A 69,177-nucleotide genomic window follows, 5' to 3' on the forward strand; every position below is an offset into this window, starting at 1 on the left:
AGTGTTTGGGGGTCCCCAAGTCGGTGTCACAGGTATTGCAAAAGAATTCGAAGTCCCAGTCTCCAAGTTAAGTTGGCAAAAAAGGGTTTATTGATTCAGAAAATTCTCAGCGGACTAGATTCCTGATTGGAATAGCAAAGAATTGAACAAAGAACAATTTTATTCAGTCTTCTATAGCCTAACTCTAAGGAGTGCATGTTGATTCTATATCCCAAGGCTAGGAAGTAATCTCCAGATGAATTAAGGGTGGAGGGTGGTGAGCTAAGAGTAGTCAGAATTAGGAGAGTTTCCTGAGACAGACTTCAGACCAGAAGATTTAGGGTTTCCTGATCAGGCCCCTAAAAATCAGGAGGCAAAGAATCCTTTTACATCAATGTGATGTATGACCAGGGAGGAGGAACATATCAAGGAATGATATGTAAGGGATGGGTATGGAAGATTATAACCTGGAAGAGCTCAGACCAAGTTCTGATGGGAGGGTCTTCGTGGGACTATCAGAACAAAACTTGCTTTCTTACTGGATTTGTCGCAGTCTCCCTGAAGGAGGTTGCCAGCTTCTCTGGAGAATGGAAGGCTGCTCCCTTCTGTGGTGTTTTCTTCTTTTGTATAATATAATTGTTCTCTCTGAGAGCAGGTTTCTTGGGGAGGTTTTCTGGAGGCAGCCTTAGTTTCAGCTAAAAGTAATAATCACTCCAAATGTAGCCAGCTGATAAAAGTTCAAATGTTTATTTTCTCCTTCCTTGGGCCCGGGTAGCTTTACTTTTCTTAGAGGCCTCAGCTTTCCTTGGTTCCAAGAGCTCTCGCCGCTAATCTTTTGCCTCTGCCAGCTTTGGCTTCTCTTCTTCCAAATGTCTCCAGCCAGCACCAAGGTAAAAGTTGGAATGAATCTGACTCCACCTCTGAGAGTGGGCTTGTGGGCTTCCTCCCAGAGTGCTCCTCTCCGACTCTTGGCAATGTTTTGAACTGATGCTCCTCCACTCTGAATCTTCACTGGAGAAGCAAAGGAGGAGAGCCTGACACCAGGATAGTGTGAGATGGGATGAATGAATCTGGCTGTGCCTCTGAAAGTGGGCTTCTTCTGAACTGACCGACTGGCTCACTGAAGCTCTTTTATGGGATTGGGGGTTTCTGACTTGTGAATCTCATACTGAATATTGACTTGTGAATCTCCCAAAAGTGTGAACTTCCGATGAGTACTTAAATACATTAGTGAGCTAGAGGATTTGCTAAGTACCTTGCTCAATTAGGCAACTGACTTATCATTTTGTAAAGATTCCAACACCTTTCAATCTCTCTGAATAAATAAAACATCACAGGCTTTGGAAATTGAGTTTCTCTTGTTTCTCACACCTGGAAACTGTTCTAGATTGAGGGAGAACTGGAACTTCAGAGGTTCTCTGTTGTCCACAACATGAGCCTGGGGTTAAAGGCTCTCTGGAATCAGTCTCTCCAGCACTGCTCCATCCACTCCTCGGAGGCTCACCATGTTCTGTCCAGGCTGGCCTGCTGGTGCAGCCTACCTGGAAATTCCTGCTCACCTCGCCTTGAAATTCTCCTTTCCTTTTAGGGCCCAGCTTAAGTATAATCTCTACCCACCAGTCTCCCCGGCTCCCCACCCGCCCATTGCTGGACGGCCTCTTGCCTCTGGTAGTTCTTGTTTGTAGGCTTCCTTCCTCATCCCCTCTCCCTGCACCTCTCACATAACCGCTGTGTGCCTCTTACCAGAAAGGGACTTCAGAGAAGTGTCATTTTCCCAGCAGGAAGGAAAGACTGAAGGTTAACTAGAGGCCAAAAAGGGGGGAACCCTGTTTGCCATTTCACTGGCTTGTCACTTTTCCTTTTCCTGTCTCCCTGCCGCAGAACAAACGGACCATTTACCTTTATTTCTTTATTTTCCGTCTGCTCTTTTATAATGTGTTTTGTCTCCAGAGAAAGATAAGATTTCTTCCTGAGCGAGTGTTTGCTAGAAAGGGGTGACCCGTACCACAGAGGAAAACGTGAGAGAGAGACCCGTGGGCCCTGAGGTGGACTTGAACCTCCCCCTCTTCTCTGGAGACCGGGAGGGCCGTGTCAGCTGCTCCATGGTATCTCGGGGGCGTACCCGTAACCCGGGGAGCCCGGGCACAGGGGATCCGCCTGTTCCGTTGGCCCCAGAAAGGAGAGCCAGAAACACTGGGAAAACAAGAGGAAGCGGACAGGACTCCTCTGGGAACTTGGGTCGGACCCTTGCTATTTACAGAAGCAAAAACTATTCGAAAACAATGGGAGCGGGAGGACCCCAGTCCCAAAGAGCCTGCTGGAGCCGGACACAATGAAAACAATAGTGGGGGGGAGACATTTAGGGCTAGAGAAGTCAGGGGAGAGGGTGAGCCAGCCTTGGAGATTGTCTCCGGGGAACTTGAGCTGCAGGAAACAGGGGTGTTTTGACTTTCCTAAAAGAGCAGGGGAAGTTGCTCGCCTAGGCTGCTGGGTGGGGCCATAGAGCAGAGAATGGCAAGCTTGAGTCAGGAGGACCTGAGTTCAAATGTGGCCTCAGACACTTCCGAGCTGTGTGACCCCGGGCAAGTCACTTCACCCTGTTTGCCTCAGTTTCCTTATCTGTAAGAATGATCTGGAGAAGGAAATGGCAAATCATTCCAGTATCTCTGCCCAGAAAATGCACCGGGGGTCAAGAAGAATTGAACTTGACTGAAAAACAATTGAACAAATTGAAATAAAAGTGAAAGTATGTGGGTACATGAGGTATGTGTGTATGTAAAGACAAAAAAAAGTGTATAATATGTGTGTGTGTAAGGTTGTACATGTAAGTGTGTATTTGGGTGTGTGCATAATGTGTATGTATGTGTGTGTTAAGAACAAAAAAAGGGTGTGTATAATGTATATGTGTGTTTGTAGGACAAAAAGTGTATGTATGTGTGTGTGCATGATGTGTTTGTGTACATAATGTAGATGTGTGTGAGGACACCAAAGTGAAAGTGAAAGTGTGTGTGTGTGTGTGTGCACATGATGTGTTTGGGTGTATGTAAGGACCTCCTTACTGGGGGGAGGGCAAACTCCCCTGCCAGCTACACCAAGGGTACAGGGGCTGATGTGTTCTGCCCGTTGTGCCAAATGTAGGAGCACCAGCCCTCTGAGACAACACTGAGATATCCAAGAAAGAGGAGCCCATTCCAGCATGGCTGCACAAGTGTAGATTTATGAGGGTTAAAGGGGTTCCTTGGATTGTTTGGGGGCATTCGCTCGTGACCCCCAGGCTTTGGCAGCAGGGAGACAGAATGGCGGTCTGAACCCTCCCATCGGCCACAGACCAGGCCATAAAGAAAAGGACAAACTGTGCAAAGAATGTCCCAGGGTCATGTACAAATGTTCCCCTGGGAGAGTGGATTTGCCGTTTACATTTACTCAGGGTAAACTCTGAGTTTCCACTCGTGCCTCATGACCCGCTCACAATCTTTGGGAGAACATCTTCCACTGTCCCTCAGGGGAGCCCGAGTGATTTCATTCCCATGGTGGGAGCAGAGGAGCCCACCGGTAAATTACACTGAAGCCACACTCAGGGGAAACCACATGATCAAAGAGAGAATTGCCACCATTGTTTCTTCCATTCCAGTCCTGCGGAAGGGCAGGAAGAATCAACAGCATTTGATGATTAATGGGAGAACAGGATTTCTAAGTTTAGCTCATGACAGGATGGCTGCATTTCTGAACTAAGTTCAGCTTGAGCAATTCTACAACATATTGGGGGTAAAACAGAATAGAATCAGGTACAAGATGGGATCAGAAGCTTTTTTATTTTCTAATCCCTCCCATCTGCCAATGGGAGATAATTTTCCTGGCTGGTCAATGTAAGAGCAACAGGTTTGATTGATCATAATATAAGTCAAAGTAAAAGAGCCTAAAACCATTGACTAAATTGAGGAAGAGAGGAGTTTACATGACATCAAGATAACAGAGAACTCAGCACATAGATAAAGTGAAGCAAACAGTCAAAGTAGTATAATAATGATCATGAACCCATTCCCAGTGTCCATTTAATCAGCAAATTTCATCTTGGATCTCAGATGTTCCATGTAGATGTCTGGTCTCTGGAAACATTTTTTCTTGGAAGTTCTGACCCAGTAGATTTAATATATTTGCTTCTCTAATTCCAAGTTACTTGTAGAGATTCCCCAGGTGTTCCTGCTGAAATTTTTTTCCAAAACAGACCTTAATACAAGTTAACATAGAGTTTCCAATATTATTTCTCCGATAACTAGTTCAAGCAATAAAAACCAGCTGGAATCATATGATTCTGATCTCATTTAAAAAATAGAACTATAAGAGAAACATCAAGTCAGGAATCCTATAGTCCATTTGAAACTTCAGAGAATTTGTCTTTATATGCCTCATTAGAACAATTTACACTTGACATATAGTATTATCTGATCTTTTTTTTTACTCGAAATTTTCACTCCAATTAATTCTAATTCCTTTAGGAGCATCAGATGCTATTGAGGATCTAATCCTATATATGAACACAGAGATAACAATAGTCTAGAAGTAGAGACTCTCCACCCCTGGGTTCAATGGTTACATAAATGAACTTCCTGACAAGAGGCTGCCTTTACTCCAATTGTAACAAAAGACCTGGGATGGGATGTGTAGATACATGTAAGTCAATTGTATTCAGAGAACATGGTATAGTAAACATTTTTGCCTGTAGCAGAACAAGTTCAGTCATTGACCATATTCAAATGAAATGGATATTATACAAAAAGTACTTTTCATTAGGATGATTGATAGCAATGAAATTCTATTCCTTAAAATAAAACAGGAGAGGTGTCTGACTTTAATCTCATAAATCGACTCAAATCTGTCCAGTTTTCCCCATAGCATTCTGAAAGAGTGAGATACTTAGACATGATAATGTAAGCATTAGCAGCATTTGACAAGCCCTACTACTAATTCAAGTGTTTAAGATATGAAGTGACTACACATTCAAAGGAAAACTAGAGGAAAACTATAACATCTCCCATACTTGCATTGTGCTCATCTCTCTCACTGACCTCTTGCTCTGATTATAGAAAATTGCCATAAAAGGAAAAGGCAGGGACATGAATATGTCAAACTGATCCTTCAGACCTAAGCCTCCGTTGAATAGTCCCATTTCAGAAAAAGAAATAGAACAGGCAATTAAACAACTCCCTAAGAAAAAATCCCCAGGACCAGATGGATTTACATGTGAATTTTACCAAACATTTAAAGAACAATTGGCCCCAATGCTATATAAATTATTTGATAAAATAGGGAATGAAGGAGTCCTACCAAATTCCTTCTATGACACAGACATGGTACTGATACCTAAACCAGGTAGGCTGAAAACAGAGAAAGAAAATTATAGACCAATCTCCCTAATGAATATTGATGCTAAAATCTTAAATAAGATATTAGCAAAAAGACTACAGAAAATCATCTCCAAGATAATACACTATGATCAAGTAGGATTTATACCAGGAATGCAGGGCTGGTTCAATATTAGGAAAACTATCAATATAATTGGCCATGTTAATAACCAAATTAACAAAAACCATATGATCATCTCAATAGATGCAGAAAAAGCATTTGATAAAATCCAACATCCATTCCTATTAAAAACACTTGAGAGTATAGGAATAAATGGACTTTTCCTTAAAATAATCAGCAGCATCTATTTAAAACCATCAGTAAGCATCATATGTAATGGAGACAAACTGCAACCATTCCCAATAAGATCTGGAGTGAAACAAGGTTGCCCACTATCACCGTTACTATTTAATATTGTATTAGAAACGCTAGCTATAGCAATAAGAGCTGAGAAAGAGATTAAAGGAATAAGAATAGGCAATGAGGAAGCCAAATTATCACTCTTTGCCGATGACATGATGGTATACTTAGAGAACCCCAGAGATTCTGCTAAAAAGTTATTAGAAATAATCCACAACTTTAGCAAAGTTGCTGGTTATAAAATAAACCCACATAAGTCATCAGCATTCTTATATATCACTAACAAAATCCAACAGTCAGAGTTACAAAGAGAAATTCCATTTAAAGTAACTACTGATAATATAAAATATTTAGGAATCTATCTGCCAAGGGAAAATCAGAAACTTTATGAGCAAAATTACAGACCACTTTTCACACAAATTAAGTCTGATCTAACCAATTGGAAAAATATTAAATGCTCTTGGATAGGGCGAGCAAATATAATAAAGATGACAATATTACCTAAACTAATCTATTTATTTAGCCTATACCAATCAGACTCCCAAAAACTATTTTAATGACCTAGAAAAATAACAACAAAGTTCATATGGAAAACAAAAGGTCAAGAATTTCAAGGAATTAATGAAAAAAAATCAAATGAAGGTGGCTTAGCTGTACCAGATCTAAAATTATATTATAGAGCAGCAGTTACCAAAACTATTTGGTATTGGCTAAGGAATAGATTAGTTGATCAGTGGAATAGAGTAGGTTCAAGGATAAAACAGTCAACAAATATAGCAACCTAGTCTTTGACAAACCCAAAGATCCCAGCTTTTGGGATAAGAACTTACTGTTTGATAAAAATTGCTGGAAAATTGGAAACTAATATGGCAGAAACTAGGCATTGATCCATACTTAACGCCAGTATACCAAGATAAGGTCAAAATGGGTTCATGACCTAGGCATAAAGAATGAAATTATTAATAAATTAGAGGAACATAGGATAGTTTACCTCTCAGACCTGTGGAAGGGAAGGTTTTATGACCAAAGCAGAACTAGAGATCATTACTGATCACAAAATAGAAAATTTCGATTATACCAAACTGAAAAGTTTTTGTACAAACAAAACTAATGCAGACAAGATTAGAAGGGAAGCAATAAACTGGGAAAATATTTTTACAGTCAAAGGTTCTGATAAAGGCCTCATTTCCAAAATATATAGAGAATTAACTCTAATTTATAAAATATCAAGCCATTCTCCAATTGAAAATGGTCAAAGGATATGAACAGACAATTCTCAGATGAAGAAATTGAAACTATTTCTAGTCATATGAAAAGATGCTCCAAGTCATTATTAATCAGAGAAATGCAAATTAAGACAACTCTAAGATACACTACACACCTGTCAGATTGGCTAAGATGACAGGAAAAAATAATGATGATTGTTGGAGGGATGTGGGAAAACTGGGACATTGATTCATTGTTGGTGGAGTTGTGAACGAATCCAACCATTTTGGAGAGTAGTTTGGAACTATGCTCAAAAAGTTATCAAACTGTGCATACCCTTTGATCCAGCAGTGTTACTACTGGGATTATATCCCAAAGAGATTATAAAGAAGGGAAAGGGACCTGTATGTGCACGAATGTTTGTGGCAGCCCTTTTGTAGTGGCTAGAAACTGGAAACTGAATGGATGTCCATCAGTTGGAGAATGGCTGAATAAATTGTGGTATATGAAAATTATGGAATATTACTGTTCTGTAAGAAATGACCAACAGGATGATTTCAGAAAGGCCTGGAGAGACTTACAAGAACTGATGCTGAGTGAAATGAGCAGGACCAGGAGATCATTATATACTTCAACAACAATACTAGATGATGACTAGTCCTGATGGATCAGGCCATCCTCAGCAACAAGATCAACCAAATCATTTCTAATGGAGCAGTAATGAACTGAACTAACTATACCCAGAAAAAGAACTCTGGGAGATGACTAAAAACCATTACATTGAATTCCCAGTCCCTATATTTATGCACACCTGCATCTGTGATTTCCTTCACAAGCTAATTGTACAATAATTCAGAGTCTGATTCTTTTTGTACAGCAAAATAATGTTTTGGTCATGTATACTTATTGTGTATCTAAGTTATATTTTAATATATTTAACATCTACTGGTCATCCTGCCATCTAGGGAGGGGTGGGGGGTAAGAGGTGAAAATTGGAACAAGAGGTTTGGCAATTGTTAATGCTGTAAAGTTACCCATGTATATATCCTGTAAATTAAAGGCTATTAAATTAAAAAAAAAAAAAAAAAAAAAAACTAAGCCTCCGGGCACAGAAAGGCTCAACAAACATGGTTGGGTTTTACTTCAGGTAAGTGTCACGGGTGACAACCAATCTGCAATAACAATTCCACCTCACAGCTAGACTCAGGGATAGCCAGGGGGGGAAACATTCCTATTCAAAAGGAAGCGATATAATGGAAAAACTGAGCCAAAAGGACATAACTTTTGGCCATACCTAGGAATGCCTCTAGGCTTTTTTTCAGATACAGACCTCCACTTGTAACTCTTCAGGCTCACATCCCTCTGAGTACCTTGTGGCAATGCTCTTGAATAGACTTGATGGTCCATCACAGAATTATGCCTGAATTCAAAATTTAAAAAACAATATCAGTTAAAGTCCCAAGAGATTTTACTTCAAATGGCAAGTTTCACTATTCACACATTGGGCTAGATAGTCATTTTTACTCTTGTGGTGTTGCAAAAAGCAATGAGTTTATCAGGATTCACACACATGTAAGAGATTTTACTTAATATGCTTCACTTTTTTTCTTTTCTTTTTCCTCTTGAATATAAACTCATCTTGTAATAAAGACCAAGCTTTGGAAATCACTTCTATATTATAAACAAACTTTAAATTCTCAATAACCCAATTTTACTGTTTAGGAATTCCATAATTCATAACAAGCTCTTTTCACAGGGTTGATGACCTTGCCTAAACAGATGGCTTCAGTATACAGATAAAAGGGCTTTCTACAAGGTCTTTTTCCCACACAGTAATTATCATTTTTCCTTTTTTTTCCCCCATGCTTTTTCTGGTCCCTGCTAAGTCTCATCACTCAGTTATGGACCTAAATGGCAAAATCTTTCCCCAAATTTTCTCAAGAGGATGCAGGACTTGCCCCTCTTGCTCCTTTTGTAGACAGAAAAAAGGCAGTTCTTAAAATTCAAATGGAACATAACCTATTACAAAAAGGGGTGGGGGCATCATATAACTTACAGCAAAGTTTCCAATTTCAAAACACACATCAATATAAAAAGTCATTTTAAAGAGGATCAGTACTTCAGTTTGTAAGAATCCTTAAGTATTTAACTAGACCTTCCAATCAGACTCAGTTACCTTTTGGTTGTTCCTCAATTCACACACTTTTTTCCTCTTTTCATGAGCCAGGAAAGGGTTCAGAGCAGACAAGAAGGTTTTAGCTTTTGGTTTTGGTCTTTTCCAATAGCGTTTGACTTTTTGTGACCCCATTTAGGGTTCTCTGGGCAGAGATACTGAACAAGTTTCCTTCTCCAAATCCTCTATTTTATAGCTGAGAAAACTGAGGCAAGCAGGGTCACACAGCTAGTAAATGTCTGAGGCCACACTTGAACTCAGGTCTTCCTGACCTCAGCCGGGCACGTTCTCCCCTGTAACTGGCTGACCAGTGTAAGCCTGCTCTGGCCACTACACCTTTTTAACTTCACTTTAAAACCTTACCAACATCTGATTAACATGCAAACACAGGGGAAGCTTCACAAAACTGGGCTGCTGCCAGAGTTAGAAGTGAACTTCTCTTTCTAAAGTTTGCAAACTCCTTTACTCTCAAAGCCTCTGATCCCACTGTCAGTGCTCACAGACTCCAACTTGTGTGTCTCTGCTTCTTTCATTTCTGCTCACTTAAACTCTTTCTCTATACATATCCCTCCAGCAGACTTGGATTAAAGTCCCTGTAAGATCCATCTTAATTCCCTTTATGTGTAGAGAACCCCCAGAAAGCTAGAGACTTTGGAAACGGGAATGTTCCCCTCCTCCTAAAATAAATCAAGGGTGCATTTAAGCTTGAAATCATGAGGAAACATTTACTGGGTGAACTTTACATAAGACTGGGTCTCCAGAAACTCACAGCATGCTTCAGAAGATTAGATGCTAGAAAACAGGAACCAGGGTTGGTCACCGAACAATGCTTTTCAGGTCGACCTGTGGGTTTAACATCTATAAGTAGCATAGTTTCTCTTAATAACTAGCGGCAACCCCATCTTCTTATTTTCAACCGCAAGTGCATTGTGCGGGTCATAACATTTATGTTCTGATCAAATGCTTCTATCTTCCACTACATCCTTTTACCAATCATATCTCAAATAATCTTGACTTGTCTGAGTATTCTCTCTGCTTTGTCTTTCTCTCCCTCCCTTCTCATCCTCCTACTTCTGTTCACTGCCCTGATGCTGCTGCAGGAGTCAGGGAGAGAAAGAGAGAAAGAGGTTCTCCCCGTTTCCCTCCTACCTCTGCCGTTATCACTGTCCTCCCGGGTCCTGCCTTCTCTTCTCCAGTCCTGCCCTCGGCCCCCTCACCCAGCACCATTTGTCCCCTAAAGGATTCTTTGTCTGAATCCCCCATCATAACTCTTCTTGCTGTCCTTTCTCATCTCCTTAGGCTTCTTCTCTTTCTCATACTCCAGGTCCAGGAACACTGGCCATCTTGCAGCCCCTCCTCAGTGCACACATTTGGTGACCTGTGTGTGTCTGTGTGTGAGAGAGCTCCCTGGGGAAGCCTTCAGCCCTCTGTGGAACAGGAGCCATCCATCCTCTGCTAGGTCTTCTCAATCCACACTGCTCCGCACCCAGCCCCCAGAAGCCTCCCCACTCTGGCTAACTGCTTTGCCCCGACCCCCCCCTTGCAGAATAACTCCCTAAGATCCCCTTCATACTCCCTCCCTCCCCTAAATATCTAGCTGACCCAGGCAAATCAATAAAGGGGCTTTGTGGCAAAATCCTGTGGCTCAGTTCACAAACAATTTTCTTCCAGAAGGGCAAAGGTTGCCTCTAAGGGATCGGCAGTTTCAGGATCATCCTCCCTTCTCTGGAGAGTAGTAATGAACGAATGGGTGAATAAAGCAATAAGTAAGTGCTTTCTGTATACAGCACTGATATATAGGGGCTTGCTTCTGACTGACTTCATTCAGTATGACCAGTCTTACTGGGACCTGAGTAACATTTCTGCTTCCATTATCTTTAGTGAAAGGAATGGTGGTAGGTTATGAAACAGCCTTGGGCATTCTATGGTAAGTAATAAAGTAAATAGTAACTAATTCTAGCTTTTATTACCCAACGTTTTTTGTAATTAATTTTCAGCACTTTCAGAGATTTAATCCATATGTTGGTAGAAGAATTTGGAAAGTTCCTTTTCTTCTTCGCCTTTTTAGCTTTGTTTGATTCTGCCCAGGTAATTGCAATTTGTATTCTCCACATATTGTCAAACTTAAAACAAAAAGAGCTGGCATTTGTAGGGAAATGAGAGGCATTTTTGGTTTATGGCTTTCAGATAGTCTAATGATCCAGAAACTATTTTTCCTTGATTTCCTTTACAAGTCATTTTACAGGCTCATGTGGCCAGATCCAAATTGTTGGTGCCACTGATAACCTGAGTGACCGACTTAGTGTCCGCCAAAATGGGGCTTACTGCCAACTCAAGTAAGGATGACATTATGGCTGTCAATTTCCATTGCTCTTGATGATATAGAACTGTTTTCATTACAAGACAGAAGGACTCATATAAGATAAAATGATACTTTTGATCACATAAAATTCTAAAGCTTTTTTCTAAATATATCTAATGTACTTATAATTAGGGTGGAATGGGTGGGAATAAGGGGAAATCTTTGCCACCAGTGTGTCTGATAAAGATCTCATTTTCAAGATAGATGATAAACAAAATTTTAGAAATAAGTGCTATTCCTCAATAAATAAATGCTCAGAGACAGCTAGATGGCAAGGCAGATAGAGCACCTGCCCTGGAATCAAGAGGATCTGAATTCAAATCGAGCCTCAGACCCTTAACTGTGTGATCCTGGGCAAATCACAATTACCTCACAAAAACAAAACAAATAAATAAATGTTCAAAGGACAAGAACAAGAAGTTTTCAAAAGATGACATTCAAGCTGTCAATTATCATATAGGAAAAAAATGTGCCAAATCATTGATAATTAGAGAAGTGTAAATTAATGCAACTCTGAGGTTCCAATATGCATATATCAGATGGCAAAGATGAGAAAGGAGGAAAACGGTGTATGTTAGAGGGGTTGAGAGAGGGCAAGTGTATTAATACCCTGCCGGCAGAAATGGGAATCTGGAAGACAATTTGGAGCTAAACTCAGATGAGTATGAAGTTGTGTGTACCTGTTGCCCAATCCCACTCCTAAGCCTCCCCAAAGAAATCAAAGAAAGAGGAAGACTATGGGTACAAAAATATTTATAGCAACTTTTTGGGGGGCCATAGTCAAAAACTATTGAAGAGATACCACCTGTTAAAGAATTTCTACAGAAAGAGTGGCTGGTAATTTGAACAAAATCTTACTGGGCCATAAGAAATAATGAAATGGACAGTTTCAGAGGACTCTGGGAAGATCTTTATGAACAGCTGCAGAGAAAAGTCAGCAAAGCTGAGAGAAAAATATACACAATGACAGCAACATCATAAAGAAAAACAATTTTGAAAGACGTGAATAAATGATGAATTCTAAAGGATGAAAACCAAATAGATTATTCACTTCCTACCACAGAGAAGGGAAACTGAGAAGGAATTTTCAGACAAGGCTGGGGGAAGGGGGAAGGGGAGGAGCTGGGTTTTACTAGACTAGCGTCTATATATAAAAGAATTTGTTTTATGGGTTTTTTTCCTTAATTTGTTCAGTGAAGATAGGGCAGTTCGTGGGGAAAACAAATGAATTTTTGGAAAGACTTGTTACTTGGAAAATAAAACTAATTAAAAAAAATATTGAGAAGATGCAGAGATTAGAGATTTTTGTAAATAGGAAAAATAGGGTCTAAGGTTACAAAGCAAAGAAGGAGAAGAATCACCAGGTTACAGATAAAGATGTCAGCTAGATGGAGGGACTCAGTGGTTTGTTCATGGTCCAATGTCCATGTAGACTCCCCAGCTCACAGATTTGTGTTCAGGTCAAGGCTGTAGGACATTCTTATCAGTTACTCAGAGACATAGATGATATTCTCATCACTAAGCTGACAAGGGCCAGCAAAGGCAATGACCGATTCAGGAGCCACAAGGCCAGAGCTCTGGTCTGACCCTAGGAAGATAAAATTCCAAAGGAAATTCACTTGGGCCCAGAGATCACATTCCCAAGGTTTGGGACTATGGGGGCCACTGAAGGGGTTAGTTTGTACTGCTAGGCTGGAGGATGAAGGTCAAGGCCGCCTGGACCACCTCAGGGTCTGGCTTCCAGGGAATAAGGAGGCCATGGCTCAGGCCCTAGCCGGAATCCGGGCTCGGTCTTGGACAGAGAAGATAGAGAAGGATATGGATCAGCTGAAAAACTTTCCCCAGAGGCCTGAGAGAGACCAGTTATACCCAGGTCATAGAAAGGCTTGGTCATTAAAGACCCAAAGGGCATCTTGTTGTAGGAGAGGACAGAGGAGGCCCACAAGCAGGAAGCAGGAGTGCTAAAAACAAATCCATTTGAGGCTGGTTGGGCAATGTCCAGATGGAGGATTTACCAGGGCACTTTTATTTTGAAGGAGAGACAAGTCAGGAAGTCTCTGCTCTGCAGGAACTTCCATTCTAGTGGGGAGACAGAAGATAAGGACTATCGGAAGGTGCGCTTGCAGTGTGAGCCTTCCATCTGCTGGATGAAGGGGTTCCCTGAGGAAGGGCTGCTTCAGGCCAGGCGTCTTCCACCAGCCCCTTCTCCCAACTGGGATGTGGAGAATCTCGGGGCCAAAGAGGAGCAGAGCTCTCCCTCACCTCTTTGAGGGTGCCCTCCATCCCTGCATCTGGACACGCCCTTCACGGTATGTGTGACTCAGTGACCAGTGGCTCAGAACTCTTGTGGATCATTACCCAAATCCCCATCCCAGCCCACCCCCCATCCCCAAGTTCCACCCAATCCTTCCAGGAACGTCTGCTCCATGCACAATAGACTTCCCTCCGTCTTACAGCCTGTCCTCTCCTACTGGGGCTATTTACTGGCTCCCCCTAAAACCTGCCCCGCCATGACACCATCCCCCTGACCAGCCTTTCCAGTCCTGGCAGCCCCTTCGCTCTCTCCTTAGCTCACTAGTTGAGGGGAGGGGCCGGGAGCCTCCTTGTTCTTCATTGTCACTTCTAATTTCCCCCCCTTCCTCCATAACATAGCAAATTCTCTTCCTTTGAGGTTAATGTTCTTCACCTACACCATATTCCACCCCCCAGATCACTCCCTTTCTTCCTCAGGAGTTCAGTGCTGGGCTCACCACCTTCCTCTCCTCCCCAGCTCTTGCCTGCCCTCCCACTGGGCAGGAGGGGGACTTCGGATACCCCCTCCAACACCCTAACAGCTCCCTCCCAAACCCTGCTCATTTTCCAGGAGCTACTTCTCCAACTCCCTGCAGCCACACGCAAAGTTGCTCAGACCCTCAACCTTGCTGCTACCCATAATGCACTGCCTCCGCAGTCAAGAATTCTGAAATCTTCCTATCTGACCCTAACCCACTGGTTTCCCCTTCTCCCTTGCCCCTTATATCACTCTGCTATGGCCTCCAAGCCCTTGACCCCTCCGTCCTCTCCCAGGACAGCTCCTCTGCTCTAGCCCCCTTTTCCTCTTCTGTTCATCTTGACTTCTTGGTCAACTTCCTCTCTTGAATCCTTTGTCCCCTTATCACAAGCCTTGGATGCTTAGCACATTCATTACCTTCTCTCCTACTGCTAAACAAATCTGGAGAAAAGGACGCAATCACTCTGGCTGGGTCCGCTACAGACTTATGTTTCACAGCCTCAACTGGGTTCTCACCGCTGCCGGACAATCCCATTATGCCTTCCTGGTTGGTTCCTCTGCCCTCTCCATAGAGGCTCTCCCAAACCTTCTCTTCCCCTCTCAAAAGGCCCCCAATCTCCCAGCTGAGATAAGAGGACTCTTATTTTATATAAAAAAATTGAAGCCATTCACTGTGAGCTCTCTCTCCTTCCCTCCTCCACCATCCCAGCTCCACCATCTCCTATCACTCAGGGGCCTTCTGCCCACCCCTTTCTCCTTCCTTTCTGCCTCTCTTGATGAAGTGGACTCTCTCCTTCCTTACAAGGGCTACTGGCTCCATTCTCTTAACGAATCTGATTCCATCCCATCTCTTCCAACAGATGGCACCCTTTGTTATCCTCATTCTTTCACTTAGTTTCAATCTCTTTCTCTCTCCCTCCCTCTCTCCCTCCTTTTCTCTCTCTCTCTCTCTCTCTCTCTCTCTCTCTCTCTCTCTCTCTCTTTCCCTCTCTGTCTCTGTGTGTGTGTGTCTCTTTGTCTCTCTCTGTGTGTCTCTCTGTCTCTGTCTCTCATTCTCTCTCTGTCTCTCTGTTTCTTTCTCTGTCTCTCATTATCTCTGTGTCTCTCTCTGTCTCTCATTCTCTCTCTGTCCCTCTGTCTCTTTCTCTGTCTCTCATTCTCTCTGTCTTTCTCTCTCTCTCTCTCATTCTCTCTGTCTCTGTCTCTCTCTTTTTCTCTGCTGACTCATGCCCTTGGCTTTTCTACCCTGAAATAAAGCTCATTGGACTCTTCATCTCCACCGACTTTCTTCAAATATTTCTCCTGCCCTTTGTGGCTAAACAATAAAGAGGATATTTCTTGCTGATTTCACCTTTTCACCAGCTTTCATCTCTGAAATGCCCTCTTCTCTCCCCTGATAGTCTCTTCCCTTCCCTATGAAGACCCTTCTTGCTATTGCAATAACTTCTGGAAAGGTGGAGGGGGAGTCTGTCTACTTCAAGTCTCTCCCCACCCTACTCAATCAACTCTCCATTCAGACACTAAAATGCAGGTTCAGCCATGTCCACCTTTTTGATAAATTTCAGGGGGCCCCTATCAGCTCTGGAACAAAATACAAAATGCTCTTTAACATTCAAAGACCTTCATCACCTGGCCATCCTACCTTTCCTGCCTTCTCATGCCTTACTCTTTTGATTCAGGGTCCCTGGCCTCCTGGTTGTTCCATGAGCAAAAGCCTCCAACTCTCAGCTCTGGGCTTTCTCTCAGGCTGTCCCTCCTGCTTGCAGTGCTGCCTCTCTCTCTCCTTTTCTCTGACCACTGAGCTCTCTGACTTCAAGGCTCAATTCAAGCTCCAAATTCTAAAGGATGTCCTCTCTTCCCCAACCCTCCTTAATTCCAGCGCTTTTCCTCTGCTAATTATATCCTATTTATCTTATGTCGTTTGTCCTTTGTTCTGAGTGTCAGGATATCAGGGAAGGGATGTCATGACATGCAAGTGAGTTGGATTTAAGTGAGAGAGGGCTGTGCAGGGTCACCTCTTCACTTTCTCCTCCAGAGGCATCGGGATCCAGTGGCCAGATAAAGATCAGGAGGACTGGACATGGCCCTGGCTGCGATAGAGATCTTGGACTTTTTAAGCTATGGTCTTCAACAAGTGTCAGTTTGACTGAGGCTGCACCCGTTCAGTGACTAAAGCTAGATGATAACTAAGGCAAAGAATCTCTTCTTTCACCTAATGCAAAAAAAAAAAAAAAAAAAAAAGTAATAGATCTAAGAGGGCGAGTCCCTCAGAGTTTTGGGACAAAGCAGAAGTAATTGCTATTTACAATGAATCTGAGTCAATCAGGACCCATGTTGTGTATACTTTGCTTAGTTTGTTTCCCCACCCCTCCCACTAAATTGTGAGCTCTTTGGGGGAAAAAACCGTCTTTTGCTTCTTTGCTCCCTGCTGTGGTTCCGGTCGTCTCTTAGGGGTCCTTCAGCTGCCGACCACTCCCCCACCATGGACCTAAGAACGCTATCACGACAGACTAGAACCTTGGTCAGTGCCTCCCCTGACCTCCCCGGGGGAATTCTGGGGTCAAGGGAGAGCCGCAAGGGTCAGGATGCCCCATCCCATCTGGCACTGACCAGCTGATGCCTCCTCACATGGCGCCTAGGTTGACTGGACCGGATGTCTCTGAGCTCCTGGGAAGCGGCCCCAGGTTCTCCAAGGACAAATCTCTGGCTCCAAATGCGGTGTTGCTCCTCCTGGAGGGGCACACCGCAAGCTGAGGCTTCCGAGAAGGGGCTTCCTGCTCCCCCCAGACTCTGACCCCATCGTTTCTGCAGTCCCTGGGAGTTCCAGGGAGGAGCAGAGCGAGACAAAGTGTCTTTGCTTAACCCCGGCAGGAGAGCTCTTGTTCTCGAATCTGGCTTCCACGCTGGGAATCCCTCTCATGGGCCCGGGCAGCTACTAAAGCGCCCAGGGCCGGAGCCCTCGGGAGCTCCTCTACCTTGCAGGTCCAGGGTACCCAGGGAGAGGGTGAGCAGAGAAGAGAGAGTCACGTAAAAACGGAGGCGTTTATTGAATACAATGGGGGAGGGAGGAAGGGGAGATGAGTCGGAAGAGGCGCCTCAAAACAGCGGGAAGGGAGGGAAGGAAGGAGGGGGAGGGGCGGAGCGAACTAGAGACTGGGGTTAGGGAGGGTGCGAAATTGTGGTTAGTTGCCCGAAAATAAATCGGGAAAGTAAGAGTTATTGTCTTGGCTCATTGCCGCCCGCCTGATGATGATGACACCGGTGGCCACCAGAATGATGACCAGAGTGACCAGCAGAAGCGAGAAGATCAGAGCGCAGATGTTGAGACACTTGGCTGTGGAGCCGTAGCTCTGGGCTGCATTCAGGTCACCCACCAACTTCCGGTCCCTGGCCTGGGGGGGTGAGGAGAGAGAGAGCCGGGGTTAGTGCCAGGCGGAGGGCAGAAGCTCACACAAGCACCCGCTGGCGACTCCCAAGCTGGCCCGCGCCCGGTGACGCGCGCGCGTCCCCCTACCCACCTTTACGGAAAAGACCAGGGCCATGAACCCCAGGCAGCAGAAGTTCATGTACAACGTGTTGAACACGGACCAGACCAAGAAATCTTTCGGGGGAGGCTCATAGGAGTGGACGCTGATGATGGTGGAGGCTGGGTCCTGCCCCGGTGCTCTCAGTCCTGACTCCTCCGAGAGAAGCTCATAGTTTCGGGGAGGAAAAGTTCGGTTGAGCTGCCCCCGGGAGACTGCCTGGTTGCTGTTCATGGCTCCGGAACCTGAAGAGCTGAGAGCCTGGAGAGCCTGGAACGCGCACTGCCTGGAGCTCGAGCCCGAAGCTGCAGGAGTTTCGAGACAACGAAGGAGAAAGAATTTGGCAGGAGGAGCCCCAGATCGGCCGTCCCACCTCCCCTCCCCTCGCTCCTCTCTGCTCAATCTGTGCCAATTTTCTGTTTCCTGAGATTGCAAAGTCTGTAGAAAAACAGAAACTATCGAAGCTGCACTTTCCAGGGCGCAAAACTTCCGCCAAACCAAGTAGTGCCCAAAGCCTCCTCGCGGGCCTGAACTCCTCGCTTTCCCCTTCCTCGTGCTTTCCCCCAGTCGGCCAGCACCGATTGCTTACCAGGTGTCAGGCGCCAGACTAAATATTGGGGTACAAAGACAAAGCCGGGTCCGCACCCGAGGTGCTCATAGTCCGTCCGGTGTGGGGGCCGTAAGGATGGCAGAGTCCACGGGTAGTGATGTAGGTGGGACTGCAGGGACTCTGAAGCCCTTTTGACCTAAGAGTGTTCTTGTCTGTTAATGATTGAAAAGTCGCCGGGTCTAGGAGTGTAAATGCTCTTGTCTGTCAATAATTGTCAAGTGCCATAGTGTTGGTTCCTTCCCTTAGATTTTAGGAAAGATGTATTAGTGATCCGGAAGCCCTTCTGACCTGAGAGTGCTCCTGTTCTAACAATCCCTCTGCCATTGGTTCTAAAGCCTTGTGGCCTGACAATAGTCCTACCAACACTGCTACTGTCAGACGGATAATCTGTTGGTCAGCGATAACCAAGAGACGGCCCTCGAAGCTATCTGAGAGCCATCCAATTAGCAAGTAGCTCAGGAAGCTCTGGCTCGACTCTGCATGGATCTAGCCCCTTCTCTCCGATCCTTTGCTAATTTCTTTGGGAATTCAGCCCGCTTGTAATGGCATTACAATTACAATAAACTTTGCCCCTTAACTGGGAAGTGGGTTCAAACCTGCCAATTCTTCGGAGACACCTGGTGACACTGGGCTGTGACCCCAAATTTTTGGCATCCCCTTTCTCAACCTCAGCAGTATGGTGAAGGTTAGAATGAGGGCACTGGAAAAAGAAGCCCCATCCTGGGAGCTGGCAGAGGCCAGAGTTTGGCGAGACTGCTCCAGCTTTCCACTTGAGCTCTAAGATGTCCCAGGTATTCTGGGACAGTCCTTGGTTGGCTGGAGAAAAGGCCTTTTGGTTTGTTCTCTCTCCTTCCTTTGGCTGTGAGGGCTGGGGTGGGACCCTTTGGGTCAGCTTGGGACCGAGGCAGGTCTCTCTTAGTCTCTTTCCTTTTGGGCAGGGTCTTGTGAGATCTCCAGAGGTGGGAAGAGCAGCCTTGAGGAGCTCGGGCTAAATCTGGCTCTTCACTAACCTGGCTGCTGCTGGTTGCCCTGGTTCCATGTCCCTCGTGAAAGAGGAGGAGAGAAAGGCAGAGGAGAGTGACAGAGAGAGAGGAAGATAGAGACAGGGAGAAATTCAGAAACAGACAGATGGAAAGGGATATGGGGAGGCAGAAGGGGAGAGATGAGAGACAGAGAGACATAGATGTGTAATACCAGAGAAACTGATGCAAGAAGAGATTGTTTTTAATCTTTAATGTGGAGAGTTTAAGCTAGCTGACCAAAAAAAGCAATGGGTCCAGAGCAACTGAGGCACACCATTTATATAAGGTTTTTCAGTAAGCAAAATAGAGAAGTGAGAGTGCAGTTAGTTTTGCAGCTGTTATCTTTACTTCAAAGAGAGGGCAGGAAGAGAGAAGTGAACTTGGTATTTACAGCTTGGAGATTGTGGCTCAGGCCCTGTCAGCCAGGGGAGGAGGACCATTCTTGGATAGGTAGGGGCTATAAGGAAGGCACAACCGAGGGCAGGAGATCGTCCTTGACAATAATTCTATTCTGAGGGTAGTTTTTGGACAGGGATGAAGTCAGAGAGGCAAGCACTTGGAGACTGTCTTTCTTTTCTATCCATTGTGTCTCAATGGTATATGAAGGGGAGTCAGAACCTCAAGGTTTAAAGTTTCCTTTTTAAATTCAATTTCCAAGTCTAATTGCACAAATGAAAAAGGGGAGGGGGGTATGCTCTGCTATCCAGGGCCTAACAGATGGAGAGAGATGAAAGAGAGGGGAGGGAAGAATGAAAGAATGAGAGAATGAAAGAAAGGGAGAGGAGGGAAGTGTTGAGGTTGGGAAGGGACCCCAAAAGGTTGGGGTCACAGACTAGTGTCATGAGGTGTCTCAAAAGAATTTGCAGTCTTATTCTAGAGAGCAATTTGGAACTATGCCCAAAGGACAATCAAACTGCCCATACCCTTTGATCCAGCAGTGTTCAGAGTGGAAAGAGAGCACTCTAGGAATGGGGGATGGTCAGAGACAATGCTCAAAGCCAAGAGATGGAGGGTCTTGTTTAAGGAGCAGCCAAGGGCTGGTGTTGTGAGATTCAAGAGGCCATGTTGGGGAGAAAGGTATAACAGGACTGGAAAGGTGGGGGAACAGGGGATGAAGGCTTTGGAGACCAACCAAAGCTCCTTGAATTTTCTCCTCTGGAAGATTGGGAGCCAAAGGAGTTTACTGAGTAGGCAGTGACATGGTCAAACCTAGGCTTTAGGGAAATCACTTTGGTGACTAACTGGAAGATGGACTGCAGTGGGGAAGCTTGAGGCAGAGAGACCCCCTAGCAGCTACTGCAGTAATCCAGGAGTGAGGGTATGGGGGCCTGCAACAGAGTGGGGGACATGTGTGAGAGAGTCCTCCTCCCCTGACTGACAGAGCCTGAGCCACAATCTTCAAGTTATAAATACCAAGCTCACTCCTCTCTTCCTGCCCTCTCTTTGAAGTAAAAATAACAGCTGCAAGACTAACTGCACTCTCACTTCTCTATCAACTCAACTCAATATGCTTTGGCACCAGATTGGATATGAGGGGTGAGAGAGTGAAGAGTACAGGATGACTCCCAGGTTGTGAGCCTGGAAGACTGAGAGCAGGGTGATACTCTCAGCAGCTCTGGGGAGGTTTGAAAGGGCAGGGGAGTTGTAGGGAGATCATGAATTCAGTTTTGGATTTGTTGAGTTAAAGCTGTCTATGAGACACACAATCTCTATTGGAGATGTGAAAATGGAGGCCAACAGAGAGGTTAGAGCAGACATGTGAAATTTAGAATTTTCATCTGAGATGGTAATGAAGGTTCATCACATCAAGGAGAATAGAAAGAGAAAAGAGGAAGGAATTATCCTAGTGGGACACCTACAGTTAGTGTGACCAAGATGAGGATCCAGGAGAAAAAAAAAGACTGAGGAATAATCAGAAAGGGAGAAGGAGAACCAGGACTGAAAACCTAGAGAGAAGAGTGTCCAGGAGGAGAGTGACTACAGCAACAAAGACTACAGAGAGGCCAAGGAGAAAGAGGCCTGAGAATGGGCCACTGGATTTGGTAACTGTGGAGAGAACACTTTAGTGGAATGATGAGGATCTGAAGCTGGATTGTGGAGACAGACAGATGGACACAGAGACAGAGAGAGAGGAAGAAAAAGGGAGAGACAGAGAGAGGGAGAGAGACAGGAAGAGACAGAGACAGATGCAAAAAAAAGAGAAAACACTCAATAACCCCCCAAACCTGCAGAAGGACCCCAAGTCACAAAAGCTCCTCTCAGATCCTCTCCTAGGAATGCACAGAGCCTAGACCCAACAAAAAGCCCAAGCAGAAAGGGGCAATGAGCAAACAAACAAAAAAAGAATCTCACATTGTAGAATTTTGTGGTGAGTTCATATATATATATATATATATACTAATAGGGTGACAAAGAACAAAAACCAGAGCAAGAGGATTCCTGTGGACTAGAACTGTCCAACCTACAATAAAAGAGACAGAGGCAGAGCTCTGAGTCAATGGTACTTTATTAAAGGAGCCATGGTTCCCTCAGATCTTGCTCAGGATCTCAGCTGCCACCTTCCTCCAGGACCTTTTATTTAAAGGATTTGATACCCAAACATACAAAGGGGGCTTGGGGAAATACAGCATCTCTTGGTCTTGAGGATCAAAAGTGACATATCCCACCCCGATTCCAGAGGCAAGGGGGAAGTCATCCTGGGAGGCCACAGGCTTGGGAAGCTGCTCTCATGCTGGCCAGATAGAGGTCCCCTCTCAGATCCAGATCGTGGCCCCGTTGATAACCTGAGTGAGCATCTTAGTGACCACCAAGATGGGAACTGCTGCTGTCCCGGGGAACCACCACATTGTGCCATTGCATGGCAGGCTCTGTTGAGCTTGAGCATATTGGGACCATTTTTGACAAAGTGGAATCACATAAGATCAAATGGGTACTTTTGATCACATAGAATGAAAATGATTTTTGTCAAAGCACTCTACCGTTAAGACGCAAATAGATAAGGGGGGATGGCTTTGTAGCAAGCATCTCTGGCAAAGATCTCAGTTTCCTGACGTCCGTCATCTCTTTCCAGATGCTCCAAGCTGTTGAAATTAAAAGCTCATTGCTCAATCACCCAAAGCTCTCAGTACCGGAGCGTTGAAGTAATGAGGATGCTAACAGTCACCACGGTGACGACGACCAGCAGAAGAAAGATGGTCAGAACGCAGATGTTGAGACACTTGGCTGTGGAAGCGTAGCTCTGGGCTGCATGCAGGTCACCCACCAACTTCCGGTCCCTGGCCTAGGGGGGTGAAAAGAGAGAGAGCCTGGGTTAGTGCCAGGGGGAGGGCAGAAACTCACACAAGCACCGGCTGGAGACTCCCAAGCTGGTCCGCGCCCCCAGAGGTTCCAGCGCCCCTACCCACCTTTACGGAAAAGACCAGGGCCATGAAACCCAGGCAGAAGAAGTTCATGTACAACGTGTTGAACATGGACCAGACAAAGAAATCTTTCGGGGGAGGCTCAGAGGAGTGGACGCTGATGATGGTGGAGGCTGGGTCCTGCCCCGGAGGCCTCAGTCCTGGCTCCTCCGAGAGAAGCTCACCCATAGGGGGAGAAAAAGCTCGGTTGAGTTGCCCCAAGGGGACTGCCTGGTTCATGTTCATGGCACCTGCAGAGAGGCTAGAGTTCAGGGAGCCTAGAACAATGAGAAGAGACTGGGAGCGTGAGGAGCTTAATATACTGAGCCTGAAGCTGAAGTCGAGAGTAGAGAATTTGGTAGGAGGAGCTCCAAGCTGGCTGCCCCTCCTTTCCTCCTCTCACTCCTTTCTGGTTACTGTGCATCAACTTTCTATTTCCTTTAATTGTAAAGTCTAAAGAAAAACAGAAACCTTTCAGACTAGATCCCGCAGATGTCATGGGAAGCCCTCTGCTGAGGTCTAAGCTGGAGTCCAGGACCTATTTCTGTACCTTTCTGACCTAGGAGTCTGCGGTGAATCCATACTGTCCAAACCCAGGCTTGGGAAGGAAGCTTGACCAAACATCCATTAGTCCACTGATTCTTCCTCAGCCTCCAGACTAAACCCGAGTCAGGCGGAGCTGACAGGTGTGCCCGATCAGACATCGTCCCAGATCTGATTACTTTTCTGGGGGCAAAGGGTAGATGAGACTTATTTGCAATTTGTTCCAAGGGCCATAAAGGTACCTGACATCAAAGCTACCAAAGCCACTTGCTGCATCCCAGGCTATGACCAGTCCTCTTGAATTTTGTCTGACTCCTGCACTTGGATGAGTCTGGAAGAGAGAATGAAGCCTTTGCAAGTCAAGACATCAGCTAATGATGTTCATGGAATATACCTTCTAGGGGAGATAGCCACAGGGAGGTCCCCCTGACCTTGGGGTGCTTCTGTCCTCACAATCCATCAATGATCCTAAAATCTTCTGGCCTTAGGAGAGTCCTAGGTCTTCTGGTCAGTAATAACCAGATTCCTGAGACCACTCATCAGGTCTCCCTCTAGGCCATAGCTTTAGCACATCAATGACATGAAGAACTGGATACATGGGTCTCCTTGCTCCTGGCTCTTTGCTAAACTCTTTTGGAACTTGGCCTGCTTCAATTGGCCTTACAATGATAATAAACTTTGCCCCTTGACTTGAACTACAAGTCGGCAAATTCTTTTGAGACACCTTGCGACACCAGTCTTCAACCCTAACCTTTTGGTCCCTTCCCAACTTCAATATTTGGTGGCCCCTATGGGGAGAGTCTGACCTCCCCTGGCTTGATTCCCTCCTTGTCAAGGTAAGCCCCCCATTTTTTCTTCCTCAACCCGATAGCTGGGACACCCCAAGCCACTGGGAGAAGGCTTTGCCATCTTTCCACCTTCTCTGAGACATCAGAGGAGAGGAAGTGCCATAGGATGGCTTCCAGCAGAGACATTTTATGGTTTTGATGGGACAATCCTCTTCCATGTCATTTTTGTCTGTGCCTCAATCTCTGTGCACAATGTCTGTGTCATTTTTGTTCTGTGAGGTAGATTTTATTACAAGGAAAGATTTAAAATGCAACCAGCAAAAAAAAAAAAAGTCTATACTAAAGTTAGAATGCTGGGAAGATTTCTTAACATCCTTGGTTTCCACCTTAAAAAGGGGGAAAGCCTAACTTTTTCCTGTGGATCTCAGCTCTGGCCAAGCTGGGATCTACAGAAATAGAGTTATGTAATTAAAATTAAAATAACATCTTAGCAGATTCTCAAAGTTTTGAGAGCAATGATTAAGAAGTTTGACAATTTGTCATTTTAAAATCGCAAGAAAAATTCCTGAAACATTGAGGATAATGCCAAGAATTTACCACATTCTGAAAGAAAAAAAAACTAGTTAAATAGCAACTTTTTGCTAACTCTTCCATGATTTCTATCTTGTCCATAGTTCCCATCTGCTCCTTTGGGGAAACACCCCAGAAGGTATTAAGGGACCCTCTCCACTCCACTCTCCAGAGGCCTGAGTGTATCTCAGTTGTGGGGACTGCTAACAAGATCAGCATAGCCCAAGTCCCTCTGTTTGCTAACCCCTCTCATCTCAGATCAGATTAAGAAAAGTGAATGCTAAAGAATTGAGGGAAACTCAAATTCTGCTCCACCTGTGGAAATGGGAAGCAGCAACAGCCATGGGGACGCCACCCAGACTTACCCAACATCTCCCCAACCCAGCTTGGGGGAATGAAGATGGAGTGGGGATATGGCCTAATGGTCAGCATTCCCTGAGCCTTGGCACCTGAAACTACCATCAAAGGAAATCCTGATACCAGTCACCCCAGTCTTCAGCAGATCCTATCCAGCAACTGCCTGGGAAAAATCTGGGTATCCTGGCGGCACCCACCGTGGCAGTGTGAGGTGAGAAAGCCAGTCAGCCTCTTTCATTTGGTAAGCCCACCATTCTCTGTTTCAGTTGCAGAAATGTATTAGTTATGTAATTTATGGCAAATTCTCTGCTCACTTTTCTCATTTGTAAAGAGAAATAATAATAATGATGGTTGTGAAGATTGCATGATTGCAAAAGCTTTGTACTTTCCTGGGCACGGCTGGATTTTATACCCAACTTTGGTATTGCCAAGCCCCTCTGCGATTCTATTCAAGACCCTGACACAATTCCTCTCCAATGGGACCCTGATCAGACCAGGGCTTTTAAGGTCCTGAAAGCTAAATTAATCTCTTGCCCCAGCCTTAGTCCTACCTAAAGTCTTGTACATTGATGAAACGCGGGGTCAAAGCCTATGGTTCTTGATTCGGTCTCTGGAACCCTCTTGCTTACTTCTCAAAGAAACTTGGTGTCCTTGGGGTGACTCTCCTGCCTTAAAGCTAGCTTCTAATTGAGGAAGCCTCTAAGCTCACCCTAAGCCAACCATTGGAGGTTCTAATCCCCCATTGGGTAGAGAATATTTTTACCCTCACAGAGTTTTAGAATTGGGGAAAGGAGTGAGAGTGAATATCCATACTGAATCCAAATATCTTTCAGGTTTTGTACACTCATGGGGCTATGGGAAAGGGACTTTTGAGAGCATAAATAAATAAATGAACTAACCAACCAATCAACCAAACAAACAAATGAATGAATGAATGAATAAACAAATGGAATCCCTATTAAGTATGCAGAGGAAATTCTACAATTATTGCAAGCTGTCCATGGACCCAGAGAGGTTTCTGTTATGTTCTGAGGACACCAGAAAGGGGATTCACTTCAAGCCAAGGGAAACAGGCTTGCAGATTCAGCTGCCTGTGCTGCTGCCTGTTGGCCTCTATGACACCTTCAAGTCCCTAAATCCTACACTCTCATGTAGCTCCCAGGCACAATCCTTTGCTAAAGAAAGGGGATATGCCCTTTCTCCTTCTGGGTGGTTTCAAATACCCTCAGACCAACTTCTAATCCTAGAGACCAGCCAATGGAAACCTCTCTTTGGCCTAAACCAAGCTACTCACTTGGAAAAAAATGCTCTCCAATCCCTTGTGAAACCTATTGTTATTGTTCAAGAGCTAGGAGAAACAATTAGACAGATCTGTCAGGTCTGCTCAGTTTGTGCCCAAGTAAATTCTGGAAGGAGTCTTAGAAACCCTCTTCCTCTCCCCCGGCCCCTGCCCCATCCTGCAGCCTATTGGGAGGAGGGATACATATTTAGGGAAGGACTAGCAGATGGATTTTCCACATATACCCTTCTTCCAGGTGTCAAACTGCTTTTGGTTTTTGTTGACATCCATACTAATTGGGTAAAAGACTTTCCTTTTAAGACTGAAAAGGCTCAGAGGTTTTTACTAAAGGAAATCAAAGCCATTTAAGATTATTATCTCCACTCTGCTTGTCACCCTCTCCACCCAGAGCTTAATACCTTTTAAACATTATGGTGTTTGCACTCTAGGACACCTGTGCATTCCTTTCACTGTGTGTAATGCTACAATTCTACCCATAACCCCTATTCTTTTGAGAAGAAAAAAAAACAGAAATGTGGGGGAAATGTTCTTTGGTATTTACCCCAGGTAAAGCTGTCTGTATGGGAGACATTCATGATAGAATTCATTTACATTCCCCCTCAGGCTTCCTCTTAGTGGGGTTCCTGGTTACTGTCTCTACTGACCCCCACACTAACTCCACTTTTAATTTTTCTTTTTTTTGCTCATATTTGGCCTCTGCAGTTTTAACCTACTTGGAAGATCTGTTTCCTCCAGACTCCAAGCTATGAATCGAACTTTGTGTTCAACCTAAATACCATCGGCTAACTGATTCTGACACTAGGCACCCTGCTGAACGCTGCTCATCTTCAAGTTGCCTGCCTCCCCTACTCAGTCTGGTCCCCTAGGCAAGGAGAGCTCTACACCCCTTATCAGCATGAAGCAGCTCCAGAAAGATGAGCTCTCCATTCCTTAGTCCCAAATGAATTTGGGGTTCCAACTGCTTGAGACGGGAAAATGATGGAATATAGTTTCTAGGGGAGACAACACACCTGATTTGGGGGTGCTTCTGTTCTAACAATCTGTCAATGATATTAAAGTCTTCAGGCTTTAGAATCAGTGATCATGAGGTCCCCCCAACCTTAGAGTGCTATTGTAACAATCTGTTCATATATGATTGTAAAAGTCTTCTGGCCTAGAAATATAATATTTCTTCCCTTAGACTTTAGGGAAGATATCTTAGGGATCCTGAGACCCTTTGACCTTGGGGTGCTTCTGTTTTCACAATCTGTCAATGATTCTAAAGTTTTCTGGCTTTAGGAGAGTCCTAGGTCTGCTGATCAGGGCTAACCAGATTCCTGAGACCACTGGTCAATTCCCCCTCTAGGCCATAGCATTAGCACATCAACTACATGAAGAACTGGATACATGTGTCTCTTTGCTCCTCGCTCTTTGCCAAACTCTTTTTGGAACTTAGCCTGCTTCAATTGGCCTTACAATGACAATAAACTTTGCCCCTTGGCTTGGAGATGGGCTCAAGCCTGCAAATTCTTTTGAGATACCTTGCAACACCAGTCTGCGACCTCAAACTTTTAGGGTACCTTCTCAACCTTATTGCCATTGGTCTTCAAAAATGGACAAACAACAGGTGGAGCACCAGGATTAGAGTAAGACTCATTTATCTGAGTTCCAGTCTGGTTGTGTGACACTGGACAAGTCACTTCACCCTACTTGCCTCAGTTTCTTCATCTGTGAAAAGAACTGGACAATGGAATGAAAAACCCCTCCAGTATCTTTGTCAAGAAAACCTCAAGTGTGGCCAGAATGAACAACAAAACAGAATGAAGAGACACTGGAGAAGGTTTCCTGAGGAAGGTAGCAGTTTAGCTGAGACTTGAAGAAATCGGAGTAGTTTACTGGATCAGAGTGGAAGAAGGAGAGCACTCTAGGAATGGGGGATGGTCAGAGGCTATACTCAAAGCAAGAGACGGACTTGTTTAAGGAGCAATCAAGAAGCAGGTATTATGGAATTCAAGAGGCCATGTTGGGGAAGAAGTTATAACAAGACTGGAAAGGTGGGGGAGCAGGGGATGAAGGCTTTGGAGACCAAGCAAAGCTCCTTGAATGTTCTCCTCTGGAAGACAGGGAGCCAGAGGAGTTTACTGAGTAGGCAGTGTCATGGTCAAACCTAGGCTTTAGGGAAATCACTTTGGTGACTAACTGGAAGATGGACTGCAGTGGGGAAGCTTGAGGCAGACAGACCCCCTAGCAGCTGCTGCAGTAATCCAGGAGTGAGGAGATGAGGGCCTGCATCAGAGTGGGGGACATGTGTGAGAGAGCCAGCAAAGGTCAACTCAACAAGCTTTGGCACCATATTGAATATGAGGGGTGAGAGAGTGAAAAGTACAGGACGACTCCTAGGTTGTGAGCCTGGAAGACTGAGAGCAGGGGAGCTCTGAGGAGTTTTGAAAGGGGAGGGGAGTTGTAGGGAGATCATAAGTTCAGTTTTGAACTTGTTGAGTTAACATACAATGATTGAGACATACAATCTCTATTGGAGATGTGAGAATGGAGACCAACAGAAAGGTTAGAGCAGAACATGTGAAATTTAGAATTTTCAGCTGAGATAATGAAATCAGTGGGAGCTGATGGGTTCATCACATCAAGGAGAATAGAAAGAGAAAAGAGGAAGAAGTTGTCCTAGTGGGACACCTACAGTTAGTGTGACCAGGATGAGGATCCAGGAGAAAAAAAAAAAAAAAGACTGAGGAATAAATCAGAAAGGGAGGAGGAGCCAGGAATGAAAACCTAGAGAGAAGTGTCCAGGAGGAGAGAGTGACTACAGCAACAAAGACTACAGAGAGGCCAAGGAGAAGGCCTGAGAATGGGCCACTGGATTTGGTAATTGTGGAGAGAACACTTTAGTGGAATGAAGAGGATCTGAAGCTGGATTGTGGAGACAGATGGACACAGAGACAGAGAAAGAAGAAGAAAAAGGGAGAGACAGAGAGAGGGAGACAGGGAGAGGCAAGGAGAGACAGGAAGAGACAAAGAGAGACAGAAGCAAAAAAAGAGAAAACACTCAATAACCCCCACAACCTGCAGAAGGACCCCAAGTCACAAAAGCTCCTCTCAGATCCTCTCCTAGGAATGCACAAAGCCCAGACCCAACAAAAAGCCCAAGCAGAAAGGGGCAATGAGCAAACAAACAAAAAAAGAATCTCACATTGTAGAATTTTGTGGTGAGTTTATATATATATATATATATGTGTGTGTGTGTGTGTGTGTGTGTGTGTACCAATAGGGTGACAAAGAACACAAAACCAGAGCAAGAGGATTCCAAAATACCTGTGGACTAGAACTGTCCAACCTACAATAAAAGAGACAGAGGCAGAGCTCTGAGTCAATGGTACTTTATTAAAGGAGCCATGGTTCCCTCAGATCTTGCTCAGGATCTCAGCTGTCACCTTCTTCCAGGACCTTTTATTTAAAGGATTTGATACTCAAACATACAAAGGGGGCTTGGGGAAATACAGCATCTCTTGGTCTTGAGGACCAAAAGTGACATATCCCACCCCGATTCCAGAGGCAAGGGGGAAGTCATCCTGGGAGGCCACAGGCTTGGGAAGCTGCTCTCATGCTGGCCAGATAGAGGTCCCCTCTCAGATCCAGATCGTGGCCCCGTTGATAACCTGAGTGAGCATCTTAGTGATCACCAAGAAGGGAATTGCTGCTGTCCCAGGGAACCACCACATTGTGCCATTGCATGGCAGGCTCTGTTGAGCTTGAGCATATTGGGACCATTTCCCTGACAAAGTGGAGTCACATTAGATCAAATGGATACTTTTGATCACATGGAATGAAAATGATTTTTGTCAAAGCACTCTACCGTTAAGACGGAAATAGATAAGGGTCCGGGATGGCTTTGCAGCAAGCGTCTCTGGTCATTTTCCTGACGTCCCTCATCTCTTTCCAGATGCTCCAAGCTGTTGAAATTAAAAGCTCATTTCTCCATCACCCAAAGCTCTCAGGACCGGAGCGATGATGACTTTCAGAGTGTGCTGAGGACACTAACGGTCACCACGGTGACGACGACCAGCAGAAGAAAGATGGTCAGAACGCAGATGTTGAGACACTTGGCTGTGGAAGCGTAGCTCTGGGCTGCATGCAGGTCACCCACTAACTTCCGGTCCCTGGCCTGGGGGGGAGGGGGGAGAGAGCCGGGGTTAGTGCCAGGGGGAGGGCAGAAGCTCACACAAGCACCCGCTGGAGACTCCCAAGCTGGCCCGCACCCCCAGAGGCTCCAGCTCCCCTACCCACCTTTACGGAAAAGACCAGAGCCATGAAACCCAGGCAGCAGAAGTTCAGGTACAACGTGTTGAACATGGACCAGACAAAGAAATCTTTCAGGGGAGGCTCAGAGGAGTGGACGCTGATGATGGTGGAGGCTGGGTCCTGCCCCGGAGTCCTCAGCTCGGGCTCCACCGAGAGAAGCTCATAGTTAGGGGGAGAAAAAGCTCGGTTGAGTTGCCCCAGGGGGACTGCCTGGTTCGTGTTCATGGCCCCGGAACCCTGAAGTACTGGAAACCTGGAACACGGCCGGGAGCCTGGAACACCGAGAGGAATCTGGAGCACAGGGAGCTGAGTATACTAAGCTTGACACTGCAGTCGAATGAGAGAATTGGTAGGAGGAGCCCCAAGTGGGCTGCTCTTCCTCTCCTCCCCTTACCCCTCTCCAGTTATTCTACGCCAACTTTCTATTTCCCGAGATTCAAACTCTGTAGAAAAACCGAAACCTTCCAGGATGGAGCTCGCAGCTCTCATGGGAAACCCTCCGCGGCGGTCTAAGCCCGAGTCCAGGACCTCCCTCCCTCCCCTTCTGACCTAGGAGGAGGGGAGGCGGGGACTTGCCTCTGTCCGAACCGGGTCTGGGAAGGGAGCTCCGTCTGTTAGCCTCCTGATCCTTCCTCAGCCGGTCATGGGCAGAGCTCCTCAGTGCTCCCCCATCTCCTCGGTCACACTTGCCTTCTAACCCCGCACGAGAGATTGAATTCCATTTGCGAATTCCTTCATCTAGTCGCCCTTTTTCATTGCCTCAATCCAGCCTTAGGACTCCCGGCTTCACAGCGACCTCCAGTCCCTCGATCCTCTGCTGTTTCCCGGGCCTGCCTACACTCGTCCCCCCACTTCTCCTTGTCCTGTGGAAGATCACACCTTGAAAACCCCCACCAAGTGTAAGGGTCACCTGGTTCTCTTTTACCTTTCTATTGCCTCACTTGGATTCCATTCCATTTCCATCCAGGTGAGTCCCACATTGAAATAAATATCCCATGCTAAATTCTCTCCTGACCTCCAGTCCCACCCCCAACTCTTTCTGACAAGGGTGGACCTAGATGTCCAGTCAACATTTCAAGCCCAACTTGTCCAACACAGAACTAGTCTCCCCTCAAATTCTCCCCTCTCCCATGATCAGGAAGCCCAGTCCCCCAAGCTCCCAACCTGTAGGCTGCCCAAAAATTCTAACTCATACTCAATCTGTTGCCAAACCACAGCAACCTTCCCCTAAATCCCTTTCTCTCCACTCCCGTTGGCCACTCCCCTGATGCCAACCCAATCCTTCTCAGCTGGTGCCCGAGGGAAGTGCCTCTGCCTGTTGCCAGTCTAACTCCACCCAGCCTTCAAAGTCATTTCCCAAAGCTCAGGTCTGACCACGTCACCCCAGTTCAGGGAACACCAATGGCTCCCCATTGCCCCCAAGATCCATTAAACACAAAACCTTCTGTGGAGCATAAAAGGTCAAAACCCGGCCCCTTCCTACCTACCCCTTTCCTCCATGGTTTCGGTGGCGGCACAGGCTCCCATTCCTGGAGCTTTGAGGCTCTCCATCCTCAGCTTCATTATGAGTTTCTGCCAGAAGCTTGCTGGTGTGGATATGGGTGCCCTCTCAGTTACTCTGACGTTTGTCTCTCCCGTTAGGTGAGATTCTTCAAGTCAGGCCCTGCCCTTGCCTTTCTTGATCTCCCCAGGGCTTAGCCCAGTGTCTGGCACACAGTGAGAGTTTCCCACAGCTTGCTAACTGACTAACGGATGAGCCTGTTTTACCAGAAGCTACCGTTTGAATTATATAGATATGATATCAGATGGAAAAAGCCGAGTCAGTGATCCCACAAATGGCTTCATGTTCAAGTGGTTTAAGCATCTGTCTCCTGGCCGGGAGAACTTTGCTCTTCACTGTCAGTGTGTTTTGCTCTTGAGAGAGTCTTTTGTGTGCACAAGGAAACAAATATGTCCCACACCCTTTTCATGTTGTAGTCTGTAGAAAAGTTTCCTACTTATTCTTTCTTTGGGGAAAGCCTTAGATATTAACCCCAGCCTTGGTTCTCATAAGGACTACAGGTGAGCTGCAGGGGAGAAGCCGTAAGTGACCTAATCCAGACCCCATGCCTGAATCCAGAGCAAAGGGGCAGCCATTCCAAGACTTGGATAAGGGGAGGGCTTTGTAAGCAAAGGCTGTTGAGCATTGCTGGTGCAAACAGGAGCTGGGTGTCGGATACGGGTTTCTAATCTGGGGAGTCCATGACATGAGAGAAGCAATAAGGAAGGGAGTGCAGTATCATGTGGGAAAGATGGGCTTCGGTGAGTGGAAAGTAGAAGCAGCACATTGGTCAATAAGCCTGCTTAAGCTTCCTATGGTGTGCCAAGAAGTGTCACTGTGTCCCTGGGGGCACAAAGAAAGATGTCTACAATTCTCAGACGAAGAAATTGAAACTATTTCTAGCCATATAAAAAGGTGCTCCAAGTCATTATTAATCAGAGAAATGCAAATTAAGACAACTCTGAGATACCACTACACATCTGTCAGACTGGCTAGATGACAGGGAAAGATAATGCAGAATGTTGGAGGGGATGTGGGAAAACTGGGACACTGATCCATTGTTGGTGGAACTGTGAATACATCCAGCCATTCTGGAGAGCAATTTGGAACTATGCTCAAAAAGTTATCAAACTGCGCATACCCCTTGACCCAGCAGTGCTACTACTGGGCTATATCCTGAAGAAATCTTAAAGAAGGGAAAGTATGTGCACGAATGTTTGTAGCAATCCTCTTTGTAGAGGCCAGAAACTGGAAACTGAGTGGATGCCCATCAATTGGAGAATGGCTGAATAAATTGTGGTATATGAATATTATGGAATATTATTGTTCTGTAAGAAATGACCAACAGGAGGATTTCAGAAAGGCCTGGAGAGACTTACATGAACTGATGGTGAGTGAAATGAGCAGGACCAAAAGATCATTATATACTTCAACAACAATACTATATGATGATCAATTCTGATGGACATGAACCTCTTCAACAATGAGATGAACCAAATCAGTTCCAATAGAGCAGTAATGAATTGAACCAGTTACACCCAGCAAAAGAACTCTAGGAGATGACTATGAACCATTACATAGAATTCCCAATCCCTATATTTTTGATTTCCTTCACTGGCTAATAGTACACTATTTCAAAATCTGATTCTTTCTATACAGCAAAATAACTGTTAAGACATGTATACTTATATTGTATTTAATTTATACTTTAACATATTTAACATGTATTGGTCAACTTGCCATTGGGGGGAGAGAATTGGGGGAAGGAGGAGAAAAACTGGAACAAAAGGTTTGGCAATCGTCGATGCTGTAAAATTATCCATGCATATAACTTGTAAATAAAAAGCTATTAAATAAAAAAAATTTTAATATATATCAGAGAAAAATAATGAAACAGATACTAGTTTGTCACAAGATATTCCTTTTTTTTTTTTAATTTAATAGCCTTTTATTTACAGGATATATACATGGGTAACTTTACAGCATTAACAATTGCCAAACCTCTTGTTCCAATTTTTCACCTCTTACACCCCCCCCCACCCGCTCCCCTAGATGGCAGGATGACTAGTAGATGTTAAATATATTAAAATATAAATTAGATACACAATAAGTATACCTGACCAAAACGTTATTTTGCTGTAGAAAAAGAATCAGACTCTGAAATATTGTACAATTAGCTTGTGAAGGAAATCAAAAATGCAGGTGTGCATAAATATAGGGATTGGGAATTCAATGTAATGGTTTTTAGTCATCTCCCAGAGTTCTTTTTCTGGGCATAGCTAGTTCAGTTCATTACTGCTCCATTAGAAATGATTTGGTTGATCTCGGTGCTGAGGAGGGCCTGATCCATCAGAACTGGTCATCATATAGTATTGTTGTTGAAGTATGTAATGATCTCCTGGACAAGATATTCCTAAATAAAATTTAAATTTTGAGTATAACTTACTCAACAGATAAACTTAATTTAGCTTTTATGATCAAAAAGAAAGAAAGAAAGATGTCTACAATCCCTGCTCTCAGAGCCCTCCCTGCCTAATGTAGAAGACAGGCTGCAGTCTGCTAAGAACAAACAAAATGGGCAGGACCTACTCATGAAGGGAGGTTTAGGAGGTCACCGAGACAGAAGTGTGCTTCTCTCTGGAGGCTCAGGTCAAGAATCGGGGCAGGGTGGGAGCATGAACAGGGAGAAAATCTGCGTGGTATGGGGAGAGCCCCGCCCTCTACTTTGCAGTGTGTGCAAGAGGATTCTATGTCTCTGCTCTCACCTGGATTGTAGCCCTTGCGTGGGTGACTCAGTGGTACCTTCTGGCATCAGAACCTGACAGTGAGGAGCCCTCGATGCACAGAGTTCTGGATCTGTGGTCAGAAAAACCTGAGTCCAAATCCCACCTCAGACACTGACTGAGTGATTCTGGACAAGTCCCTTCACCTTTGCTTGCCTCAGTTTCCCTAATGGTTAAAAACTTCACCATTTACGGTAACTGAGGGTTCCCCATATGGATGACGTGGTGCTGGCTGAGGAAGGACCTGGGTTTTCTTGCTATGAATTGTTAGGCTCAAATGAGCACCAGCAGCAGAGGCTCTCTCCTTACTTTTAGCTGGAGGCTGCACGCAAACAACCAGTCCAGTCCCAGGCTCCCTCCACTCTAGGCTCGGCTTGCAGCCTTTTCAGGTTGAAGAACTGACCCTCAGCCCTGTAGCTGCCTTTGATTCCAAGTTTGTCCTTTCTGAAGGCTCTTGACAACATGGCTGAAAACATCAGGTAAATAAAAAGCAGGGGACCAAGCACCTGCTCTTGTTTCATGCCACTGAGGACTGAGAAAGCTCAGGAGCGCTGCCCGTAGTCCAGAACCCAAGCCAGCACGACATTTTGAATGAAAGTTCCCTTAGCTTGGCGGGATACTTTCCAGGGATGGCCACACTGGTATTGGGACTGACACACGCATTGCCCGAGCTAGCTCAATGGGGGCGAGACTCCAGAGGGAAGTGTGGGAGAGGAGAAGGATTAGACCAAACTGAAGGTCTCCAGAGCCGGGGTGCTGACCTCATTGTTGCATTCCTGTGAAACCTGGACAGTCTACCCTCGCCTCGCCAGGAAATGGAGTTCAGTTCCATTTGAACTGTCTAAAGACCCCTTGGCAGGCCGAGACCTCACACCCCGAGATCCTTCCTCGAACTCAACTGCCCAAGCTCTCCCACGGAGAGCCCCGTTGGACCGTGCTGTCGGGCTGGCCACGCTGTTCGAATGCCAGACGTATACTGGCCAAAAACAATTATTCTATGGAGAACTCACACAGGGCGAGCGCTCCTGACATAGTCAGAAAAGAGCGAGACAAGGACACGCTCCAAGTCTCTGCTAAGAGCTTTAGAACTGAGCCTGTGACATGAGAGACGCTGGCCCAGGACCACCCAGCATGGCGTGCCCTCCTCAAGAAGGGGACGGGCTCTAGGAGCAAAGCAGAATTAGCTCAGAAGATGCGCAAAGCTAAAGAAGCCCCCAAATGTTCCTAGGGACTACCTGTGTCCCACTGGGGCAGAGCCCTCCGAGCTTGTCTTGGTCTCATCGGCCACAGCCAGACGCACGGGAACTCGACTAACATAGTGATATCTGTTTGGTCCTCTTTGAGACAACAATCAGCTGATGAACCTTCATCGTAAAATGGGTATAATAATGTCACCTACTTGCAAGGATGGTTGTGAGGAAGATTAGATGGATTTTGTTGTTGTTATACTTAGTGCTATCCAATTCTTCGTGACCCCCAGATGAAATAACATCTATAAAGAATCAACACGGTGTTTAGCCCACCCAGTGAGGGCTGAATAAATGTGAGCGGATAAGATTATTTCCTGTGAAGGAGTAATAGAAGTAACCACGGCTTCTGGGAGGGGAGACCTGAGGGATCTAGGGCAGTGGCTGAGATGTTATTTTGTGGAGCAACTTCTTTCCCTGCTATTCTTTGGACCTTGTGGATAAACTCAAGATAAACTTTGGATAAACTTTGCAGTGACCACTTGAAATTTGAGCCAGAAGATCCCTCCCCATCCGCTCTTCCTGCTGTATCTTCCCAGGAAACAGCCCCTTCTAAAAGTTAATGGAGATGAATCTGTTAAAACTGTACTGGGTCACTCAGTGGCATAGATCAGTGACTGATGTGGAGAGAGAACATGTGAGGGAGCTCCAGCTGGGAACATTAAAAGAATCAACCCAAGTCCTCAGGGTCAGCCCTAGAACTCTAAAGGGGAGTTTGCTAGAGGGAGAGCTGGGAGAAGGACTCAGTGCTGTAAACAAGGAAGGGCAGCGAGCCATCTGAAGGAGAACATTTGAAGAAAAAGATAAATAATCAGTCTTTCTCCTTGGCTCTTCCTTCCACAAGGAACCAAGAGTCTAGTGAAGATCTGAGCCCAGCGTGAAATCCCCTTCCCCAGAAGGTAGATGTGGGGATCATTGGTCCCCAACTTCCAAAGCCCAGTACTCCCAATTGCAAGTGGAGATTGGAAGCTTGGCCAGGCACAGTGCTCAGGGCTTAGTGGGCAGCTTTTCCTGCTTCTGCCCATCTGACCAAGATTGATTCTCTTTGTCTCTCTTCCCAGAGTTCCTAATTCTATGTTCAAACAATCAGTCAATAAATATTTACCACAGGTCAGGCACTGTGCTAAGCACAAATGTCACTGTAGCTTCTCTAGCTATTGGGTAGTGGATACAAGAGCTCCCCAAGTCCCTGGTCTCTGGCAACACTTACTGACACTTTACCTGAAGATAAATCCCCTAGATAGTATCCCAATGGATGATTCTCTCTCGCCCCACCTGTGTCCAATCTTTGCCAAGTATTTGTCAAGTATCGCTGGCCCTAACCCTTAGCCCTAGATTAACTGAGAAAATTACTAACAGAAACATTTTCAAAAATCACTAACATGTTTAGACTTTCTGGGCCCACAGAAGGAACACTTGCCCCATAAATTGTTCCTTGAATCCAGGTCACCAAGTTTGTCTTGACTGATTGTTTTGGTTTTTTGTTTTATTTTGTTTGTTTTGTTTTTTAACCGATGAATTCAGAAAAAGATTTATTTTACATTCTTGCAAGAATGCTGCCTAGGTGAGTAGACTCCTTTGAAACTCCAAAGGCAGCATTTTATTTCCTCTCCTGAAGCATAAGTTCTTCCCCTGATTCCCCATTAATTGGAAGTTACATAACATGAATCTTCACCCCTCATTACATAGCCAGTCCCTGCCCCAAAGAAGCTTCCACTCTAATGGAGGAGGACTAGGCGCAAAGAAGAAAAGATTCTTTTTGGATCTCTGGCCACCAGTCTTGATCACAAAAGCCAGTCACTGTCCCCAAGGAGCTTTCATATAGCCTCCACCCTTGATTATTCTTGACGTCCTTGTGGGTTTCTGACTAACTTTTTAACAAATCCTATGGCTAAGCAACTGTCTGAAAAAGATTTTGTTTTTAGAAGCCTTAGTATTCCTAACATGGCTTAGAGCCAAAATTATGGTCTAAATGTTTCTTCCCCCTGATCCCAATTACCAATTAGTTACCCATGCTATTGGGCCCTCCTTCAAAAGAAAGCTTTGACTTAGAGAATCTTGAGTGAGTGTTTCACTGAGCTACATGCTCTCCCTTCCAGGTCTTCAATTTTTCTCACCCTTGTTTTACAGTTCTTTATCACCTCTCCCAGTCACCTCCTCCCACCCTGGCCTCAAATCTCCACACACCAGTCCACTCTCCACTTGGCTACCAAAGGGATGTTTCCTAAAGCAACATCTTTCCTAAAGCAAAGATCTAAGCCTGTTACCTTCTTGCTCAAGGATTTTCTATATTTTCTTTCTTGGATCAGATGCAGACTGGCCACAAGTACACATTTTGCAACTGGAGAGATGGAATTGTTATGGAGACCTGGACAGTGAGTGACCTAGTCCTTAGAACACATGCAGATGTGCCTTGCCTGATTCCAACCAACATCTGGAAATCCGAGGGGAGTTCCAGTCATGATGACATAAAGCTAATAGAATGGGATGATGGGAAACCTTTAAATTCATTTCTATATTGGAGGAAATGACTCAGGAGAGATCAGTCAGAACTGAGCGTGCCCCGGCAAGATTGGAGCAATCAATATTCCTCTCTTCTTCCCAAACAGCTTTACAAGTAGAGATCTGATATGAGCTCTGCAGGAAGAAAGGGAGGGGTGGCTGCTTTTCTCCCACCTCTCCCATCTTCCACTCCCTGAGTCCTCCTGCTTCTGTTTCTTTTCTGTTTATCTGTTCCTGCTCTTGTGTGAATGAGCATCCTGAGATGGGAGTGCACAGAGGATCACTCATTTCAAAGGGCTCTCACAGTCCATTAGGGATCACATGGACAATTAGAACTGAATGGTGACTGAGTGGCAGAAGCAGGCGGAGAGAGAGAAGGAGAGAGGGATGAAAAAAGGAAAGGAAGAGCATGGAAGGAAGAAAGGGAGGAAGGGAAAGAGGGAGGGAAGAAAGAAGAGAGAGTTGGGAGTAGAGAATGATAGTGACCACTGTGCCATTATTAACCAAACTTGGACCCAGAGAAGTTCTGGGTGAGGAGCCCAAGTGTAGCATGAAGAAGGAGAGCCCACTGGAATGGAACTCCATAAACATCCAGAAAACACACCAGACAAAATCCTGATTAGGAAATCCAAGAATTTCCAGTGAGTCATTTTTTCCAGCTCAGATCAGTGTAGGGACACAAGAGAGGTCTGGGAGTGGTGGGGAAGGAACCCAAGAACAAGACGAGGTCCCAGGCCTGTGCAGGGACATACTAAGCACAAGCAGGGCTAACTGGCCCCCTTTTCACTCTCTCCCTCCCTCCCCAGCGCCAGATTACAGAGGCAGGAGGATGGTGCAGGGAAAGAAGTCAGGAGCCCTGGGCTCTCTTCCAAGTGAGGAATTAGTTCAAAAACAGCAGTATCTGGGTATGGCTCAGATTCCAAGAGCAGGGTAAGTGTTCCAGGTCCAGCCCCCAGCTCAGACTTGGTTCTGCTAAGGAAAAACCAAGACAGGAATCCCAGACCAAAGGGGAGCCTGCATTTCTTTTACTTGCAAACAGCAGAGTTTCCCAGCAGGCTGAGAGTGGGATGAGTGCGATAGTATCTCCTGCTTCCAACCAAGAACAAGGGACAAAAATGTTGTTCAAACCTAAACCCAGGTCAGACTGAGCTAAGCAGGTGTGCCACGATCAGACTTGGCCCCAGATCTGACCTCTCTGGAAATACTCGGGGCTTGCAAGTTTACAGGCTGAGCTGTCCCTGAAGTCCAGAACTAAGTCAGTTGGTTAGTCAACAAGCATTTATTAAGCACTTATTATGTGCCAGGTCCTGCCTAAGGATGGGAAATACTGAGGAAAACAAAAGACCTGCCTTCAAGCAGCTTACTTTCTTATGGGGAAAACAACAAACAAAGATGTACAAACAAGCTATAGACAGGATAAATAGGAAATGATTAAGAACTAAGGGGAGCAGTGTCCACTCCTCAAACAAGTGCAGACTTTTCTGGGGGGAAAGGATAGATGAGAATTATTTGCAATTTGTTTCAAGGGTCCTGAAGGGAACTGACATCAAAGATACCAAAGCCAGTTGCTGCATCCCAGGCCATGGCAATCCTCTTGACTTTTGTCCGACCCCTGCACTTAGATGACTCAGAGAATGACGTCCCTTCAAGCCAAGACATCAGCCAATGATGTCACCCATCTTCTCCAAAAATGAAGAACAAACAACAGAGAGCAGGGGACAGAGCAATAGAACTAGAGTCAGACTCATTTACCTGAGTTCCAATCTGGCTGTGAGACCCTAAACAAATCACTTCACCGTTTGCCTCAGTTCCCACATCTGTAAAAAGAACTGGACGAGGGAATGGAAAACCCCTCCAGTATCTTTGTAAAGAAAACCTCAAGTGGGGCCAGAATAAACAACAAAACAGAATTAAGAGACACTGGAGAAGGCTTCTTGGGGAAAGTAGCAGTTTAGCTGAGACTTGAAGAAATCAGGGTAGTTTACTGGATTACAATGGAAGAGGGAAAGCACAAGAGACAAAGAGAAGCAGAAGGAAAAAAAAGAGAAAACACTCAATAACCCCCACAACCTGCAGAAGGACCCCAAGTCACAAAAGCTCCTCTCAGATCCTCTCCTAGGAATGCACAGAGCCTAGAGCCCAAGCAGAAAGGGGCAATGAGCAAACAAACAAAAAAAGAATCTCACATTGTAGAATTTTGTGGTGAGTTTATATATATATATATATATATATATATATATATATCACATACACATGCTAATAGGGTGACAAAGAACACAAAACCAGAGCAAGAGGATTCCAAAATACCTGTGGACTAGAACTGTCCAACCTACAATAAAAGAGACAGAGGCAGAGCTCTGAGTCAATGGTACTTTATTAAAGGAGCCATGGTTCCCTCAGATCTTGCTCAGGATCTCAGCTGCCACCTTCTTCCAGGACCTTTTATTTAAAGGATTTGATACCCAAACATACAAAGGGGGCTTGGGGAAATACAGCATCTCTTGGTCTTGAGGACCAAAAGTGACATATCCCACCCCGATTCCAGAGGCAAGGGGGAAGTCATCCTGGGAGGCCACAGGCTTGGGAAGCTGCTCTCATGCTGGCCAGATAGAGGTCCCCTCTCAGATCCAGATCGTGGCCCCGTTGATAACCTGAGTGAGCATCTTAGTGACCACCAAGATGGGAACTGCTGCTGTCCCGGGGAACCACCACATTGTGCCATTGCATGGCAGGCTCTGTTGAGCTTGAGCATATTGGGACCATTTCCCTGACAAAGTGGAGTCACATTAGATCAAATGGATACTTTTGATCACATGGAATGAAAATGATTTTTGTCAAAGCACTCTAATTATCATTAGGCTGGAAATAAGACAAGGGGGGGATGGCTTTGCAGCAAGCCAAAGATCTCAGTTTCCCGACGTCCCTCATCTCTTTCCAGATGCTCCAAGCTGTTGAAATTAAAAGCTCATTTCTCCATCACCCAAAGCTCTCAGGACCGGAGCGATGATGACTTTCAGAGTGTGCTGAGGACACTAACGGTCACCACGGTGACGACGACCAGCAGAAGAAAGATGGTCAGAACGCAGATGTTGAGACACTTGGCTGTGGAAGCGTAGCTCTGGGCTGCATGCAGGTCACCCACTAACTTCCGGTCCCTGGCCTGGGGGGGAGGGGGAAGAGAGAGAGCCGGGGTTAGTGCCAGGGGGAGGGCAGAAGCTCACACAAGCACCCGCTGGAGACTCCCAAGCTGGCCCGCACCCCCAGAGGCTCCAGCGCCCCTACCCACCTTTACGGAAAAGACCAGGGCCATGAACCCCAGGCAGCAGAAGTTCATGTACAACGTGTTGAACACGGACCAGACAAAGAAATCTTTCAGGGGAGGCTCAGAGGAGTGGACGCTGATGATGGTGGAGGCTGGGTCCTGCCCCGGAGGCCTCAGTCCTGGCTCCTCCGAGAGAAGCTCATAGTTAGGGGGAGAAAAAGCTCGGTTGAATTGCCCCAAGGGGACTGCCTGGTTCGTGTTCATGGCGCCCGGACCTGAAGTACTGAAAACCTGGAACAGGACGGGGAGCCTAGAGCTCAAGGAGCCTGAAACACGGCCGGGAGCCGGGAGCCGGGAGCCGGGAGCCGGGCGCTCAGGGAGTCTGGAACACCGCGAGGAGTTTGGTACACAGCCGGGAGCCTGGAACACAGCGAGAGTCCGAGCGCAAAGAGCTTAATATATGGAGCCTGAAGCTGAGGTCGGGATTAGAGAATTTGGTAGGAGGAGCCCCAAGCGGGCTGCCCCTCCTCTCCTCCCCTCACTCCTTTCTGGTTACTGTGCGTCAGCTTTCTATTGCCTGTGATTCAAACTCTAGAAAAACAAGAAACCCTCCAGACTGGACCCCATAGGAGTCATGGGCAGCCCTCCGCGGCGGGCTAAGGCGGAGTCCAGGACCTCCCTCCCTCCCCTTCTGACCTAGGAGGAGGGGAGGCTCTGGCGACTCCCCTCTGTCCGAGCCCAGGCTGGGAAGGGAGCTTGACCTAGCATCCATTAGCCCACTGATCCTTCCTCAGCCTTCCACGGAACAGACTAAAGCCGGGCCAGGCGGAGCTGACAAGTGTGCCTCCGTCAGACAGCGTCTCAGATCGGATCACTTTGGGAGCTCGCAAGTTTCCAGGCTGCGCTGCCCCCGAAGTCCAGAACTAAGTCAGCGGCATTTATTAAGCCTTTTATGTGCCGGGTCCTGCCGCAGGATGGGGAAAACAAAAGGCCTGCCTTCGAGTGGCTTACCTTCCTATGGGGGAGACAACGAGCAAAGAAATATGTACAAACAAGCTGTAGACAGGAAAAATAGGAAGTGATGAACAGCTAAGGGGAGCCACGTCGGCTCCTAAGCAAGTGCAGACTTCTCTGAGGATGGATGACAATTGTTTGTAATTTGTTCCAAGGGCTCTGAAGGCACCTGATATCAAAGACACCAAAGCCATTTGCTGCATCCCGGGCCATGACCAGTCCCCTTGACTTTTGTCTGGCCCTTGCACCTGGATGACTCTGGAAGAGAGAATGAAGTCCCTGCAAGTGAAGAAGATGTCGGCCAATGATGTCACTGGTCCTCTTCAAAAATGAAGGACAGGGGCAGCTAGTTGTTGCAGTGAATAGAGCACCAGCCCTGAAGTCAGGAGGGCTTGAGTTCAAATCTGGTTTCAGACGCATAACTTCCTGGCTGTGTGAGGCTAGGCAAGTCACTTAACCCCAACTGCCTCAGCAAAAAAATAAATAAAGGACAAACAAACAACAGGTGGAGCAGTGGACAAAGCACAAGGACTACAGTCAGACTCATTTACCTGAGTTTCAATCTGGCTGTGTGATCTTGAACAAGTCACTTCACCCTGTTTGCCTCAGTTTCCTCATCTGTAAAATTAGCTGGATAATGGAATGGAAAACCCCTCCAGTATCTTTGTCAAGAAAACCTCAAGTGGGGAAGACTAAACAAAACAGAATTAAGAGAAGGCTTCCTGGGGAAGGTAGCAGTTTAGCTGGGACATGAAAAAAGCAGGGTAGCTTACTGGGTCAGAGTGGGAGGAGAGCACTCTAGGAATGGGGGATGGTCAGAGACAATGCTTAAAGCCAAGAGATAGCGGGTCTTGTTTAAGGAGCAGCCAAGAGGCTGGTGTTGTGGGATTCAAGAGGCCATATTGGGGAGGAAGATATAACAAGACTGGAAAGGTGGGGGAGCAGGGGATGAAGGCTTTGAAGACTAAACAGAGCTCCTTGAATTTTCTTCTGGAAAGGACAGGAGGAGTTTACTGAGTAGGCAGGCTTTAGGGAAACCTAGGCTTTAGGGAAATCACTTTGGTGACTAACTGGAAGATGGACTGCAGTGGGGAAGCTTGAGGCAGACAGACCCCCTAGCAGCTGCTGCAGTAATCCAGGAGTGAGGGTATGGGGGCCTGCATCAGAGAGCCAGCAAAGGTCAACTCAACAAACTTTGGCACCATATTGAATATGAGGGGTGAGAGAGTGAAAAGTACAGGATGACTCCTAGGTTGTGAGCCTGGAAGACTGAGAGCAGGGTGATACTCTCAGCAGCTCTGGGGAGGTTTGAAAGGGCAGTGGAGTTGTAGGGAGATCATGAGTTCAGTTTTGGATTTGTTGAGTTAACACACTATGTATGAGACACACAATCTCTATTGGAGATGTGAGAATGGAGGTCAACAGAGAGGTTAGAGCAGAACATATGAAATTTAGAATTTTCAGCTGAGATGACAAATCAGTGGGAGCTAATGGGTTCATCACATCAAGATGAATAGAAAGAGAAAAGAGGAAGAAGTGGTCCTAGTGGGACACCTACAGTTAGTGTGACCAGGATGAGGATCAGGAGGGAAAAAAAGACTGAGGAATAATCAGAAAGGGAGGAGGAGAATCAGGACTGAAAGCCTAGAGAGAAGAGTGTCCAGGAGGAGAGAGTAACTACAGCAACAAAGACTACAGAGAGGCCAAGGAAAAGGAGGTCTGAGAATGGGCCACTGAATTTGGTAACTGTGGAGAGAACGCTAGTGGAACAATGAGGATCTGCCCCTGGACAGGGGAGACAGACAGATGGACACAGGGACAGAGAGAGAGAAAGGGAGAGAGACAGGGAGAAAGAAAGACAGATGCAGAAAAGATTGGGAAAACACTCAATATTCCCAAAAAATCAGCAAAATGGCCCCAAATCACAAAAGCTCACCTTAGAGCCTCTGCACAGAGCCCACACCTAACAAAAAGCCGAAGCACAAAGGGGGGAATAAACAAACAAAAATTAGAATCTCGTGTTGTAGCTTAGCACATTCCAAGATCGCAGGTACATATCTTGCCCAACATTTGAGCTTAACGTTAACATTAAACGTTAACTAACAGTAATAATCTGCTTATTGTAACAGTCATAAATGACAGTAATTAGCAATAACAACCTGCTTAAAGCAATCATCATAAATTGCCTAGTTCATGATGCCTTGTTCCTATTACATGCATTGCTCACCGAGATATCTTAAATTTATCTTAAGTATATCTTTAATCACTGTCAGGGAGGATGGTGAGCCAATGCTTTGAACTTCCAGTAGCCCTTACAGAGAAAAGGTCTCAAGTAAGATCTGGACCTGACTCTTGTACATGGACTTATTCAGTACCGGCTCTCTGCATTGTAGGATTTTGTGATGCCCTTTTTTAAAATAAAAGAACTAGTAGAGTGACAAAGGACACAAAACCACAAGAAAAGATGAATTCTAAAATATCCATAAGCAAAAATTTAAGGGAAAACACATTTTGGGCACAAATTTAACCATAATTTGTGGAAGCCGTGAGGCAAGAGTTTCTTTTTTTTCTGTTTTATTTTCAAAATATATGCACAGATAATTTTCAACATTCACCATTGCAAACCTTGTGTTCCAAATTTTTCCCTCCCTTTTCCCCCCATCCCTTCCCCTAAATGGCAGGTAATCCAATATATGTTAAACATGTGCAATTCTTTTATACATATTTCCACAATTATCATGCTGGACAAGAAAAATCAGATCAGAAAGGGGAAAAAAATGAGAAAGAAAGCAAAATGTCAGCAAACAAAAACAAAAAGAGTGGGGGGGGGGAAAAACTATGTTATGATTCACACTAGTCCCCATGGTCCTCTCTCTAGGTGCAGATGGCTCTCTTCATCACAAGATCATTGGAACTGGTCTGAATTATCTCATTGTGGAAAAAAGCATCGGAATTGATCATCATATAATCTTGTTGTTGCTATGTACAATGTTCTCCTGGGTCTACTTACTTCCCTTAGCATCAGTTCCTGTAAGTCTCTCCAAGCCTTTCTGAAATTACCCTGGTGATCGTTTCTTATAGAATAATAATATTCCATAACATTCATGTATCATAACTTATTCAGCCATTGTCCAACTGATGGGCATTCATTCAGTTCCCAGTTTCTGAGGCAAGAGTTTCAAAAGGGGGCTTAAAATTATTTTTCCCTTCTAGCACTTTCATTTGATTTTTTAAATAATTGAAGCCCTTTTTTGAAACTTTTGCCTCAGAAACTTACAAAAAATATGAAATCTTACTCAAAAAATTTCTTGAAAATCAGAATTAAACAGATTAGCTTCTTACTGACATTGTGAGACAGTCAGTCAATCAGTCAATCAAAAACATTTGTTAAGCACCTATTAAGTGCCAAGCACTACACTAAGCCCTGGGGATACAAAGAAAGTGATAGTGTTGCTACTCTCGAGAAGCTCACAATCTAATGGGTCAAGACAATCCAGAGAGAAATATTGGTTTAAGTCCTGCAACCAGGGGATACCCTTTCTTAGGTGGAGTTAATATCTGCTGTACACTCTCTTATCTCCTTCAATCAGAAGGAAGAAAGGGAGCAAACTAAGGAGGTACGAGAAATTGAATAATGGAGACAATGGTGAAGTCCAGGAGAATGATCAGCTGAGAAAAGTTTAAAAAATAAATAAATAAAATGGAGGGAAAAAACCCACTATGTCCAGAAACTGAGAAAACCATGTATCTTATAGCAAGAACAATCGACTTGAAAAACAGATCAGGAAGAAAATCATTTGAAAGTCATGGTAGAGATGCTAGATATCATATTTCAAGAAATCATAAATTAAACTATTCAGAGATCTTAGAACTGAAACTTCATAGAAGTATCAGTCATTTTCTGAGAAATGTGTGTGTGAGAGAGAGAGAGAGAGAGAGAGAGAGAGAGAGAGAGAGAGAGAGAGAGAGAGAGAGAGAGAGGATAAAAAGGAAACTCCCAGAAATGTTGTAGCCAAAACTCAGAGCTTCCAGGTCAAAGAAAAACACAATACGGCAAGCATTCAAAAAGAAAGAATTCAAATGCTAAGAAGTCACAATCAGCTCTCACAAGATTTTTGCAACAACTACCATAATGAAATGAAAAATCTGGAGTATAATATCCTGGAAAGTAAAGGACATGGACTTATAGCCAAGGATAACTTACTCAGAAACACAGAGTAATCCTACGTGGTGGAAAATTAAGGATTTGCCAGCATAAATGATGAAAACAATGATTGAACTGCAAACAGTCAAGAGAAGCACAAAAAGATAAACATAAACAAAAAGATAAACATTATAGGACTGAATAAGTATAAAACTCTGTGTGTGTGTGTGTGTTTGTGTATGAGTGTGTGTATGTATGTGAATGTGTGTCTGTGTGTGTTACATGGTTTATTGAGACAGCTGGATGGCACAGTGGAGACAAGGCTAGATCTGGAGTCAGAAAGATTGGATTGCACATCCAGCCTCAGACACTTCCTAGCTGTATGTTTTGGGGTGAGTCACTTAACCACTGTTTGCCTCAGTTTCCTCAACTATACAAATTGGGATAATAAAAGTGCCTCCCAGATTGTTGCGAAGATCAGATGAGTTAATATCTGTAAATGTCTGTATATCTGTAATACAGTAATATCTGTAAATCACTTAGTGTATGTTGTAAGTACTGTATAAATGGTTGTTCCCTTCTCACATCTGATGTCCTTCCTGACAAAGAATGAATGTAGGAGGGGAGGGAACAACTCAGCAGATAGAACTGAGACAGACCTAGTACCCATCTTTCTTCCCTCTCTGAATGAGGAAAAGGAAAGATTTCTTTTGGCCAAGTGCTGGCCAGAATGAGTGATCAACCACTGGGATAACAATTCTTGCCAATCCGAGCCAGTCTTCGTTCTGAGTGGAGCCTGGATGTACGGGAAGGCTTGGGGCCCCAGCAGGGATCTGAGATGGAAGAAGCTGAGACCCCCAAGAGCAAAGCAAATGATGTTGTAGCATCTGGAAACATCTTTTGCTGGCAGGGAAGCCTGGTGGCTGATGAAGAATCAAGAATTTTAAATAAAAACCTTAAAGCCAACTTAGTCCCAGAGCCAAGCACCACTGCTTGGGGCTGTCTTCTTCCTTTCAGCTCCCTGCTACTGCCTCCCTTCTGACTAGCAGGGGGGAGGCTCAGCTTAGTCTCTGGGGAAGGCACTTGCCAATTCTGGGCATTGTGGAGGACACGGACTCTGGGAGGGTAGAAAGAGAAAGAGCGTTTCTGCCTTCAAGTCAGTCAGAAGCCCTCAGAAGATTGTGAAAGCCGAGTGCTGATTTTCTCCGTGTTTCCTTTTAGAAATCTAATCGCCCTACAAACATTAACCTAATCGTGGTTTCACATCTCTTCCTCTTTACATGTGACTTTACAAAATAACATCGACCCGTTTTGCAGAAAGGTCTGAGTTAACAGTTGGGAAATGGTATTTCACGTTTTTGTCACGTGAGAACTACGGTCTTATTTCCTGCCCTAAATTGTGGGCAACGGAACGGTTCAAGTATACACATGAGTGACATTCACTTGAGAAAAGGGAAGTAACACACTCACACGCAAGTGGGAGGAGTGGAGAAGGAGGACGAGGGACTGCAGAGCTGAATCCCTCAATAGGCAATAGAGCTCATCTTGTGTAAAAGGCGCTGGAAGCATGATAGAACACAAGGGCGGGTGTTCCACTACCCACAAATGTCCCCAGACTTGGTCAGCTACAAACATGACATTTGCCCATGTTTTTCTCTCCAGGTTTTTGAGCTACCATCAGATGTGGAACGCACATGGTCCCCATCAAACCTTTGGATAACTACAGGTGCCACAGCAGGACTTTGGACAGAAAGAAAAAGAAAGGAAGACTGCTTCATTCTGCACTCAAAGTCCATCAGTTTTCCGTCTTTAGGTGGGAGGCAATTTTCAACGTGGGTCCTTTGGAATTGTCTCGGATCATCTGATAAAAGGTAAATCTTTCCCAGCATGTCGTTGTATAAAATCGCTTTTTACCGTGGCCATTGTTCTGACTCTGGTCACTTCACTTTGCATCAGTTCATGGAAATTTTCCCATATCTTTCTGAAAACATCCTGCTCGCTATTTCTTCATTATTTCTTTCTTTATTTATTTAATAACTTTTTATTGACAGAACCCATGCCAGGGTAATTATTTTTTCTTTATGAAAATTTATTAAACTTTAAGCACAGTATGCATTCTAATGAACTATAGCCTAGGTCAGTTTAATTTCTTTTTTTTTCTTTTCTTTTTTTTTTTTTTAATAACTTTTTATTGACAGAATCCATGCCAGGGTAATTTTTTACAACATTATCCCTTGCACTCACTTCTGTTCCGATTTTTCCCCTCTCTCCCTCCACCCCCTCCCCCAGATGGCAAGCAGTCCTATACATGTTAAATAGGTTACAGTCTGCTTGCTATTTCTTACCATGCTCTTCTTCCATCACAATCTTCTGAAAACTGCCTGTTCATATCCTTTGATAATTTATCAACTGGAAAATGAGTTCTTTTTGTAAATTTGGCTCAGTTCTCTATATATTAGAGAAATGAGAAAGAAGGAAGACCTAAGGAGCAAACAGGTGCCAGAAGTCTGGAATCAGCCTCAGAGATTCACTAGGGGATGACCCTGGTGAAGTTCTTTCACCTTTGTCTGCCTGAGTTTTCTCATCTGTAGAATGGGGATAACACCTGCCACCCAGGGTCCTGGTAAGGGTCATGTGAGACATTCAGTTATTTCAGACTGTTGGTGACCCTATTTGGCAAAGATACTGGAAAGGTTTGCTGTTTCCTTCTCTGGCTTATTTTATAGACATGGAAACCGAGGCACACAGGGTGAAGTGTTCTGCCCAAGGTCACACGGCTAGGAAGTGTCCGAGGTCAGTTGTGAATATCATTTAAGCAATGTGTTTTTAAAGAGATAATTGAATCCAGGGACTGATTGTTAAGGGAAAAGGTTCCTATGCTATAATGTCAGAACCCTGAGACCTGAAAATTCCTGTGCTGGTTGTCGGGGGTTGAACCTGAATGATGCGACATCTAAAAAGGGAAGATCATGCTTAAACAAATAAGTAGGTGAGTTCTTAGCTTTGTCATTTGCCTTTCAACTTGGTATTTTCTGAAATGCAAACAAATTACACAGGAGTGAAGTACTTATTTGTTTAAGCTAATGAACGGCTGTTACTTCAGATTGTACACTTGTATCTTATTATAACTTAGATGTGCTTCAACTTCAGTTTATTAGATAACAGAGCGAGTATTATATTCAGATCTTCTACTGACCACCTGCCATGATTATAAAAAATTGTCACGCAAGAAAAAGAGGGACATAGGAAGATGGGGGAAAATGTTCCTCTAATTTGGTGGCAATGGCAGTTTAGGATTAGGGTTAGGGTCATTTCATGTGCTGTTACTATAATATAAATTTAGTAAAGAGTATTGTAATACAAGAGGGGATCTTGTTTCCTCAAAAACCATATTCTGCAATTACCAAAGACCTGGAGAAGTGCCTGCAGCCTTGGAGAAATAAATCGTGGGATGGGTCAAAGTGCCTGAGGTCACCCTTCTCAGTTCTTCAAATGAAAGGCTTGCTAAAACCAGTATGGCTGAGGGTTGATGCCACAGGGTGCTTTTTAATTCATGTGGTGATCACACCCCAAATCTCCAGCAGATGAAAGCTTTTGCCACCAAGTTAAGATGTGGCTTTAATACAGCTAAAAAAAACTCAAGTAGAATTAACTTTCCTAAAATAAGCTGATTTCAAATTTTTCCCATTCCAGCACTACAGAACCGAAGCAAACTTAGAGCTGTGTCCAAATCTCAAAAGTCTCAAACATCGTATCAGATAAAATAATAAATAAATGTCCTGAAACTATCAATATAGCCCTAATGAAATCAAATATACTTAACAAAATAGGAGCTTTCGGACAACTCTTTAACAACCGAGTTTCTAACCATATCTAGATTGCAAGTCTTTTTCCCTCCTAAGAGTAATGGCATTCATTACTAAGTTTCACAGTAGAAGCGTGCACTTATAGCAAAGGTGTATGGGGTGGACCAGCACTCCAGCTGAGGACTTGCTGAGTTCTTTTCAAGGCTGCTCCTCTAGCTCTGTCTACCTGCCACATAACTTTCACCTGTGAGTCCCAGAAGCTATGGTACCTGCATCGGCCAAAGGCCAGTAAATCAGCTCTGAAGAGAGGCTAAATAAACCAAAGTAAGGGTAACTGAAGGGCCTCAAGCCTGTCGGTGAGTTGGGGGAGGGGTGTCTAGCCCACGCACACGAAGACAGCTGCAGAGGCCCCTTAGATCTTGGTCAGACATCAGATCTGCCAGGGTCATCCACTGCATCCCAGCCATGACCTGCCGGGCATCTTGACTTGTGTCCTGCAACTGACTTTGAAGACTCAGGAAGAGAGAGAGGCTGGCAACTTTGTGCACATCTGTCCGACTGAAATCTAATTCACTTCCGAGCCATCACCCCATGATTGGTCCGCTTCAAAAATAAGAGACGAAAAACAAGATGAACAGCGTTAGGGAGCGCTACGAAGCTTTGCCAGTTTAGGCCCCAACTGCAATGACTGCGTGAACTCGGGTGGGTTGGGCCAGTATTAAGAGCCATTGTTGTTAAGTTTCTGATTCGGATCCTAGGTTGAGGATCGGTTGGGTCGGGCAGAGAGCTCTGTGCGATTGGGTCCGAGGCTGGCAGGGGCCGCGGAGACAACGCGCGCCGCGGCTGTTCTACACCGGCTACGCTAGAGACACCTGGCGAGCCCAGCAGCGCGCAGCGCCTGACGACGAGACGAGGGAGGCCCCGCGCGAAGGGCTCTCAGCCGGGACCCCCGACGCGCCCCGACCACATCAGAGCAGGCAGTTTAAGGCTTTGTAAGCACTGGGGTCTCCGCGGCGCCTCGGACCGAGCTTGGGGCCGGACCCTGAGGCCTCGAGCTGCCGGTGCTCCGAGAGCCGCGCGGGCCGCCTTCGGGAGCGCAATGACCTCAAGCTGCGCGCGGGGCCGGCTTTCACAGGCGCTTCTCAGAGCCCAACTGCCCCGAAAGGCGCATCTCGTTTGTGTCCTCGGGGATTCCTGGACGCCGTCTTTTAGCCCAAGAGTCACACGAAAAAGGCGGATACTTTTGCTAAGCACATTTCTAGCCGGATTAAGGGAAGCGCCGCCTCCATGCGAATTACAGAGAAACCGAGATCGCGCAATTACAGATTTCCCGTTGCAGCCCCGGCCAGGAGTCAATTTCTCATCCACAGTTGCAGAGCCCCAGCATCCGATCTCTTGGCGCCCTCTGGTGGCCATCTTGGGAAAAGCCACAGAAGTGACCCACTCCCAGCCCCAGCCCCTGCTCAGGAAACTCCAGGGTTCCCTGTTACTGTCCTCAAGGAGCTCCTTTCTCACTGCCAGGCTCTCTTCCATCCGCCCTGGCTTCTGACCATTTCTCCAGCAAAACTCTCCCTCTCTGGCTGCTCCAGGCCCGGGACACTCTCTCTCCTCATCTCAATCTGGTGGTCTCCTGGCTTAAATTCCTGCCTTCCTCAGGAAGCCTTTCCCAAGCCCGGTTCGTTTTAGGGCCTTTCCCCCATTACTTCCCGCCCCTAACTGTCTGCATGGGGGCGCCCTCGTGAAACAGGGCGCTCCTTGTCCTTTGCCTAGAGCCTGGCACATAGTAGGTCTTACTAAATTCTAGGTTACCTAATGGACCCCCTCCCAGTACGAGTTACCTTTAAGAGCCAACTCACAACCCAGGAGGAAATCCTATGACTTTTCTGGTGGGATTTTCCGAGAACCTGCTGTCTGGCGGCCCTCCCGCTCTGTCCTCCTTATTTATAGCCACCCTTCCTGTGGGTGCTGCTCAGCCGTTCTACTCCCCCCAGGTCCTTTCCAACACACATCCTTGTCCTTCAGGTGCTTTCTTCTGCTTCTTCCCCTGCCCGCCTCGGCTGCCAACCCTTCCAGCTGCCTCTTGGATTGAGTTGCTTCTCCTTTATGGGCTCCTTCCTTCCCAACTCACATCCCCACCCCTTAAAGAAAAGCAGCACTTTCTACACTAGCAAGCAAATGCTAACAAAGTTAACATCTTCCCATGAATTAGCAAATGATTAAATTAGCTACAGGCCAGAAATATTTTTTTTTATTTTTATTTTTTTTAATTTTTTTTATTTAATAGCCTTTTATTTACAGGATATATACATGGGTAACTTTACAGCATTAACAATTGCCAAACCTCTTGTTCCAATTTTTCACCTCTTACCCCTCCACCCCCTCCCCTAAATGGCAGGATGACCAGTAGATGTTAAATATATTAAAATATAACTTAGATACACAATAAGTATACATGACCAAAACATTATTTTGCTGTACAAAAAGAATCAGACTCTGAATTATTGTACAATTAGCTTGTGAAGGAAATCAAAGATGCAGGTGTGCATAAATATAGGGATTGGGAATTCAATGTAAGGGTTTTTAGTCATCTCCCAGAGTTCTTTTTCTGGGTATAGCTAGTTCAGTTCATTACTGCTCCATTAGAAATGATTTGGTTGATCTTGTTGCTGAGGATGGCCTGATCCATCAGGACTAGTCATCATCTAGTATTGTTGTTGAAGTATATAATGATCTCCTGGTCCTGCTCATTTCACTCAGCATCAGTTCGTGTAAGTCTCTCCAGGCCTTTCTGAAATCATCCTGTTGGTCATTTCTTACAGAACAGTAATATTCCATAATTTTCATATACCACAATTTATTCAGCCATTCTCCAACTGATGGACATCCATTCAGTTTCCAGTTTCTAGCCACTACAAAAAGGGCTGCCACAAACATTCGTGCACATACAGGTCCCTTTCCCTTCTTTATAATCTCTTTGGGATATAATCCCAGTAGTAACACTGTACAGGCCAGAAATATAATGGAATATTTTACTGTGCTCTAAGGGTGCCATAAATATAATGAACTCAAACTGGGGAATACTAATAAATATGTAACAACTGGGGAAGGGGGAGGGATTTTGCCTACCATATACTTGTAATGTATCAACACTTTCTTAATAGTCAATAGCCAATAGCACTTCCTATGTGCCTAGCTGCTAAGCCCTGGGATACAAACAGTTCCTGCCCTCAAAAAGGCTACAATCTAATAGTAGAAATATGTAACAAAGTAAATGGGAAGAATACCACAAATCTAAATGACCAGGCTTGGTCCTAAAGAAGAGTCAAGGGAAGTAATTAAAGAAATGCAACTTAGGTTGCCCTAGAACTCATCCTATTCCCTTTTTTTCTTTCCACCAGCTTCCCCAATATTACACATGCCTTCACCCCTCCCCCCAGAAGTGGGGACCACAGAGCCCAGTAGACCCCACCAGCCCCATTCTATGGTTATAAAAAAAATGGTGAAAGAAATGACTTAAAATAATATTTGGGGCATGAAACCTAATGCCTCCCAGGAAGAACTAAAAAAGGCAAAGAGGAAACTAACCTTGAAATACCATCTAGATAAGTATCTAAATGAAGGAGAAAAATTGAAATACTATCTTAAACTTACAAAGTGCTTTGTGATGAGAAGAAAAGAGACTAATGGGACACAGGTGGAAAACAAGCCATCAGACTGTAATTCCAGCTGTGGTTTTGGTTCTCCCATGTTTTTTAGAGAATAAAGAAAAACAGAGAAAATGAGGCCAAAAGGTTGCCCATCCACTGTAGATGAGTTTAAAAGAGTTCTCTTTAATGGTGCAACAAGAAAACTGACTTTGCAAAAGAATGTCATTTGTGAATGACTTTGTGTAGTTCGGATGTTCCAGGTGCTAGGATGCAAAAAAGAATTCTCAGGTAGGATCTGGAATGCTTCACTAATTCAACCAGTTAGGGTGGAATGCTAAGGGCAAGGGGAAAGAATCCACCTTAAAGATAGATGTAGAAGCTGTGACAGAAGTACATTCTATAAATATATATTTATGTGTGTATTATATACCACTATACATGATAATATACATATGAATATATATAATATACCTATATATATGACTCAGCTCTTCTCAGCAACACAATGATCCAAGTCAAAAACAAAGGATTCATGATGGAAAATTCAATCCATAACGAGATAAAGAACTGATGAATTTGGAATTCACATCAAAGCATATTTTTTTCATTCGCTTTATTTTTCCTTGTTGTTTTTTTTTTTTTCTTTTCATTTGTTTCTTCTTTCACAACTGTAGAGGTCGGAACTGTGGAGAAGTATACTTGAAACAAGGTGTTAACTCAGTGGAATTGATGAGATGATGATTCTCTAGTTCCCACATATACTTAATATGGTGATGTAACGGTTCTCTAAGTTCACACATAATCAGTATGCTGTAATGATATAATTACAATAAGGTATATAAGGGCCAACAAGGACTGGAAGAGAGACTATCCTCGTAATGGCTCTCCTGCCTCCTGCACTGTAGGGGAGACTGGTTCAGACTGGGAGACTGAAAGAAACAATAAAGACTTTGGACTTTATTCCTGACTATTCTCATGGTGATTATTCTGCTGACCAAGGTTGGTCCCAAGGCCCTCCAGAAAGCTAGTCCGGACATTACACACAATGGTCATTAATATGGAAATATGATTTACATGATAATACATGTATAAACTACATCAAATTATCTATCATGTTCAAAAAAAGGGGAAAGGAGAAAGGGAGAGAGAAACATTTGGAACTCAAAACCTTGTGAAAATAAATACTAAAATATTTTTTGACATGTAACTAGGGGGAAAATACTGTTTTTTTTAAAAAAGCCAGGGCAGCTAGATGGCATAGTGGATAGAGTACCAGTCAGGAGGACCTGAGTTCAAATTTGGCCTCAGATATTTAACACTTCCTAGCTGTGTGACCCTGGGCAAGTCACTTAACCCCAATTGTCTCAGCAAAAAAAAAAAAAAAAAAAAAAAAAAAAAAAAAAAAAAAAAAAAAAAAAAAAAAAAGCCATAACAGAAAAAAATTACGGGAGATAAAAAGATTCTGGAAGTTCATATTGACAAGGGCATGAAAGATAAGATGATTAAATTTCATGGTGAAAGGGACCAGGAGCCAGGAGATACTATCGTTATTTTTTTTTTTATCAGAAGCACAATGCTGTCTTTAAAGGACAAGATGTGTGCATGGATACCTACTTGGTTAAAATATTGTGTAGCTCACCTGTCAGATTGGCTAAGATGACAGGAAAAAATAATGATGATTGTTGGAGGGAATGCGGGAAAACTGGGTCATTGATGCATTGTTGGTGGAGTTGTGAACGAATCCAACCATTTTGAAGAGTAGTTTGGAACTATGCTCAAAAAGTTATCAAACTGTGCATCCCCTTTGATCCAGCAGTGTTACTACTGGGCTTATATCCCAAAGAGATCATAAAGAAGGGAAAGGGACCTGTATGTGCACGAATGTTTGTGGCAGCCCTTTTTGTAGTGGCTAAAAACTGGAAACTGAATGGATGTCCATCAGTTGGAGAATGGCTGAATAAATTGTGGTATATGAATATTATGGAATATTACTGTTCTGTAAGAAATGACCAACAGGATGATTTCAGAAAGGCCTGGAGAGACTTACACAAACTGATGCTGAGTGAAATGAGCAGGACCAGGAGATCATTATATACTTCAACAACAATACTATATGATGACCAGTTCTGATGGACCAGGCCATCCTCAGCAACGAGATCGACCAAATCATTTCCAATGGAGCAGTAATGAACTGAACCAGCTACGCCCAGAAAAAGACCTCTGGGAGATGACTAAAAACCATTACATTGAATTCCCAATCCCTAGATTTATGCCCACCTGCATTTTTGATTTCCTTCACAAGCTAATTGTACAATATTTCAGAGTCTGATTCTTTTTGTACAGCAAAATAACGTTTTGGTCATGTATACTTATTGTGTATCTAATTTATATTTTAATATATTTAACAGCTACTGGTCATCCTGCCATCTAGGGGAGGGGGTGGAGGGGTAAGAGGTAAAAAATTGGAACAAGAGGTTTGGCAATTGTTAATGCTGTAAAGTTACCCATGCATATATCCTGTAAATAAAAGGCTATTAAATAAAAATAAAAAAAAATATTGTGTAGCTTTCAGAAACCTTACCAGTTCTTGACAGTAGAACCATAGTCATTACTTGTCATCAAAGATGGAGATATCAATTGTGGCTAAATGAAGACAAGCCAGTTTATTACCAACCTTAGAAGAAAGGGATTCTAATCATCAAATAAACTTCCAAGAGAATGGCTTTCTTTCATCAGATAAGCCATTTTTGTTGGAAAAGTTACTGCCCGGAAGAAGGGAAATAGAGAAGACTGAAAAACAGATCAAGTTGAACTGGTAGACTTTGACCCATCCCAAGAAGAAGCTTCTGTTTACAATGGAGAAGTTTGGGAAGAGGATGATAGTGATAGTGATACAAAAGCAGTGATAAATGAGTGAAAAAGACAACCATTTTAATACATTCTGCTAGCTATTGTGTTGTTGTATTCAATAACACTTGCTTTTTTAAAATTAACTAATAAAATCATTTAATATATAAAATGCTGACTTTCCAGTTTATGATATTCAGTGCAAGAGAGTTCCACATCATTAATTGTGTCCTTGTGGTAAAGCAGCTCCCAAACACTGTTTTCAGGATCTGTGTATGTGCAGTGGTTTAATTCTTGATTGACTAAAAGTGTACAAGCATTTATAATTGTTAAGCATTGAAATAAATTTTTATACTGAATTCATCATTAAAAAAAAAGAAATGGCAGCTAGAGCAACTCTGACACTCTATGTCACACCCATCAACTTGACAAAGATGATGTAAGAGGACAATTCTCCTTACTGAAGAAACTTAGGGCATACAGAATCATTCTCAATGAAGTTGTGACCGTCATTCTGGCAAAATGACTTGGGACTCCCAAAGAGAGTCTATTCCCTCCCCTTAAATCGTCACACTCTTTCTCTTACAAAACAAACCATCTCCCAATTCTAGGCATCTGCACGGAACTCCTGCATGGAAGGCTCTCCCTACTCAGCACAAAAAAGTTGGGAACAAAAAGTTCTTGTGCTCCCTTCAAATCCCAGCTAAAATCTTACCTTTGATAGGAAGCTGCTCATAAGCCCCGTTAATTCTAGCCCCTTCTCTCTGCTCTTTCTTATTTCTCTTGTGAATAGTGGGTTTGTACATAGTTGTCTATGCATTGTCTCCCCCGTTAGATTGTGAGCTTCCTGTAAACTCTTTTTTGTATCCTTAGAACTTAGCACACAGTCTGGCAGCTAATAGGTGCTTAATAAATGTTTACTCGCTGACTGGCCACTAGCTGTGAGGATCTCACAGGCCTGGATGATCTAGTGATCTCTCTACACTGGTGATCTCATCAGCTCCCATGAGTTCAAGTAAAATCTCTCTGCTGATGACTCTCAGACTGATAGTCAGTCCGGAACTCCAGCCTTACCTCACCAGCTGACTATTGGACATCTGATCGTTCCATCCTCTTCCCTGCCTCCAAGTTCTGAAATGCATTTCTGGGGAGGGAGGGATAGGGAAGGAAACCAGCATTCATACAGGTTCTACTATGAGCCAGGTCTGGTCCTCACAACAATGCTTGGAATGAGTGAATTAAACCCATTTGGCAGTTGAGGAAACAGAGGTAAACAGAGTGATGTACCCAGGGTCACATAGGAAGACATGGAAAGTGTCTGGGGCTACATTTGAACTCAGACCCAGACACTCCACTCTCTGAATTACCCTTTACTGGTCCCTCCTGCTCCTGCGTATTTGTCCAATCATATTTCTGGGTATTGCTATCTCATTATCCACATCTCGTCCTTCTGTCTCCATGCTAGTTCCCCAGCAGCCGCTGAAGTCAATCCTTCATCACCTCTAGCTCTGACATTGTAATAGACTGTCATCTCACTTCTTCAATCCATCCTCCACACAGCTGCCAAAATACTTTTCTAAAGCTCAGCTATGAGCACATCTCCTGTTGCTTCAAGGATCAAAGACAAATTCATTTGCTTTAGGAGAGCCTTTTGCTCTCAATGGCTCCAAGATACATTTCTGATTCCACTTTACTCCCTCTCTAAATATCTCAGTTCAAAGCTGAACTAGCCTAAAAGAGGCTAAAAGAGGAGGAATTACTACCTCCATGCCTTTGCCCAGGCTGGTATCTTCCCTGTTTTACCTCCAATACAAGGTCTTTCCTGCTCCCCCACGTGTTAGGGTGTACTCTGCTCCACTGCTCATACACACAATTTTGTATCGCTGGGTTTTCGTTCTCCAAAAGGACTGACATGACATCACAACTTTGGGGTGTCCAACTGTGGCTGATCACACAGTCAGAGCTTGAAAGGCTTAACCACAGCTTGGGCACAAATCGTTCATGTAAACCGTTCATTGAGCTATTGCAATTCTGCTTTGTTCACAGAGTACGAGGCTTCTTTTTTTAAAATAATACTTTAATTTTCCCTTAATTGCAAGAACAAATTTAACTTTCATTTAAGAGGGTTTCATATTGTTTTGAGTTCCAAAATCTATCCCTTCCTCCCTCCCCTCCCCCTTCCTGAGGCAGTGAGCAATCTGATATGTCACAATCGTGTAAAACCTTTCTGAATCAGTCGTTTTAGCACAGCTGCGGGCACACCATGCCGGGGAATCCTGTGCCAGCACCTCCCGTGGGGCACAATCGATCCCAAAGTTCTTAGTGTCTCCTGAGTTCTGTGTGAGCACTTGCCTTGCCAGTTCTCCATAAACTAGTCTTTGAGGCAAACAGCAAGACCAGCCTACGGGAGTCACACTCTCTGCAGCAGAGCTTGGCAGTGCCAGCCAAGAGCCCGGATCCTCCTCCTGCCAGGCGATCTTCAGAGTCTTCCCAAGACAACTCAAAGAGAAGCAATTCCATTTCCTGACATGGCGCTGTTGGAATTACCCTTGCGTCCAATAAATTCACCGGTGTACGGGTCAGCGCAATGGCTCTGTAGACCTTCAGTTTGGCGGTCAGTCTGATTCTTCTCTCCCACACTTTCCTTTGGAGCTTCCCCAACACTGAGCTAGCTCTGGCAATGTGTGTGTCAACCTCATTATCAGCGAACTGCCAAGGTAGGTGAACTTGTCTACAGCATCCAAAACTTCTCCAATTGTTGTAGTGGTAAAAATTGTTTTTAAAAAATGTATGGGGACAGATTGGATTCAAGCAGAGCGGCACAAATTGGTCAGCCGCTTTCTCTTTCAGAGTCATTCCTGTCCAGTGGCAGATCAAGTCAAAACTGGTGATGACCGGAGATAGGGATGAGCAGAGCATCTCCCATGTCCAACTAAGCTCTAAAGCACTCCTCCATGGCCACTGGAACAAACCGTTCTCATCCTCTCATTCTGATGGGGGGATCTTCCCATATTTGGGTTAGAAACCACCTAACTCACCAATGGGTTTAAGACTCCCCAGTTACCCTCAAGAGTTTAGCTCATCTGCTGAAATGGTTGGATGTGGGACTTCTTGGAGCCACCGGTGAGAGTTGGGTAGCAGGTGGATCCCAAAGCCGAAAAGGTGGCAGCCCTCACACCTGAAGTACTAGTCTTCTCTGAATACCTGTGTGTGTGTGTGTGTGTTCCATTTATTTGTTTTGGAGTCTTTTTGTTTACATTTTGAGTTCCAGATTCTCTCCCTCTTCCTGCCCCTCCCACACCCAGAGAGAAAACAAGCATCATATTATGCATGTGAAGTCATGTAAAACATTCAACCTACAAATTAACAGTCCTTCCAATATCCTAACTTTAGCTCTTCTACTTATCCACTTTCTAAGACCTGCTCCTCCACCCACTGGAGACATACAGATGTTGGGCCCAAGCACAGCCCTCAGGATTGCCCAGTAATCCCAGTCCAGTCTGGGTCCTCCAGCAGCTCAGCAGCTCTGTCACCCCCAATTCTTTCACTTACCTTCAGTCTTTCCCTGCTCCCTGGCTGCTTTCCTGCTATCTGCAGACATGTCCACATCTTCCCCAACCTAAAACCTTCAAGTGATCCAACCATCTTCACTCTCATTCCATAAATGGCCTCCTCTTGTAGTCAAACTCCGTGAGAAGGCTGTGTACACACAGTGCCTTCACTGGTCTACACGTGGTGCCTCTGCTTTCTTTCCTCTGTCTCCACAGTCTGGCTTCTGACTTCCTCTTTCAGTAGAAGCTGCCCTCCCCAGAGGAATCCCCCAAGACCCCCAGGACGGCCTTTTCTCCATTCTCATCTTTCTTGTTCTCCAGCAGCATTGACAATGTCCATCACCCAATTCTCTCAAAAGTTTCATCTCTCCTGATTTTCCTTCTCCCGTATCCTTTGCTGAATCTCTGCCCAATTAATGCCCACTAACCATGAGTATCCCTAGGATTCTGACTCTCTTCCCTTCTCCCTGGAAACTAATTCTCTGGGTGATCTCACCAGTTCCTGGAGACTTAACTACCATCTCTCTCTATGCTGATGCTCCGATCTAAGCTTCCCCCCAATTTATCTGCTGATTTCAGTCTCGCATGTTCAACAGTCGGCTCTTCAGCTGAGGAAGGAGCCTGTCCAGCCTGGTGCCCAGCCACTGAAAATGCCTGGAGTCTGCAGCTGTGCACAGGCCAGAAAGTCTCCCTCCTCAGCTCCCAGCTTCCCTGGTTTCCTTCAAGTCCCAACTGAAATTCTGCCATCTTCAGGAACCTCTGTTGGTTATCTCCAATATATTCGTCTATAGCCTGTGTGTATCCATCTCTTTGATGGTTTTCCCCATTAGACAGGGGCCTCCTTAAGAACAGGGGTCATGCCTTTGCCTTTCTTTGCATCCACAAACTTAGTACAGTGTCTGGCATAGGTGCACCTGGTGTGGGTGCTGTCTTACAGGTACACCGGCATTCTCTGTGTCTCTCCTTGTCTTTCTCTTTCTGTATCTTTTTTTCTCAGTGTCTCTTACCTCAAACACACACACACACACACACACACACACACACACACACACACACCAGATAATGCATTCTCACTGACAGCAGGGACTGTTTCATTTTTCTTTGTATTCTGAGCACCAAATAGAGTGCCTGGGACATAATAGGTACTTAACAAGTACTGAATTCACCAGGGACATCTTTGGCCCAATGGAAGAGCACCTTTCTCTCCTCCTGTTGAAACCCTTCTCTTCCTTCAAGGTCTCACTTGCGGGCCACATCCTGGCCTTGTCTCCTGTCCCCAAAGCACCAAGTGTCTGCTTACCCATGGACTCATCTTAAGGACAGGTGGAATCTCCTCCAGGGCAGGGCCTCTTTCTCTTTCATTTTTGTATGCCCATGCTCAGCAGAGTGCCCAGGATATATGCTAGAGACAGATAGAAACTCCAGACCTAGTACACAATAAGGACTGAGTTGTATCAATTGTATCAAGTCACCTTCCTGCCCGGTGCAGTAAAGGGTTAAGTCAGGGAATCGTGCATTCGAAGTTTTCTGGTCCTATCTAACAGGCTCACCCCACTGCTGGTGATCCTGGGGTCCCACTGCACATGGACACTTAGACACAGCCCTGCACACTCCTACACAGACTCGCACAGACCAGCACCCCCAAACACGGACCCACACACCCCTACACAGACTCGCACAGACCAGCACCCCCAAACATGACCCGCACACCGACATACAGACTCGCATAGACCAGCACCCCCAAACACGGACCGCATATCCACACACAGACTCATAAACCATAAATCCACACACAAACCCGCACAGGAGCTGGGTGGAGCTCAGGGATCCTCCCGCGATTTCCCTGCAGATACACGCGCATAAATGGAAATCCCGATCACCAGATCCCGGGCTTGCTGGGCGGGAGCGGTCCAGCCCCGGGCAGAGTTTTCCCGGCCTGGTTGAGCTTAGAAAGGCCTGCCAGTACCTCTGAGCATCCTCCATCCTTCTCCCTCCTCCCTGGTCCATCCTCAGCATCCCTCCCGCCTCCTTTCCGCAGCCACCGCCCCTCAGTCCCGCTGGGGAGGTTCCATCCCTGGCAAGGGGGTAAGCTGAGATCTCGCTTCGATTCCTGGCCGGCCGGCTCCTAGACTCACTACCACATGGGACGCAGCCACACAGATGTGGGGAATAACGCATCCGCCGGCCAGGTCCGAGTTCTGGGAATACGAGGTCCGAGCGATAGGAGGCCGCGCTACCAAACCTCCCCCCCAGCCCGGCCATTGATAGTTCCATCCGCCAGGTGGATGTTTGCGCGTTGGCGTGGAGATGAACGCTAGGTGCAGCCTAACCCCAGCAGGCTCCGCCTTCGCTAGCCGTCTATTGGTTAGCCCGGAGAAAGTGACCGATGATTGGCCTGTTGCCGGCGGCCGGTCCGCGTCCCGTTTCACGGTGGGTAGCATCGCAGCGCGGCCGCCGCTGCTGCTGCCGCTGCTGCAGCTGCTCTCGGTCCAGCTCCCGCCGCGGCTCCCGCCGCGAGAAAGCAGCTGGGGCCCCCGGGACTAAGGGTGCGGAGCCGGGCCCGCCTGGGAAGCCCCATCCCAGGGCGCTCCGAAGAACAAAGGCGGACAGAGAGGAGGAGGAGGAGGAGGAAGAGGAGGGGGAAGGGAGGAAAGGAGGGGGACAAGGAGGAGGAGAAAGAGGGGGAGAAGGAACCGGAGGAAAGAGAAAGAAGGGGAGAAGGAGGAGGAGGAAGAAGAGGTGGGAGGGGGAGGAGGAGGAAGAAGAGGCGGGAGAAAGAGGAGGAGGAGGAGGAGGGGGTCATGCGCTGGCCCGGAGCCCCGGCCCCCTGGCCAATGCACGAAGCCCGGAGCCCGGGCGGTGGGCGCTGAAGTGGGTCCGGGCCTGGCTGTCCCTGGAGTGAAAGAAAGGACAGAGGGAGTGCCGGCCCTGCCCAATCCATCCCTGCCCGGCCGGCTTATTCGGGCTCTGCCCGGCCCATCCGGGCCCTGCCCAGCCTGGTCCATTCCAGCCCTGCCCGCTCCTTCCCTGCCCAGGGCTCGGGGAGCATGAGGCTGGTGGTGCCCGGGGACCGAGGCAGCTAGGGACAGCGGGACCAGGAGGAAGGAAAGGCAGCGGGGAGGGCGGGCAGGCAGGCCCGGGGAGCTCTGGCCGGGCCGGCTGGGACCCACCCCTGACCATGCTGCGCTTCCCAGTGAAGAAACTTCGCAAGCAGTTCCGCCTGCTGCTGCTGCTGGTGCTGCTCACCTGCGCGGCATGGCTCACCTACCTGCACCTGAGCCTCGTGCGCCAGGGCAGAGCCCTTCGGCTGCGCTTCAGCGGAGGCTCCGGCCCAGGTAGGCTCCCACCCAGGGAGGCTCCCCCGGCTGCCTCCCTTTCTCCTCCACACAGCCCTGGGACCTTTGGGAGGGAACAGCTGGGTCACGCCCGCTGAGAGCATAACCTCTGGAGGCCTCTGGCCAGGAAAGACCCCCTCAGTGGGGTCCTGGGTGGGAGGATCTCATACCCCATTAGGACTAGGCAAGAAATGGGGAAAGGTTATTCAGAGGCAGGCCAGTGTGAGGACAGGGAAGATTCCACTGGAGCCTGTTGCAGAGTGGCCTGGCCACCAGACCAACGGGGCAGTCAGGGGCCTTTTCAGTTTGGCCTTCTCCGTGGGGGGGGGGGGGGGGGGGGGAGAGACAGGTGACCGGTCTTCCAGACAAAGTTGCACTGGGATTCCCAATCCCCGAAACCTCCATCCTCTGTCCTCCACTCAGCAAAGGCACAGTCCTGGCCATTGGCCCTGCCTTGCTTCAAGACCACCCGTGGCTCCCTGCTTCCCACTCTCCAGCCAAGGACACTGGCCTGTCCGAGCTCCAGCCTTGGTCTCTCACTCCCCCTGCGCCCACGTGTCAGCCCTGGCTTTTGTGGCTCGTCCCTTGGTTCTGGGGAAAAGGGGCCTGGCCCTTTCATCAGAAGGTGCTCCAAAGTACCGGTACCTCCTGATGGGGCCGGCGCCCCCTGGGTCCAATAGGGCTATTGATGGGGGGCAGGACAAGGACCCGGATTCCGTCCCGCATCCTAAAGTTTGTCCTCTGGGTTGGGTGTCGGGGGTCCCAAACCTAGGGTGTGCCAGCGCACCTGGGAGTCAGCATCCTCCCGCGGCATCTTATCTCCTTGGGGTTGTGTGCTGGAAACTGAGGCTCCGCATCCCGTGAGGGCAGGGCCAGGGGCAGGGGGTTACAGTGGAGGGACTCCCAGAACGGGAAGGGATTCCGCGGAAGGATCTAGGACCTTGTCCACTCAGGTTCCAGAGCCATTCCTCCTCCATCGCCCCCTGCTCAGATTGCCTGCCAGAGGCTGGGGCTGCACGTGTCCCCTCCCTCCCCTCCCCCCCCCAGGAGTTCCCTACTAGCACCCATCCCTGCCCCAAGGTCTTCCAGGCTGGGACTGTTCACACAGAATGTCACCAGAGGGAGTCTAGCCAAGCTGGAACAGGAGCTGCTCTGTTAGGGATAGGGTTAGCGCTAGGCCCCGGGCAGGGGCGGGGGAGCATTCTGTGAGCACAGGCCTGGGGAAAGTGAGCAGTTGAGACCTGCAAGGGGGGGGGCGGGGGGGGGGGGGGGGGGGGGAGAGGATTAAGGTGCAAGAGTGTGAAGCTGCCTCAAGCCAGTGGCCATAGGGAGCCACAGAAGGTTGGAGGAGAGCGCTCTGCTTTAGGAAGAGAATTTTGGTGGCTGATGGACTGAAGAGGATGAGAAAGTGCAGGTGACCGGAGCAGGGGACAGCGAGCCGGGGACAGCCTCTGACCAGAGGGCCTCGAAGGGTTTTTCCCCTTCCCCAGAGGGAAAGCCATCACTCCCACCCCCACCCCCCTTTCTCTAGCAGGGAACCTGGCTCCATGGGAGGTCACAGCCCCTGGGGTAAAGGGAGGAGGCGGTATTAGAGCAAGAGTCTCCCCATATGGGGAAGTGGAAACCTCAGCATCCGCTCCTGACTCTCCCGGAAACCAAGCCCGGGTGTGCAAAATGGGAGCGCCAGAGCCCGGCAGCTCCTTCCATCCCCCACGGACCTCCCATCCCCATCGGGCCATGGAAGGGACGCACTGGCCGCTGGCCCTGGAGCGGGGGTTGAGGGGTGTAGAGGAAGGAGAGGCATCTGCCGGGGGCTTTGAATGCCAGGATTAGGAGTTTGTATTTTGGCCTGCGGGACCCAGGGAGGATACGAGTGCACCTTAGCTCGGTTCTGAGCTCACTGTAGGAGAGAGGTGCCCCCCCCCAGAAGAGAAGCTGGAGCCTCCCCTTGGGGGAGCTTGGAGGCAGTTTCCCCAGTCTACAGAGGGGAGCCGGCAGACAGCCTCACTTGCTGGGAGGTCACTCCTTTGGCCAGCCCGGCCAGCTCATGGCAGGTGGGGGGGGCGCCCAGTTGGAGGGTCCAGGTTTAGCCCCGAGGGTCCAAGGAGCAGTTAGCCTAATGGGGCCCGGCAGCCCATCCCGGCCTTCAGAGGGGCACCCTGCTGGCCCGTCCACACTAGCTAGCCATCCACTCGAGCTAACCCTGGGACGCAGGAAGCTTCCTTCTTGGGCTGTGAGCCCTAGGCCCATGCTTTGCAGGTTGCCCCCAGCGGCCTGCCTGGGTGAACCCGGGACAGCGCAGGCACCTCTCCCCTCCTTCTCCACCAGCCTGCTCCCTGACAGGACAGCTCCATGCTGGGGAGATTGGAAGCGGGCCCTGGCTTAGGTGGGAGGCCGCTGGGGCAGGGGACACCCAGGGAGCCTCATTTTGGAGGGAGGGCCCTGCGACTTTTCCCCCACATGCTGCCCATGCAGATGGAGAAAAGCTGAGTGAGGTCACGGACGCCGGGAAAGGGGCGGGAGGATCCCAGGTCGTGTCCCCCCCCAAGAGGGTGGAAGACTCCAGCGAGAGCCGTGAGGAGGAGCAGCTGGTAAGGGTCCCCCCGAGGCGGGCACCCCACGCTCTCCCACCCCTGTGCTCTCCACACCTGAGTCATGCTTTCTCCTGCAGGCCGACGGGCGGGAGCTGAACACCTTCCCTGGCCAGGGCGGACGGCCATCCCCGCTGAACCTCACCCGCCAGGTCCCCCCGTGGCAGGAGGAGGTGAGTGCCCGGGGGTAGCGAGGGCTTGTGGGGGTTTCTGCGCTGGCCGGCCAGGCCCCCGCCACAGGGTCATAGGGAAACGGGTCTCTTGCACACACAGTACAGGGGGAAGGTCAACCTGCACGTGTTTGAGGACTGGTGTGGCGGCACCGTGGGGAGCCTGAGGAGGAACCTTCATTTCCCACTGTTTCCCCATGTGAGTGTGCCCCTGGCGGGGCAGAGGAGGGGCAGCGGGCAGGGGAGCCCGGGGACCTGGGGGAGCTGAGGGCCACAGTCAAAGGGGAAGAGAGAATTGGAGGGGGAGACCAGGAGCCAAGGAGATATCAGGGTGGCTGTGGATGGAGCTTGGAGGGATCGGGGGATGCTGGGAGGCTCTGGGAGGCCCAGGGGACATTAGGTAGGGGGTGAAGGGAAAGGAGGATCAGGGGTCCTAGACATCAGAAGGGCCACGTGGCTGGAGAGGGTCCTGGGGTCAGGAGGTCACCGGCCGCCCCGTCGTCCCTGCCCAGAGCCGCACGACAGTGAAGAAACTGGCCGTGTCGCCCAAGTGGAAGAATTATGGCCTGCGCATCTTTGGCTACATCCACCCCAGCAGAGACGGTATAGGGGCAGGGCCAGGGGAGGGGGGTACAGGGGGAAGGCCACAGGATGCCCGGTGAGGGGCTCCACCGTGATGCTAGAGCTTGGGCCCCTGCCTGGTCCCTAGGTGATGTCCAGTTCTCCGTGGCCTCCGACGATAACTCAGAGTTTTGGCTGAGTCCCGATGAAAGCCCAGCAGGTGCTCAGCTGGTGGCCTACGTAGGCAAGGTACGCCTGGGACTCCCCGCCAGGGCTGGGGGTCTCCAGTGATGGGCCCAGGGCTCTCTGCTTAGCCCACTTCTCAGCCAGAAGCAGAGATAGCTGGGGCGGGGTAGCCGACCCCAAGGCAGAGACCACCCCTGAGGAGAAGTTGGGCCTGGAGCAGTAAGGGGGGCTGGCGTGAGGAAAACCGGGCCCAGGAGGCCCAGGTCCGGCCCTGTACCCGCAGGCCCCGTGCTCAGCCAACGCCTGGATCCAAGGGGCCTTCGAGACCCTCCCGGGAGAGCCCCAGGTGTTGGAAGAGAGGGAACAACCATTTTCTCCAGGCCAGGATGGGAAGGGTCCAAGGCCCAAGAGCCAGGTTCTAGGGGAAAGGGCTCCTTCAGCCCAGAGCTTCAACCCAATGGCTAGGGGCTGCAGGGAGGACCCTCAGGGAGGGAGGCTCGTGCCCACAGGGGAACGGGCAGACTCAGGAGCCAGGTCAGGGAGGACAAGAGGGCCGGGGAAGGCAAGAGGGGAGGGTAAGAGGGCCCCACCGACTCCAGTTATGAGGAGGGAGGGAGCTCCTGAGGCTAGAGGGTCCCAAACAGTGGCCAGTGACTTCCTGTCAAGGCCACAGCAAGCCACAAGCTGGGTGGGGAGGGGCCCTCCTGGAGCTGTCTCAGGGTCTCCCTCCACCTCCAGGCTACTTATGTGACAAGGGGCCCACGTCACGCGCTCCCCTCATATTCCTCACTCTAGACTGGCTCCGAGTGGACAGCGCCCGGGGAATTCACCAAGTTCAGTTCCCAGGTGTCCAAGCCCAAGCGGTGAGAGCTCGGTGGGCTCCCCAGGGATCCCGGCCATAGCCCCCCGAGCCCAGACATGGTGGGGGACCCCTCGCCCTCGCATCTGAGGGTTCAAGCCCCAGGGATTCTTCCTAAATGAATACACCCCAGGCCCCCTTTGGGGAGGCAGGACCCCCAGTGTCTCCTTCCCCCTCTCCCCGCCTTGGGAAGCAAGCCCCCCCTCTCCCCAGTCCCCCCCCCCCCCGCCAGCGCCCCTCTGGTTCTCTCCCCCAGACTCTCCTCTTCCCGACGCTATTACTTTGAGCTGCTGCACAAGCAGGATGACCGGGGATCTGACCACGTGGAAGTGGGGGTGAGTCCTGAACCCTCAGATTGGGGCTGGAGCAGGGAAGCCCCGGGCCCCCCCCCCGAGCTCCCCCCTCACCTCTAACGTGTCCTCCCTCCCTCCCCAGTGGCGAGTGTTCCTGCCCGGCCTGAAGTTCGAGGTCATC

General features: G+C 46.7%; 5 protein-coding genes and 1 long non-coding RNA gene across 7 annotated transcripts in view; 2 read left to right on the top strand and 4 right to left on the bottom strand.

Annotated features, from left to right (window-relative positions):
• Positions 1-17,276: 17,276 nt before the first annotated feature.
• On the bottom strand, positions 17,277-18,133 carry LOC100917284 (interferon-induced transmembrane protein 1). Its single transcript, XM_031942508.1, has 2 exons — positions 17,772-18,133; positions 17,277-17,645 (listed from the first exon to the last, which is right to left on the bottom strand). The coding sequence occupies exons 1-2, from the start codon at positions 18,009-18,011 to the stop codon at positions 17,436-17,438; spliced, it is 450 nt and encodes a 149-aa protein (XP_031798368.1). The 5' UTR covers positions 18,012-18,133; the 3' UTR covers positions 17,277-17,435.
• A 3,764-nt stretch (positions 18,134-21,897) lies between these two features.
• Positions 21,898-23,146, bottom strand: LOC100922763 (interferon-induced transmembrane protein 3-like). The gene is made up of 2 exons (XM_003774236.4): positions 22,814-23,146; positions 21,898-22,689 (listed from the first exon to the last, which is right to left on the bottom strand). Exons 1-2 carry the CDS (start codon positions 23,051-23,053, stop codon positions 22,531-22,533), a joined length of 399 nt encoding a protein of 132 aa, XP_003774284.1. The 5' UTR covers positions 23,054-23,146; the 3' UTR covers positions 21,898-22,530.
• A 131-nt stretch (positions 23,147-23,277) lies between these two features.
• LOC116419920 lies at positions 23,278-28,095 on the top strand. Its single transcript, XR_004230243.1, has 3 exons — positions 23,278-24,186; positions 24,813-25,306; positions 27,068-28,095. It is a non-coding gene; the product is annotated as an uncharacterized LOC116419920 (long non-coding RNA).
• A 1,625-nt stretch (positions 28,096-29,720) lies between these two features.
• LOC100922506 (interferon-induced transmembrane protein 3-like) lies at positions 29,721-30,971 on the bottom strand. Its single transcript, XM_031942582.1, has 2 exons — positions 30,644-30,971; positions 29,721-30,521 (listed from the first exon to the last, which is right to left on the bottom strand). The coding sequence occupies exons 1-2, from the start codon at positions 30,881-30,883 to the stop codon at positions 30,375-30,377; spliced, it is 387 nt and encodes a 128-aa protein (XP_031798442.1). The 5' UTR covers positions 30,884-30,971; the 3' UTR covers positions 29,721-30,374.
• Positions 30,972-41,086: 10,115 nt separating this feature from the next.
• On the bottom strand, positions 41,087-42,497 carry LOC100922247 (interferon-induced transmembrane protein 3). The gene is made up of 2 exons (XM_012552917.3): positions 42,017-42,497; positions 41,087-41,890 (listed from the first exon to the last, which is right to left on the bottom strand). Exons 1-2 carry the CDS (start codon positions 42,254-42,256, stop codon positions 41,744-41,746), a joined length of 387 nt encoding a protein of 128 aa, XP_012408371.3. The 5' UTR covers positions 42,257-42,497; the 3' UTR covers positions 41,087-41,743.
• Positions 42,498-63,752: 21,255 nt separating this feature from the next.
• B4GALNT4 (beta-1,4-N-acetyl-galactosaminyltransferase 4) overlaps positions 63,753-69,177 on the top strand; it is a 13,176-nt gene continuing 7,751 nt past the window's right edge. The window contains exons 1-9 of one of the 2 annotated variants that reach the window (XM_031942509.1): positions 63,753-64,336; positions 66,812-66,927; positions 67,008-67,100; positions 67,201-67,296; positions 67,610-67,700; positions 67,807-67,907; positions 68,640-68,707; positions 68,960-69,038; positions 69,139-69,177. The exon at positions 69,139-69,177 is cut by the window's right edge and continues 28 nt beyond it. In XM_031942509.1, the coding sequence (XP_031798369.1) occupies positions 64,180-64,336; positions 66,812-66,927; positions 67,008-67,100; positions 67,201-67,296; positions 67,610-67,700; positions 67,807-67,907; positions 68,640-68,707; positions 68,960-69,038; positions 69,139-69,177 (840 nt within the window). In that variant the 5' untranslated portion in view covers positions 63,753-64,179. Of the gene's footprint in view, positions 64,337-65,611; positions 66,391-66,811; positions 66,928-67,007; positions 67,101-67,200; positions 67,297-67,609; positions 67,701-67,806; positions 67,908-68,639; positions 68,708-68,959; positions 69,039-69,138 lie in introns of those variants that run through there. The other variant, XM_031942510.1, reaches the window with a different exon arrangement.

The sequence above is a fragment of the Sarcophilus harrisii genome, chromosome 6 (assembly GCF_902635505.1).
Source record: "Sarcophilus harrisii chromosome 6, mSarHar1.11, whole genome shotgun sequence".
Lineage (NCBI taxonomy): Eukaryota > Metazoa > Chordata > Mammalia > Dasyuromorphia > Dasyuridae > Sarcophilus > Sarcophilus harrisii.

Bases quoted from the DNA above. Each gene is read 5' to 3' on its own strand.
- LOC100917284 (XM_031942508.1), bottom strand. From the start codon at position 18,011: ATGAACAGCAACCAGGCAGTCTCCCGGGGGCAGCTCAACCGAACTTTT. The intron at 17,646-17,771 runs GTGGGTAGGGGG...TCACCCCCCCAG, and splicing joins CCCTGGTCTTTTCCGTAAAG to GCCAGGGACCGGAAGTTGGT.
- LOC100922763 (XM_003774236.4), bottom strand. From the start codon at position 23,053: ATGAACATGAACCAGGCAGTCCCCTTGGGGCAACTCAACCGAGCTTTT. The intron at 22,690-22,813 runs GTGGGTAGGGGC...TCACCCCCCTAG, and splicing joins CCCTGGTCTTTTCCGTAAAG to GCCAGGGACCGGAAGTTGGT.
- LOC100922506 (XM_031942582.1), bottom strand. From the start codon at position 30,883: ATGAACACGAACCAGGCAGTCCCCCTGGGGCAACTCAACCGAGCTTTT. The intron at 30,522-30,643 runs GTGGGTAGGGGA...CCTCCCCCCCAG, and splicing joins CTCTGGTCTTTTCCGTAAAG to GCCAGGGACCGGAAGTTAGT.
- LOC100922247 (XM_012552917.3), bottom strand. From the start codon at position 42,256: ATGAACACGAACCAGGCAGTCCCCTTGGGGCAATTCAACCGAGCTTTT. The intron at 41,891-42,016 runs GTGGGTAGGGGC...CCTCCCCCCCAG, and splicing joins CCCTGGTCTTTTCCGTAAAG to GCCAGGGACCGGAAGTTAGT.